Source organism: Saimiri boliviensis, chromosome X (genome assembly GCF_048565385.1).
Source record: "Saimiri boliviensis isolate mSaiBol1 chromosome X, mSaiBol1.pri, whole genome shotgun sequence".
In the NCBI taxonomy this organism is placed as follows: Eukaryota; Metazoa; Chordata; class Mammalia; order Primates; family Cebidae; genus Saimiri; species Saimiri boliviensis.
This window is the reverse complement of record NC_133470.1, coordinates 44,665,480-44,735,473: the sequence shown is the minus strand read 5'-3', so window position 1 is coordinate 44,735,473 and position 69,994 is coordinate 44,665,480. Positions and strand designations below refer to the sequence as shown.

Sequence of the window (69,994 nt, the reverse complement as noted above, 5' to 3'; positions counted from 1 at the left end):
CTGTTAAGCAGTGATTTTCAGGTCTGGCCTGATATCGCTTAGGGAATTTCTCAATCTACCCATGCCCAGGCCCATCCCAAAACTTCTGAAACCACTGTCCTACAGAGGGGCCCGGGCAGGATTTTTTGAGACTCTTCAGGTCATTCCAATGTGTGGCCCAGGCTGAGAACTGCATTTGGGTCACATGACAGATTGAGTGGGGATAGTAACCCCCACACCCCACCCCCAAAAAAAAGAAAAAAGGAAGGAAGAAAGGAAAACAGGCCTTGCTTTGAGTAACCCTAGTCTATTTTTGTTTTATTATGCTTTAAGTTCTGGGGTACATGTGCAGATCCTGCAGGATTGTTGCATAGGTACACACATGCCATGGTGGTTTGCTATCTCCATCCCCCTATCACCTACATCAGGCATTTCTCCCAGTGTTATCCCTCCCCAACCTCCCCACCCCCAGCTGTCCCTCCCTTAGCCCCTCATACCCCAACAGACCCCAGTGTGTGATGTTTCCCTCCCTGTGTCCATGTGTTTTCATTGTTCATCACCCGCCTATGAGTGAGAACATGCAGTGTTTGGTTTTCTGTTCTTGTGTCAGTTTGCTGAGAATGATGGTTTCCAGCTTCATCCATGTCTCTACAAAGGACATGAACTCGTCCTTTTTTATGGCTGCATAGTATTCCATGGTATATATGTGCCACATTTTCCTTGTCCAGTCTATCATTGATGGGCATTTGGGTTGGTTCCAGGTCTTTGCTATTGTAAACAGTGCTGCAATGAACATACGTGTGCATGTGTCCTTATAGTAGAATTATTTATAATCCTTTGGATATATACCCAGTAATGGGACTGCTGGGTCAAATGGGATTTCTATTTTTAGATCCTTGAGGAATCGCCACACTGTCTTCCACAATGGTTGAATTAATTTACATTCCCACCAACAGTGTAAAAGTGTTCCTATTTCTCCACATCCTCTCCAGCATCTGTTATCTCCAGATTTTTTAATGATCGCCATTCTAACTGGTGTGAGATGGTATCTCAATGTAGTTTTGATTTGCATTTCTCTAATGACAAGTGATGATGAGCATTTTTTCATGTTTGTTGGCCTCATAAATGTCCTCTTTTGAAAACTGTCTGTTCTTATCTTTTGCCCTCGTCCATTTTATGCTTCAGTTTGCTCAACTGCAAAATGGAGATAATAACAGCAGCTGCCTCACAGGTCGGTGCAAGGACTGAATGCAGTGATACACAGAAACTGCTTCAAACAGGGCCTGGCCGCAGTGATCGCTGTAAACGTGCATGCTCACTTCTGCTATTAGCGTTACTGCTACTACTGCTCCCTCAATGAAATTAACCTGATGGAGGAGATGGGCTACTGTCCCAGTGTGCTGGAGGAAGCAGGCCCTCCATCTCCAGGAGACCCTGTGGGGGACCCACCTGTAGAGCAGCAACTTGTTGAGGCAAGCATTGATGAGCAGCGAGGGGTCCCGGGCCTCACGGCTGACCCAGGACCGGGCTGAGATGCTGGTCACAGGACTCCCCTCATGCACCACCAGACGCTTGGCTTTGGTCAGCTTCCCTGCAGCAGCGGAGGGAGGGAAGGCAAAGGGGAGGGTGAGGGCTATGCCCCGGGGAGGGCGAGCACCCAGATGCAGGACTGCTGTCTGCCTACCCGTGGCCATGTCGAAGAGGAAGGAGAAGATACTGCCACGGTCATCACCCGCCCAGAGCAGCCGGCCAGGGGCATCGAAGGACAGAGCGAGGACACGGCCTGTCAGCTTGCTGGAGCCCCCCTTCACTTTCTTGCCCGTGGAGATGTTCATGACATGCACGTTGTGCTTGGCGTTTCCCACCTGTGGGGAGAATGCACAGACCATCATTCTGCTCCCAGCCAGTCCCTCCTCGAGTCTGAACACAGTGAGGCTACCGTTGATGGGACTGGCTGGTCCCCATTAAGAGTCTATTCACAGTGGGGCTGTGGTAGGTAGACAAGAAGGTGATCAGGCATGAATCCACCTCCCTAGCTAGCCCCTCTTGTAATCTGCCCAGAGTAGGGCACTTGCCTATGGGACTAAAGGGCCTTCAGAGCCATCATGCTGCCCCTTGGCCAGTCCTCCTGCAGGGTGAGAACCACGGGGCCTGCCCAGGCCTGTGATCCCAGCCTTCCCCTGCTCCCTGGCTGTGCCTTTCTGGAACTTGTGGGGCTGCTGCTGACACGGGGAGGATCCTGGCTCACAAGCTCGCTCTTGGTCAGTTCCTCTGCACTTTACCCCACCCCACCCTGGGCCATGCCAGACTTTTTAATGTTCTTCCCCTGCTCTCTGACCAATCTACCCTGGAGTCTGACCATGGTGGGGCTCCCATTGATAGACCAGATGAGGCTCAGCCTCATCGTCCTGCTCCTCAGAGGTAGCCCCTGCAGTCAGAAAGCTGTAGGACTGCAGCTGATGTGACCAAAGGGGTCCCAGAGCCAGGACCCTGCCCTGGCCAGTGCTCCCTGAAGTTTACCACAGCAAGGCCATCTCAGACCAAGAATGGTCTTATGATCTGCTTCCCTTTTAAGTCTGGCCATGGCTGGGCGTGGTGGCTCACGCCTGTGATCCAAGTACTTTGGAGGCCAAGGTGGGCGATCACCTGAGGTCGGGAGTTCAAGACCAGCCTGACCAACATGGTAAAACCCTGTCTTTAAAAAAAAAAAAAAAAGTCTGACCACACTAGGACTGCTGTGATGAGATTGGCGGGGGTCCTAGGCCCCCCTGGCTGCCCCTCCTTATACTCTCACTCCCTCAGATGGCCTTCCTGACCCAGTCCGCCCGCCCTTGGTGAGTGGGGGCCCTGGAGGCTGACCACGGTGAGGTTGTTGTTGACAGGCTGGAAGGTACAGCAGAGCAGTTCAGCACCATCGGGGTCAGGGATCTCCCGGATGCAGCGGCCATCTTCAGAGGCCCAGATGCGCATGGTAGCATCAAGTGAGGTGGATACGAGGATGTCATTGGAGAGGGACCAGGCGAAGTCGGAGACACCACGGGTGTGGCCCCGTAGGACACGAAGCACCGTGGGCGGGGCGGGCACCAGCTGGCACAGGGAGATGCTGCCGTCGAGTGAGCAGCAGGCCAGGCGGTGCCGGTCATCATTGGCGAAGCGTACTCGTGGAACTGCAATGCCAAGAAGCCATTTGTGGGAGTCTGCACACACACTGGGCACTTTTCTCTCTAAAAGGCTCTGATGTGTGTGCCAGGGCCTGCGGCCCCACTGCATGAGGCACAGTGGCCTCAGCAAAGGGCTTTCCTTGGCTGACAAAGGGAACTGTAACCCCAGAAGGTCCTCTGCCAAGGCTCCCTAAGTCTTAGCAGCTCCTTTGCAGATTGCAAAAGTCTTCTGCAATGTGAAAAGGCTCCTGTCTTAGCAAACAATTTACAATCAAGGTCTTGGCCGTTTGCAAAACTCTTGACACTGTAGCCCACTCTGCTCTCTGCAAGGGGATTTCTCATCAGCAAAGTCTTTTTTTTGAAACGGAGTCTTGCTTCTCGCTCTGTCACCCAGGCTGGAGTGCAGTGGTACAGTCTTGGCTCACTGCAACCTCCACCTCTCGGGCTCAAGTGATTGTCCTGCCTCTGCCTCCTGAGTAGCTGGGACTACAGGCCCTTGCCACCACACCCGGCTAATTTTTCGTATTTTTAGTAGAGATGGGTTTCACTGTGTTAGCCACGATGGTCTCCATCTCTTGACCTCGTGATCTGCCCGCCTCAGCCTCCCAAAGTGCTGGGATTACAGGTGTGAGCCACCTTGCCCAGCCCATCTTTGAACTCTTCCAAGTGACTCACAAACCCAGGCTCCCTGCTGCAAAGGGCTCTCTTAGGCTTCTGAGGCTCTTTTTTTTTTTTTTTTTTTAGGCAGAGTTTCGCTCTTGTTACCCAGACTGGAGTGCAATGGCGCAATCTCGGCTCACCGCAACCTCCGCCTCCTGGGTTCAGGCAATTCTCCTGCCTCAGCCTCCTGAGTAGCTGGGATTACAGGCACGCGCCACCATGCCCAGCTAATTTTTTGTATTTTTAGTAGAGACGGGGTTTCACCATGTTGACCAGGATGGTCTCGATCTCTCGACCTCATGATCCACCCGCCTCAGCCTCCCAAAGTGCTGGGATTACAGGCTGGAGCCACCGCGCCCGGCTCTGAGGCTCTTTACAGTAGAGAAAGCACTGAGACTCTGCAGACCACTGTGCAGGGGGGCTTTTCAGTCTGCAGAAGGCTTTGTGGATGCGAATTCCTCCTTCAGAGGTGTGCCAGGGGCCTGGTATTCAGAAAAGGATGCCTTGGTTGTTTGTCACAGTTTGGGCAAACACTTGGTGATAGAACCCGCCACCCACTGACTCACCTGCTTCATCCACGTGCTGGTCAAAAACATGGTACATGCCTGCAAAGGCATAGTTCTCGCTCAGTGATGTGTCCCCGGCCATGGCCCGGCTTGCCTCTGCCGCTGACGTGGGCACCACGCTGCCAGGGGGCCTGGGCCCCAATAGGAAGTGAGGGGTGACAAGAGGTAGATGTGAGAGTGTTCAGTCTGCCATTGCCCCAGGGCCCCTCTCCTCCTTGCAACCACACCCCCCTCAGCTATCTCTGGCGCATACCTGTCCTCATAGACGGCACGGTTCATCTGTGCTTGCAGCTGGTAGGAGCCTCGGCTGACAGAACGGCGGTGCCCACGAGCCCCTAGGGCCCGAGGATCATCCTCAAAGTCCTGCAAATGGAGAGGGTCAGAGTGGGTGTATCCTGCAAAAAGCCCCTGAGATCCTTTGAGGTGTGGAGCCCTGAAAATCTACCTAGAGCCACATCACTTCTCACCGTGTCCCCTGCCACCACCCCTGCTGCCCACCTGTACTACTGCAGTGGCTTCTTCAGGAGTTCTGCTGTTCCTGCCTTCCCCTGCTCAACAGATACTCCAAACATGGCTTGTTCTATGTTTATTGACCTGTTTACCAAGTTTATTGTCTGTTCATTGATTTACTGGGCATATTATCTTTTTGTCCTCTGCTGATACAGAACAGTGGCCAGCACAGAGCAGGTGCTTGATGAAAGTCTGCAGAGCGAATGTGTGCAGGCAGGATATGCCCAGGGGGCGAATGTGGCCAGGAGCTCACCTCCATGCGGTCAAGGGTAGTGCGGCTACTGCGGACGATGCTGTTGCTATAGGCACGAGCACTGCCTGGCTCGGAGAGGGGCCCGTAGCGCTGGCCCAGCAGCTGCCCCCGAAGCCTCAGGTACTGCCGACGCAGTGCTGGGGGGTGCCCAGCCTTGGCATTCTCCCGCAGCAGCTGGCTGCGCCGGCGGATATACTGCGTCCGAAACTGTGGAAACGTTGGTGTGCGGTACGCGTTGTACCTGCAGGGTCAGGATGCAGGGCAGGCAGCAGGCACAGGAAAGAGGGAATCAATCAGCTTGGGGGACAGGGCAGGAGAGTGAGGTGTGTGGCAGTGACTGGGGCCGAGGTGTAAGAATGACTAGCAGTGGTGATGGGGGACCTCTTGGTCCTGCGGTAGGAGTGAATGTTCGGTAATAATCAGCGTGGTGATGAGGTCACTGTGCAGACAATGGAGTCAGTCTGCTGCCTTGCTGGGGTCCCTACCGGGTGACTGGGTCAGCACAGACAATAATTGGGGTCAGTCTACCATGGCAACAGAAATCACACTGACATTATGGGGGTCGGCGTTGGGTAGTGATGGGGTCACAACAGGGAAGTGATGATGTTAAAAAACAATCTAGGAGACACCCATAGGGGATAGGATGTCACCAGCCTGAGCCCCACCTCCCTCCCACAGGCAGCCTCTTTGCGCATATCCACATCTGACCACATTTTCCCAGCATGCTGTTTAGAACCCTCTCCAGCCCAGAAACTCACGGCAGGCGTGCCCGCCTCCTCTACTGCGCATGCTCACCTCCGGCAAGCCCACGCAGCCGCATAAGGCAAATTCTCCGCCCAGCCTCACTTATCGCCATTGCGCATGCACCACAGTAAGTTCCGCTCCCATGGGCTTCGACCCTACGCCTCACCTCGCGTCCACTGCTAAGACTTGCTGCCACACCGCGGCCATTCCCTGGCCTCCTCCTCTGGCGCCTCCGCCCGCGGGAGCCTGCAGGACAAGGGCCTGGAATGTGAGCGTCCCGAGCAAAGGGATCTAGTTCCGTCCCTTCCGCCAGGCGACCATTGCCATAGACATCGAGTCCCTCTGCGCCGGAGATGTCACGAACTCCCACCCGGCTGTTACCATGGTCATCACCCCAGCCCTGCCCTTCCTGGGCAACGCCCGGGTGACACACAGCGATTCAGAACAGACACCGCCCCTCCCCGGTCGCCATAGCAACGCCCCTCCCCCGCCTAGCATTCCTTGCTTGACGTTTCCCACCCATCTTGTCCCCGCCGCCCTCCGCCTTCCCTTCTCAGGTCCAAGAGCATAGCCCGGGATCGGGGACCACCTCCGGGGCTGCCTCCGGTTCTTGAGGCCCCCCGGGGCGGCCCTGAGACCACTGTCGCCGGTTCCTTCTGTCTCTCCTCCCTTTCTCAGGCTCCAGGCAAGATGGCCGCCTGCTATCAGAGAGAGCTGCCGAGCCCAGAGCGAATCGATAGGCATCCTTCCCAGGGCGTGGGAGTCTCGCAGGCGCATTGAGGGACATTCGCTTCAGGCACAAGGACGGAGGCTCCACCCCTCGACTTCTACCCATTCGTTAATGGCACTTTTTGTTTATACAAGGATAATGTCCAAGGGACATAGTGTCAGGGGTGAGTTTACGAATCATTCCCTAGAAATCAGAAATACAACATTATAAAAAAGAGAAGGTGGCCGGGTGCAGGGGCTCACACCTGTCATCCCAGCACTTTGGGAGGCCGAGGCGGGTGGATCACGAGTTCAGGAGATCAAGACCATCCTGTCCAACATGGTGAAACCCTGTCTCTTTAAAAAAAAAAAAAAAAAAGAAAGAAAGAAAAAGAAAGACAACTTTTAAAAAGTGGTATAGGGCCAGGCACGGTAACTCACGCTTGTAATGCCAGCACTTTGGGAGGTGGAGGCAGGTGGATCACAAGGTCAGGAGATGGAGACCATCCTGGCCAACATGGTGAAACCCTGTTTCTAAAAGAAACATGACTTTTAAAAGTGGTATAGGGCCAGGTGCGGTGGCTCACACCTGTAATGCCAGCACTTTGGGAGGCCAACGTGGAAGGATCACTTGAGCCCAGGAGGCAGAGACCAGCCTGGGGAACAAAATGAGACCCCATCTCTACCGAAAATTAGTCTGACATGGTGGTGCATGCCTGCAGTCCCAGCTACTTGGGCGGCTGAGGCAGAAGAATTGCTTCAGCCCGGGAGGTTAAGGCTGCAATGAGCTGTGATTGTGCCACTACACTCCAGCCTGGGCAACAGAGCAAGACCCTGTCTCTAAAAAAATAAATAAAAGAGACCAGCTGTGGTGGCTCACACCTGTAATCCCAGCACTTTGGGAGGCTGAGGAGGGTAGATCACCTGAGGTTAAGAGTTTGAGACAAGCCTGCCCAACATGGTGAAACCCTGTCTCCACTAAAAATACAAAAAATTAGTGGGACGTGGTGGCAGATGCCTGTAATCACAGCTACTCAGGAGGCTGAGGCAAGGAGAATCACTTGAACCCTGGAGGCAGAGGTTGCAGTGAGCCAAGATTGTGCCATTGTACTCCAGCCTGGGCAACAAGAGTGAAACTCCATCTCAAAAATATATAAATAATTTAAAAAGAGAGAGACATGGGGTGAGCTGGGCATGGTGGCTCACACCTGTAATCCCAACACTTTAGGAGGCCAAGGCAAGAATACCACTTGAATCTAGGAGTTTGAGACCAGCCTGGGTGACACAGTGAGACTACATCTCTACAAAAATTAATTAGCTGTGTGTGGTGGTGTGTGCTTATAGTACCAGCTGCTCGGGAGGCTAAGTTGGGAGGATCACTTGAGCCTGGGAGGTTTAGGCTGCAGTGAGCCATGCCACTGTATTCTGGCTTGGATGTTAAGAGTGAGACCCTGGCCGGGCGCGGTGGCTCAAGCTTGTAATCCCAGCACTTTGGGAGGCCGAGGCGGGTGGATCACGAGGTCAAGAGATCGAGACCATCCTGGTCAACATGGTGAAACCCCATCTCTACTAAAAATACAAAAAAATTAGCTGGGCATGGTGGCACGTGCCTGTAATCCCAGCTACTCGGGAGGCTGAGGCAGGAGAATTGCCTGAGCCCAGGAGGCGGAGGTTGCGGTGAGCCGAGATCGCGCCATTGCACTCCAGCCTGGGTAACAAGAGCGAAACTCCGTCTCAAAAAAAAAAAAAAGAGTGAGACCCTGTTTAAAAGAAAGAGAGAGATTGGCGGTGGGGCAGGGGAGTCTTGATATCTTGCCCAGGCTGGTCTCGAACTCATGGTCTTGAGGCATCCTCCCACCTCAGCCTCCTGAATAGCTGGGATTACAGGCATGAACCACTGCACGCAGCTCTGAAACCCTATTTGTGACAGGCATTGGGTTTATTTCCGTGTTCTTTTTTCACCATAAAGAGTGTTGTGATAATGCCTTTCCCATTCATTTCCACCTTCCCTCAACAGAGCCCTGCCCCTTCATCTTACCACTCTGCTTCCAAAGAAACATGATGGAATGAAATCACAGGAGAGTCCGGAAATCAAGTCAGGGATCCCTGGGAAATTTAGTTTCACCATTGGAATGAATTAATTTGTCATTTTTCAATATTCACATATTAAAATTGTAAAAATTATTTTTAAAACCTCTTCCTGGCCGGGCGCGGTGGCTCAAGCCTGTAATCCCAGCACTTTGAGAGGCCGAGACGGGTGGATCATGAGGTCAAGAGATCGATCATCCTGGTCAACATGGTGAAACCAGATCATCCTGGTCAACATGGTGAAACCCCATCTCTACTAAAAATACAAAAAATTAGCTGGGCATGGTGGCGCGTGCCTGTAATCCCAGCTACTCAGGAGGCTGAGGCAGGAGAATTGCCTGAGCCCAGGAGGCGGAGGTTGCAGTGAGCCGAGATCGTGCCATTGCACTCCAGCCTGGGTAACAAGAGCGAAACTCCGTCTCAAAAAAAAACAAACAAAACAAACAAAAAAAAAACCCTCTTCCTGTAAGGCTATATTAGACAAAACAAACTAATGAAAGGGTTGTTAGCTGAGCACTGCGGCTCACACCTGTAATCCCACCACTTTGGGAGGCCGAGGGGGGCAGATCACTTGAGGCCAGAAGTTAGAGACTAGCCTGGTCAACGTGGGAATCTCTGCCTCCTGGCTCAAGTGATTCTTGTGCCTTAGCCTCCCAAGTAGCTGGGACTACAATCAGGCATTACCACGCCTGGCTAATTGTTGTGTTTTTTAGTAGAGATGGTTTCGCCACGTTGGTCAGGCTGGTCATGAACTCTTGACCTCAACTGATCCACCCACCTCGGCCTCCCAAAGTCCTGGGATTACAGGCATGAGCCACTGTGCCCAACCTGTTTCAACTGTTTTAACATTTGTGTGCTGTCATTAGATTAAAAATGGCTTTTGTTTTTGTTTTTGAGATTAAGTTTTGTTATTGTTGCCCAGGCTGCAGTGCAGTGACATGACCTCGGCTTACTGCAACCTCCACCTCCTGGGTTCCAGCAATTCTCCCGCCTCAGCCGCCTGAGTAACTGGGATTACAGGCACCCCCCACACCTGGCTAATTTTTTGTATTTTTCGTAGAGACAAGGTTTCACCATGTTGGCCAGGCTGGTCTTGGACTCCTCACCTCAGGTGATCTGTCCACCATGGCCTCCCAAAGTGCTGGGATTAAAGGCATGAGCCACTGCACCTGGCCTAAAAATGGGATTTGAACAACAATCTGATGAAAGAAGGCACTTTCAGTTGAGAGCTTGGAGAGGAAGGGGCACATTTATCTGTGTGAATAGCAGGTCAGTGTGTTGGGGAAAGGAGGGTCTCAGGCCTGGGGGTATCGAGTAGAGATTGTGAATGACTTTGGTTATAATCATAACACCTAGAAAAAAAGCTCAAAGCCATGGGGGACCACAAGCCCCCTTTACTCTAACAGGATCCAGGGCTATTTTACTGTCAGAGTGATGTTGAAGGTCCCAGTCAAATGAACAACAAAACCAGATTTGGACAGAAAAGACAGGTAAGCCTGAGTTGTTTGAAGATGATACTTATCACAACAGTGACTGTCATGGTGGAAGAAACAGGCAGGGGCTGTCTTTTTTCCAGACTCATCCTTCCTTTATGCATTCCCTGCCTATCTGGCTCCCAGAGTTTAGAAATGCAAAGGAAAGGCTGGGTGTGGTACGTCACACCTGTAATCCCAACATTTTGGGAGGCTGAGACAGGAGGACTGCTTGAGCCCCAGAGTTTGAGATCTGCCTGACAACATGGTGAGACCCCGTCTCTACAAAATATTAAAAAATTAACCAGGCATGATGGTGCACACCTGTAGTCCCAGCTACTCAGGAGGCTGAGGTGGGAGGATCCCTTGAGCCCGCAAAGTTGAGGCTGCAGTGAACCCGTGATCACACCACTGCACTCCAGTCTTGGCAACAGAGTGAGACCCTGTCTCAAACAAAACAAAACAAAACAAAAAAAACCCAAAAGAACACAGTTGACCACATTGGCTGTGTCTGCTTTTCACTGCTACCACAGGCTGAAATAAAACCCCAAGTTGGGCCCCAACTTCAGGAGACAAAGTAGAGCATGATTTGAGGGAAAGTGTAGGTGGTTCAAGGGCCAGGTATGCTGAGAATCAAGGCCAGAGAGAGAAACGGGAGGAGCCGTGGAGCTGAGGTGTAATTGGAGTGGAGACAAGGAATCCTCATTCACTTATCTCATCCCTGAAGTTTCTTCCTAAATGGGGTGAGTGGGGGTTGGGATGCGAGGTCGTAACTTTCATCATTTCCTGATGGGGGTTGGAGACAACTTTCTATGGCCTAAGTCAGAAACAAGATTTCTGCCACTGGAAGACACCTCAACAGAGCACTGAGTGGCCCCCAGCACATTGAACTAGCAAGCCAGCCTTCTGACAGATACTGCTTCAGCCCTTGGAGCTACCATTCTAACTGCCAAGATCAACGGTAAGAAAACAATGTAAGAGGCCGGGCGCGGTGGCTCACGCCTGTAATCCCAGCACTTTGGGAGGCCGAGGCGGGTGGATCACGAGGTCGAGAGATCGAGACCATCCTGGTCAACATAGTGAAACCCCGTCTCTACTAAAAATACAAAAAACTAGCTGGGCGTGGTGGCGCGTGCCTGTAATCCCAGCTACTTAGGAGGCTGAGGCAGGAGAATTGCCTGAGCCCAGAAGGCGGAGGTTGCGGTGAGCCGAGATCGCGCCATTGCACTCCAGCCTGGGTAACAAGAGCGAAACTCCGTCTCAAAAAAAAAAAAAAAAAAAAAGAATACAATGTAAGAAATTGGTAAACTTACTGTAAATGAAACAGTAGTTCAGGCAGGCTCGACAGCTCACGCTTGTAATTCCAGCACTTTGGGAGGCCAAGGCACGGGTATCACTTGAGGCCAGGAGTTTGAGACCAGTCTGGCCAACATGGTGAAACCCCGTCTCTATAAAAGTAGAAAAATTAGCAAGGCATGGGGGCCAGTGTCTGTAACCCCAGGTACTTGGGAGGCTGAGGCAGGAGAATCGCTTGAACCTGGGAGGTGAAGGTTGCAGTGAGCCGAGATCACGCCACTGCACTCCAGCCTGGGTAACAGAGGGAGACTCTGTCTCCAAAAAAAAAAAAGGTAGTTTGATTATTGTTGCTGGGGGGCAGGTGTGAAAAATAAATTTGAACTGATATCAGAGTGCACAAAGCCTTGGACTGCTGAGCATGAGGATAAGGTGGCCATCGAAGCCCATCAGCCACGGATTCAGAGCCAGCAGAAATCACTTCACAGGGGTAGGACTAGGGTCACTCTGGTCTTAAGATCTCAATTCAGCTTGCCCACGGAGGCATTCAGGGATAGACTGCAGGTCTGGGAGGGTTTAGCCCTTGAGTCTGATATCACAGTCCCAGGTGATTATAGCCTTTGATTCTCTTTCTTTCCTGCTAATATGTTGAATTACATCTCATGCTTTTCAAATGTCAAGCCACCCTTGCTGTCCTGGGATAGGTCTCACCTGGTTGTGGTGACAGCCTGCATTACTGAGTGCTGACCACACTGATCTTATGTGTACTGTCACAAACCTAAGGAGGTAGGTGTGACATTCAAACCCCATTTTGAAGATAAGGAAAGTGAACTCCAGAGGGGATTTACTGCCCATGGCCACAGATGTAGACAATATTAGAACTCGTATTTGGACTCCAGTGGGAAGTTGAACTGGACTGTTTCTGGGTGGTTTTTTTTGTTGTTTGTTTTGTTTTTTCCACTTTAAGTTCTGGGCAGGCCACACCACGGTGGCTCATGCCTGTAATCCTAGCACTTTGGGCGGCCGAGGTGGGCAGATCACAAAGTCAGGAGATTGAGACCAGCCTGGCCAACACTGAAACCCTGTCTCTACTAAAAATACAAAAAATTAGCTGGGTGTGGTGGTGTGTGCCTGTGATCCCAGCTACTCAGGAGGCTGAGGCAAGAGAATTGCTTGAACCTGGGAGGCGGATGTTGTGGTGAGCTGAGACTGCGCCACTGCACTCCAGCCTAGGTGACAGCATGAGACTCCGTTTCAGAAAAAAAAAAAGTTCTGGGATACATGTGTAGAACATGCAGGTTTGTTACATAGGTATACAGGTGCCATGGTGGTTTGTGGCACCTGTCATTTAGCTTTTAAGCCCGCATGCATTAGGTATTTGTCCTAATGCTCAAACTGGACTGTTTCTTATCCTGGACACTGGAAACCACCAACCCCTGGTAACCAGCCAGCATTGTTGACCATAATGCCCCATCTCTCTCCTGGCTCTGTGCACCCCCAGCACCAAGTCCAAGATGTAGTTCTGTTCCTGTGGTCTATTCTGACCTCCAGGACTGCTGCATGCATCGAGGTCTGCAATGGTGTCCAGCTGCTGTGAAGGGTTGACCTCCTCCTAGGCTTCCTCTCCACCCTCACCCCTTGGCACTCTTACTCCATCAGGTTGCGTTCCAGCCCCGCTGGCTTCCTGTCACATCCTTTGAAAACTGTACAAAGTGTTCCTGGTATTTGGAATGCTCTCTGTTATGACTCACTTCCCTGACACCACTTCTCATCCTACGGTCATGTCACTAATAACAAGCACTTTATTTATGCCAGGCACTCTTTGAAGTACTTTATTTATTCATTTTAATTTATTTTATTTTTTTGAGACAGAGTCTCACTGTCATTCAGGCTGGAGTGCAGTGGCGCAATGTCGGCTCACTGCAACCTCCACCTCCCGAGTTCAAGCGGTTATCCTGCTTCGGCCTCCCAAGTAGCTGGGATTACAGGCATGCACCACCACACCTGGCTAATTTTTGTATTTTTAGTAGATGGGGTTTCTCCTTGTTAGCCAGGCTGGTCTCGAACTCCTGACCTCAAGTGATCGATCGCTTTGGCCTCCCAAAGTGCTGGGATTACAGGCCTGAGCCACTGTGCCCAGCCAGAAGCACTTTACATTAATAGAAAACCTGTGTAATCCTTTCAATAGCAGCCTTGTGAAGTAGATAATATTGCCATCTCATCTCAAAGGTGAGGAAATGAAAGCAAAGAGAGGAAGTGACCTGCCCGCGGTCACACAGCCAGTAAGCAATGGAACTGCATTTATACGTAGGCCACTTGGCTCTGAATCCCGGCTCTTAAACACGACACTAACACCAACTGTCAAGTTACTTTTTGTGAGCTCGTCTAGTGTGGATTCCTAACAAGTACTTTGTCATCTCGCCCTACTTTGATCTGGCAGCAAACCCTGTCAGTTCTACCTTCAGAATATGCCCGAATCTGACCTCCCCTCTCCGAGTCAGCTGCCACTACCACCATCGATGGCCTAGACAATGGCAGCAGCCTCCTCACCACTGCCGTCCTTGCCCCCTCCCCTCAATCTGTCCTCATGGCAGCCAGAAGGATCCTATTGCAACCCAAGTCAGCCCAGGGCCCTCCTCTGCTCAGAGTCGCCCTGCCGTGGCTCTCATCTGTCTCAGAGAAAAAGCCAAAGTCTGCCGGGCGCGGTGGCTCACGCCTGTAATCCCAGCACTTTGGGAGGCTGAGGCGGGTGGATCACGAGGTCAAGAGATCGAGACCATCCTGGTCAACATGGAGAAACCCCGTCTCTACTAAAAATACAAAAAATTAGCTGGGCATGGTGGCACGTGCCTGTAATCCCAGCTACTCAGGAGGCTGAGGCAGGAGAATTGCCTGAACCCAGGAGGCGGAGGTTGCAGTGAGCCGAGATCGCGCCATTGCACTCCAGCCTGGGTAACAAGAGCGAAACTCCGTCTCAAAAAAAAAAAAAAAAAAGAAAAAGCCAAAGTCCTCTCTGTGGCCCTCAAGGCCCTCCAGGCCCTCCCTGATCTCACTGCCCGCCACCGGCCCCTGGCTCACTCTGCCCCTGCCCCACTGGCCTTCTTGCTGTTCCCCACACACCAAACAAGCTCCCACCTCAGGGCCTTTGCTCCTGCTTGCTTTTCCCTCTGCCTTTAATTCTCCTCTTCCAGATGTTGAAGCAAGGTAAGGCTGACAGGTTTGGCCGGAAATGTAACGAGCCCTTGTTACATTCGGTTGCTACTTACATGGACAACGAAAGCAAGGGCAGATTCTGGCTTATGTCCCTTGGGCCGGGCAACATCGAAATGAAAGGGGCGAGATGACCACACCCCAGGTGGCAGGATACCTTGTCGCTGAGGAGCTAATTTCATGCTGCAGCTAAGCAGTTCTATAGCCCAGAGGTGAGGGGTAGAAAGAACCTCAGGAGGTGGGGAGAACACTGTCTCACAACAGGCTCCTTCGTAGAGAGAGAGGTGAATGGGAAATGGCCTCATGAGAGCTCCCCACAAACCTTCTGTGCTCTGAGTTCCGAGGATTACAGGGCGTTCTGCCAAGACTTACATCAGCTTACCTACGTGGCCCGTGTGGAGACATGCAAGGGAGCCAGAGCGCCGTGGCAGAACCATTCCCACCAACGAGACTGCTAGATATCCTCCTTGCCTGCTCTTCCTCGAACATCAAGTCTGTGTTAAAAGGCACCTTTTCAGAGTCACCTTCCCTGACTGCCGTGGGTAAACCAGCCCATCTCACTCTCCACTCGCACCCTGCTTTATTTCCCCTGATGCTTCCCACTCCCTAACTTTACTTTACGCAGCAATATTTTAGCTTATTGTAGGTGGACCCCACTAATCCGTGATTCCCGAGGGAAAGACATGTTCTATCTGCTGTGATGTCCCTATTAGGTGGCACACACAACAAATGCTAACATTTAGTGTCTCTGTGCCAACTACTACACACTTACCTAGGTGTTTCCATGTGTTAACTCTTTGAATGGGCTACCTTTATTATCCATTTAACAGGCGAGGAGGCAGGTGGTTAAAAGAGGTCCTGGGTTCTAGAGAGAAGGCAGGACTTCTGATGCTCAGCAAAAGGATGGTCTTTCTGTCTGAGGAAGCCAGACAGGTCCTGAGGGCTGTGACTGGGTAGGGGAAGCAAGTAGGGTTGTGGAGCCCATGTCTGGAAAATGTCAACTTTATTTATTTCCTTTTTCTTTTTTTTTCCCCCACTATCTCCAGTAATGGGTATAAGCAATGTTTTATTTTAATTATTTTATTTTGTTTTTGAGACAGAGTCTCACTCTGTCGCCCAGGCTGGAGTGCAGTGGTGCAATCTCGGCTCACTGCAGCCTTCATCTCCTGGGTTCAAGTGATGCATGCCTCAGCCCCCTGAGTAGCTGGGATTACAGGCACACGCCACCAGGTCCGACTAATTTTTGTATTTTTAGTAGGCGGAGTTTCACCATGTTGGCCAGGCTGGTCTTGAACTCCTCACCTGAGGTGATCCACCCTCCTCGGCCTCCCAAAGTGCTGGGATTAAATTACAGGTGTGAGCCACTGCACCCTGCCAAATATCAACTTTATTAATGAATGTCAGGAAGTAGAAGCTAGCAATTATAGAACAGGAGTCTTGAGGCCCTCGTAGTAGAAACGCCCGTAACTAAGGAGAGGGCTTTGGGCAGGCGTCCCCAAACTTTTTACGCAGGGGGCCAGTTCACTGTCCCTCAGACTGTTGGAGGGTCATCACATACTGTGCTCCTCTCATTGACCACCAATGAAAGAGGTGCCCCTTCCTGAAGTGCGGCGGGGGGCCGGATAAATGGCCTCAGGGGGCCGCATGCGACCAGCGAGCCGTTGTTTGGGGACGCCTGGCTTTGGGGGATACAGTAAGCCTGCAGAAAACGCCTGAGGGTCTGCACTGCCCATACCAATGTAGAAGTGGAACAAACCACACCCCAAAAGTTTTCTTTTTCAGTCTTTTTATGGAAAATTTCAAACTTACACAAAATAATAGTATTGGTACAATGAACCTTCACAAAACAAGTTTTAACAAGTTTAAGAAGAATGAAGTCATATCAAGAGCCTTTCTGACCACAATGGTATGAAAGTAGAAATCAATAAAAGGAGGAAAACCAGAACATTTGCAAATATGTGGAAATTAAACAATATACTTCTGGCCAGGCGAGGTGGCGCACGCCTGTTATTCCAGCACTTTGGGAGGCCAAAACAGGAAGATCTCTTGAGGCCAGGAGTTCAAGACCAGCCCCGGCAACATAGTGAGACCCTTGTCTCTACAAAAAATAAAAGAAGGCATGGTGGTGTGCACCTGTGGTCTCAGCTACTTGGGAGGCTGAGGTGGGAGGCTCCCTAGAGCCCAGGAGGCAGAGGTTGCAGTGAGCTGTGATCTTGTCACTGCACTCCAGTCTGCATAACAGAGCAAGACCCTGTGTCAAAAAAAGAAAGATATCAAATAAACAACCTAACTTTATGCCTCAAGGTACTAGAAAAAGAACTAAGTCCAAAGTTAGCAGAAAGAAGGAAATAACAAAATCAGAGCAGAAATAAATGAAATAGATGAAAGAAATAGAAAAGATTAATGATACTAAGAGCTGGTTTTTTGAAAAGATAAAGTAAATAAAATCAGAAACATTACAGGTGATACCACAGAAATAGAAAGGACCTGCCAGGCACAGTGGATAACACCTGTAATCCCAGTACTTTGGGAGGCCAAGGCGGGAGGATCACTTAAGGTCAAGAGTTTGAGACCAGCCTGGCCAACACGTCAAAACCCCATCTCTACTAAAAATACAAAAATTAGCTGGTGGTGTTTGCCTGTAGTCCTAGCTACCGAGGAAGCTGAGACAGGAAGGATCACTTAAGCCCAGGAAGTTGAAGATACAGTGAGTTGTGATTGTGCCACTGCACTCCAGCCTGGGCAACAGACTGAGACCCTATCTAAAAAACAAAAAAGCAAAAAACAAAAAACAAAAAACCCAGCCTACTAAAGACTACTATGGGTGGTGGCTCACATCCTGGCTAACACGGTGAAACCCTGTCTCTACTAAAAATACAAAAAATTAGCTGGGCATGGTGGCACGTGCCTGTAGTCCCAGCTACTCAGGAGGCTGAGGCAGGAGAATTGGTTGAACCTGGGATACAGAGGTTGCAGTGAACTGAGATCCACTGCACTCCAGCTTGGGTGACAGAGCCAGGCTCTGTCTCAAAAAAAAAAAAAAGGACTACTATGAACAATTAATACACAAATTAGATAACCTAGAAAAAATGGACACATTCCTAGAAATATACACCCTACCAAGACCAAATTAGGAATATAAAGTCTGAACAGACCGCTAACAAGGAAGGAGATTAAATCAGTCATCAAAAATCTCCCAACAAAGAAAAGTCTAGGACCAAGATAGCTTCATAGTGATACCTTTAAATGCCAAGCATTTAAAGAAGGAATACCAATACTTCACAAATTATTTCAAAAAATTGAAAAGGAAGGCCAGGAGCGGTGGCTCACTCCTGTAATCCCAGCACTATGGAAGGCCAAAGTGGTCAGATCACCTGAGCTCAGGAGTTCGAGACCATCCTGGCCAACAAGGTGAAACCCCGTCCCTACTAAAAATACAAGAATTAGCCGGGCATGGTGGCGGGTGCCTGTAATACCAGCTACTCAGGAGGCTTAAGCAGGAGAATCGCTTGAACCTGGGAGATGGAGGTTGCAGTGACAGCTGAGATCAAACCACTCCAGCCGGGGTGGCAGAGTGAGACTCTGTCTCAAAAAAAGAAAAAAAAAAACTGAAGAAGAGGGAACACTTCCAGACTCATTTAATGAGACCAGCATGACCCTGATACCAAAGTCAGATAAATGATAGTGGGGGTAGAGGGAGGTGGGGATGGTTAATGGGTACGAAAAATAGAAAGAATGAATAAGACCAGCTGGGCCCGGTGGCTCACACCTGTAATCTCAGCACTGTGGGAGGCCAAAGTGGGCAGATCACCTGAGGTCTAGAGTTCAAGACCAGCCTGACCAACATGGAGAAACCCCATCTCTACTAAAAATACAAAATTATCCAGGCGTGGTGGCACATGCCTGTAATCCCAGCTACTTGGGAGGCTGAGGCAGGAGAACTGCTTGAACCCAGGAGGGGGAGGTTGTGGTGAGCTGAGACTGCACCATTGCACTCCAGCCTGGGCAACAAAAGCAAAACTCCATCTCAAAAAACAAACAAAAGAATAAGACCTAGTCTTTGATAGGACCATAGGGTGACTCTAGCCAATGAAAATGTAATTGTGGCTGGGCGCAGTGGCTCACGTCTGTAATCCCAGCACTTTGGGAGGCTGAGGCAGGCAGATCACAAGGTCAGGAGTTTGAGACCAGCCTGACCAACATGGTGAAATCCCATCTCTGCTAAAAATACAAAAATTAGCTGGTATGGTGGCTCGCGCCTATAATCCCAGCTACTTAGGAGGCTGAGGCAGAAGAATCACTTGAATCTGGAAGGTCGAGGTTGCAGTGAGCTAAGATCGTGCCATTGCACTCCCACCTGGGTGACAGAGCAAGACTCTGTCTCAAAAAAAAAAAAAAAAAAATTAATTGTACATTTAAAAGTACCTATAATAGGCCAGACACAGTGGCTCATGCCTGTAATCCCAGCACTTTGGGAGGCCGAGGAAGGTGGATCACCTGAAGTCAGGAGTTAGAAACCAGCCTGGCCAGCATGGTGAAACCCCATCTCTACTAAAATACAAAATTAGCTGCACGTGGTGGCACATGCCCGTAATCCACCTACTTGGGAGGCTGAAGCAGGGGACATGGACATTGCAGTGAGCCGAGATCACACCATTGTACTCTAGCCTGGGCAATAAGAGTGAAACTCCATGTCAAAAAAAAATTTTTTTTAAGTCAGATAAAGACATTAAAGAAAACTACTAAAAGCCAAAATCCCTGACAAACATAGATACAAAATTCCTCGACAAAATACTTGTAAACTGAATTCAACAGCACATTAAAAGGATCACATACCATGATTAAGTGGGATTTATCCCTGGGATGCAAGGGTGGTTCAATGCACATAAATAAGTCAATATGACACACACGTTAACAAAGTGAAGGACAAAAACTATGATCATCTCAATAGATGCAGAAAAAGCAGTTGACAAAATTCAACATGTTTTAATGATTAAGTGCTCTCAACAAATCAGGAGGCCGGACGCAGTGGCTCACGCCTGTAATCCCAACACTTTGGGAGGCTGAGGCATGTGGATCACTTGAGGTCAGGAGTTTGAGACCAGCTTGGCCAACGTGGTTAAAACCCTGTCTCTACTAAAAATGCAAAAAATTAGCCCGGCATGGAGTCACACACCTGTAGTCCAAGTTATCTGGGAGGCTGAGGCACAAGACTAGCTTGAACCTGGAAGGCAGAGGTTGCAGTGAGCTGAGATTGTACCACTGCACTCCAGTCTGGGCGACAGAGCAAGACTCCATCTCAAAAACAAAAACAAAACAAAACAAAAAAAAAAACAAGTTAGGTACAGAAGAGATGTATCCTTAACATAAAGTCATATATAATTTTTGTATGTTGATTTTATCTCTTGCAAATTTACTGGGTTCTTTAACAGTTTCTTTTTTGGAGTCTATAGGGTTTTTTATATATAAAATCATGTAGGCTGGGCACCATGCCTGACGCCTGTAATCTTGGCCTTTGGGAGGCTGAGGCGAGCAGATCACTTGAGGTCAGGAGTTTGAGACCAGCCTGACCAACATGGTGAAACCTGGTCTCTACTAAAAACACCAAAAATTAGCTGGGTGTTGTGTTCCTGGTCAGGCATGGTGGCTCACGCCTGTAATCCTGGCACTTTGGGAGGCTGAGACGGGCAGATCACTTGGGGCCAGGAGTTCAAGACCAGTCTGGCCAACATGGTGAAACCCTGTCTCTACTAAAAATGCAAAAATTAGCTGGGATGGTAGCATGCACCTCTAATCTCAGCAACTTGGGAGGTTTAGGCATGAGAATCACTTAAACCCTGGAGGCGGAGGTTGCAGTGAGCTGAGATCACTCGCCTGCACTTCAGCCTGGGGGACAGAGCAAGACTGTGTCTCAAACAAACAAAACACCAGCCTGGCCAACATGGTGAAACCCTGTCTCTACTAAAAATACAAAAATTAGCCAAGTGTGGTGGTAGGCACCTATAATCCCAGCTACTTGGCAGTCTGAGATAGAATTGCGTGAACTAGGGAGGCGGAGGTTGCAGTGAGCTGAGATCATGCCACTGAACTCTAGCCTGAGCGACAGAGCAAGGCTCTATCTCAAAAAATCAGAACAAAAAACTTATATTCCCGTACACTAACAATAAACTATCCGGAAAGGAAATTAAAACAATTCCAGCTGGGTGTGGCGGCTCATGCCTATAATCCCAGCACTTTGGGAAACCAAGGTGGGAGGATTGCTTGAGCCAAGGAATTCATGATCAGCCTGGGAAACATAGCAAGACCTCATCTCGACAAAAAAAAATAAGCAAATCAGCTAGGTATGGTGGCACATACCTGTAATCTAAGCTACTTGGGAGGCTGAGGCTGGAAGATCACGTGAGCCCGAGGGTGCTGTGAACCGTGATGGCATCACTGCACTGTGGTCTGAGTGACGGACACTCCACGTCTTCTTTCAAAAAAAAAAAAAAAGGAAAACGGGCCAGGTGCGGTGGCTCACACCTGTAACCTCAGCACTTTGGGAGGCCAAGGCAGGCAGATCACCTGAGGTCAGGAGTTCAAGACCAGCCTGACTAACATGGAGAAACTCCATCTCTACTAAAAATATGAAATTAGCCAGGTTTCGTGGCACATGCCTGTAATCCCAGCTACTCGGGAGGCTGAGGCAGGAGAATTGCTTGATCCAGGAGGCGGAGGATGCGGTGAGCCAAGACCATGCCACTGTTCACCAGCCTGGGCAGCAAGAGTGGAACTCTGTCTCAAAAGAAAAAAAAAAAAAAGGAGGCCAGACGCAGTGCCTCACACCTATAATCCCAGCACTTTGGGAGGCTGATGTGGGTGAATCATGAGGTCAGGAGGTTGAGACCATTCTGGCCAACATGGTGAAACCCCACCTGTACTAAAAAAAAATACAAAAATCAGCTGGGCTTGGGGGCTCATGCCTGTAATCCCAACTACTCGGGAGGCTGAGGTAAGAGAATCGCTTGAACCCTCAGGAGGTGGAGGTTGCAGTGAGCCGAGATCACGCCACTGCACTCCTGGTGACAGACCTAGAAAAAAAAACAAAAAAACAAAAACAAAACATTATCAACTAATCATCCCCCACCCCGAGATGGAGTCTTGCTCTGTGGCCCAGGCTAGAATGCAGTAGCACGACCTCAGCTCAATGCAACCTCCGCCTCTTGGATTCAAGTGATTCTCCTGCCACAGCCTCCTGAGTAGCTGGGATTACAGGCATGTGCCACCATGCCTGGCTAATTTTTTTTTTTTTTTTTTTGAGATGGAGTCTTGTTCCAAGATCAGTGTACCTGGGCGGGGTGGGGGAAGAGAGGGAGAGATGGAGTCTTGTTCTGTTGCCCAGGCTGAAGTGCAGTGGTGCGATCTTGGCTCAATGCAACCTTTGCCTCCTGGGTTCAAGGGATTCTCCTGCCTCAGCCTCCTGAGTAGCTGGGACTACAGGCCCTTGCCACCAGGCCCGGCTAATTTTTTGTATTTTTAGTAGAGACAGTGTTTCACAATGTTAGCCAGGATGGTCTCGATCTCCTGACCTCATGATCCACCTGCTTCAGCCTCCCAAAGTGTTGAGATTACAGGCATGAGCCACCTCGCCCAGCCTAATTTTTTTTTTCTCTTTTAAGTAGAGACAGATTTCACCATGTTGGCCAGGCTGGTCCTGAACTCCTGACCTCATGATCTGCCTGCCTCAGCCTCCCAAAGTGCTGGGATTACAAGCGTGAGCCCCCGTGCCTGGCCAGTATCAACTAATCTTTAACAGAGGTGCCATGAATACGAAATGGGGGAAAGACAGTCTTCAATAAATGGTGCTGGGAAAAATGGATCCTTATCTTACACCATATACAAAAACGAAAAATGGATTAAATACTTAAACATAAGACCTGAAATCATAAAAGTCGTAGAAGAGCCGGGCGCGGTGGCTGAAGCCTGTAATCCCAGCACTTTGGGAGGCCGAGGCGGGTGGATCACGAGGTCGAGAGATCGAGACCATCCTGGTCAACATGGTGAAACCCCGTCTCTACTAAAAATACAAAAAATTAGCTGGGCACGGTGGCGTGTGCCTGTAATCCCAGCTACTCAGGAGGCTGAGGCAGGAGAATGGCCTGAACCCAGGAGGCGGAGGTTGCGGTGAGCCGAGATCGCGCCATTGCACTCCAGCCTGGGTAACAAGAGCGAAACTCCGTCTCAAAAAAAAAAAAAAAAAAAAAAAAAAAAAAAAAAAAAAGTCGTAGACGAAAACAAAGGGGGAAAGCTCCTCAAGGTTGGTCTTTTCAATGATTCTTTGGACGTGAAACCAAAAGCACAGACAACAAAAGCAAAAATAAACAGCCAGGTGTGGTGGCTCATGCCTGTAATCCCAGCATTTTGGGAGGCCGAGGTGGGCAGATTGGCTGAGCTCACAAGTTTGGGACCAGCGTGGCCAACATGGTGAAACCCCGTCTCTAATAAAAATTAGACAGGCATGGTGGTGCATGCCTGTAGTCCAGCTACTCAGGAGGCTAAGGCAGGAGAATCGCTTGAACCCAGGAGGCAGAGGTTGCAGTCAGCCAAAATTGCGCCACTGCATTCCAGCCTGGGCAAGACTCCCTTTCAAAAACATAAACAAGTGAGACTACATCAAACTAAAAAATTTCTGCATAGCAAAGGAAAAACAATCTACGAAATGAAAAGGCAACCTATGAAATGGAAGAAAATATTTTCAAACCATTTATAAGGGATTAATATCCAAAATATATAAAGAACTCATATAACTCAATAGCAAAACCCCCAAATAAACTAATTTTAAAATAGCCAAAGGGCCTGAATAGATATTTCTCCAAAGAAAACATACAAACGGCTACCAGGTATACAAAAAGGGGCTCAACATCACTAATCATCAGGGAAATGCGAATCAAAACCACAATGAGATATCGACTCATGTTTATTAGGATGGTCAGTATAAAAATGAGGAAAGGGCCGAGCACAGTGACTCATGCCTGTAATCCCAGCACTTTGGGAGGCTGAGGTGGGTGGATCACCTGAGGGTCTGGAGTTCAAGACCAGCCTGGCCAACGTGGCAAAACCTTACCTGTACTAAAAGTACAAAAATTAGCTGGGCGTGGTGATAGGCATCTGTAATCCCAGCTACTTGGGAGGCTGAAGCAGGAAAATTGCTTGAACCGAGGAAGCGGAGGTTGCAGTGAGCTGAGATCATGCCATTGCACTCCAGTCTAGGTGTGACAGAGAGAGACTTCAGGAAAAAAAAAAAAAACAAAGGCTGGGTACCATGGCTCACGCCTGTAATCCTTGTACTGTGGGAGGCCAAGGCAGGTGGATCACTTGAGGGCAGGAGCTCAAGACCAGCCTGACCAACACGGTGAACCCTAATCCAAAAAAAGCTAGCTAGGCATAATGGTGCATGACTAATCCCAGCTACTCAGGAGGCTGAGGCAGGAGAATTGCTTGAACCTGGGAGGTGGAGGTTGCAGTGAGCTGAGATCGCACCACTGCGCTTCAGCCTGGGAGACAGAGTGAGCTGTTTCTCAATAATAAGAACAATATAGACATTTGTCCTGAATGTGATCACCTGAAACAGAAACATGTTCTTTGGGGCCACTGCTATGAGAAAGTGGACAAGGACACTGCAAAAGTCAGAACACAGGGTAACAAGCCCCCCACCCCCTTTTTTGAGACAGAGTCTCACTCTGTCGCCCAGGCTGGAGTGCAGTGGTGTGATCTCAGCTCACTGCAACCTCTGCCTCCCTGGTTCAAGTGATTCTCCTGCCTCAGCCTCCTGAGTAGCTGGGACTACAGGTGCACACCATCATGCCTGGCTAATTTTTTTTTTTTTTTTTTTTTTTTTTTTGAGACGGAGTTTCGCTCTTGTTACCCAGGCTGGAGTGCAATGGCGCGATCTCGGCTCACCGCAACCTCCGCCTCCTGGGCTCAGGCAATTCTCCTGCCTCAGCCTCCTGAGTAGCTGGGATTACAGGCACGCGCCACCATGCCCAGCTAATTTTTTGTATTTTTAGTAGAGACAGGGTTTCACCATGTTGACCAGGATGGTCTCGATCTCTCGACCTCGTGATCCACCCGCCTCGGCCTCCCAAAGTGCTGGGATTACAGGCTTGAGCCACCGCGCCCGGCCCTAATTTTTGTATTTTCAGTAGAGATGGGGTTTCACCATGTTAGTCAGGCTGGTCTCAAACTCCTGACCTCATGATCCACCCACTTTGGTCTCCCAAAGTGCTGGGATTACAGGTGTGAGCCACCGCAGCCAGCCAAGGGGGCCCTTTTAAGGCTCCCACTGTAGAGACTATAGTGCTGTACATGGGAGAAATGCCATCTGAATAAGATCAGGGTGAGGAACATTGAACGAGACAGGAAGCAGCCATCCTGTTCACCCACAATTGACACCAAAGACGTTAAAAGGTTAAATTTACAGTAAATCATTTCTCCCGAAATAGAGAAAGATTCTATCTTTATGTTGTTGTGCTTGTTTTTAAATCATCAATAGGCTGGTCTGATGGTAGGGGGTTATCAGAACTTATTAACATACAACCCCCCACCGCTGAATTTGACTGGCTTTAAATAAAAAATCATCAATATAGTTTAACACATTTTTTTTTTTTTTTTTTTTTTTTTTTTTTTTTTGAGATGGAGTTTCACTCTTGTTACCCAGGCTGGAGTGCAATGGCACGATCTCGGCTCACCGCAATCTCCGCCTCCTGGGTTCAGGCAATTCTCCTGCTTCAGCCTCCCGAGTAGCTGGGATTACAGGCGCACGCCACCATGCCCAGCTGATTTTTTGTATTTTTAGTAGAGACGGGGTTTCACCATGTTGACCAGGATGGTCTCGATCTCTTGACCTCGTGATCCGCCCGCCTCGGCCTCCCAAAGTGCTGGGATTACAGGCGTAAGCCACCGTGCCCAGCCCAACACATTCTAAGCAGTTTTGTGTGGTGGGATAATTTGAAGAATATGGGTAAACTCTAAAAAATGTTTTCATGTTATCTACAATTAGCAAGGAAAATAGCTGGATGATGAGTAGGTGAAGTTGCTTTCTCAAGTAGACACATTCCCTAAGTAAAGGTTTTTGTATGAGTTAAGCCTCATTGTAGACAAACTTAGGATATCAACATATAAACTGACGTTAAGTTGCAAATTCTTTGTTTCATGCACTGTGCACTTTGGATACCAAGCTAGCACACAAGGCAACCAAGTCCCATGAACTTTGGATGATTTCAGTGCAGGCTGACACTGAACTCCCCCACTAGGACTCCGCTTTCTTTATCAAATGGTGTATTTTTTTTTTTTTTTTTTTTTTTTTTTTGAGGCAGAGTCTCGCTCTGTCACCCAGACTGCAGTGCAATGGCCTGATCCCGGCTCACTGCAACCTCTGCCTCCCGGGTTCAAGCAATTATCACACCTCAGCCTACTGAGTAGCTGGGATTACAGGTGCCTGTCATCATGCCTAGCTAATTTATGTATTTTTTGTAGAGATGGGGTTTCACCATGTTGCCCAGGCTGGTCTTGAACTTCTGACCTCAGGTGATCCACCTGCCTCGGCCTCCCAAAGTGCTGGGATTACAGGTGTGGGCCACCGCACCCGGCCCCAAATGCTTGAGTAGGGTATGCTCGATTACCTTTTACAAGACAGACTCACATGATTTTCCAGTCTTCAGCAAGAATGTGGAGACAAATGTTACTCCATCTTGGATGCCAATCCACCATGTTTACTTCTGATTAGCACCAGTCCTGTAAATGCCTCCAATTCCTCCTTTGCCATCCCTAGTTTAAAAGCTTGTCAGCTTTTACATAATTGCACAAATTAGATGATGATGCATATAGCATTCTTGCCTGTTCTGTAGTTGCGTTCATCTTGCTGGAGCACTTTCCCTATGGTAAGCAAGCACTGGGTTGGAGAGCGACAGCATGGAGATTTATCTTGCTGCCACCCAAGGCCATGCTTATTTTTGAGACAATTTTGCTCTGTCACCCAGGGTGGAGTGCAGTGGCTTGATCTGGGCACACTGCAACCTCCACCTACTGGGTTCAAGCCATTTTCATGCCTCAGCCTCCCAAGTAGCTATGAGTACAGGCATACACCACTACATTCAATTAATTTTTATATTTTTAGTAGATGGGGTTTCACCATGCTGGCCTCAAACTCCTGACCTCAGGGGATCCACTCACCTTGGCCCCTCAGAGTGCTGGGATTATAGGCGTGAGCCACCACACCCAGCCTCATGTTTTGCTTCTACATTCCCCCAGTAAAGCACCCTTTACCAACAACTTTTGTCTGCCTTGTTCCTTGAGCATTTGGAGGTTTGCATACAAGGCTTTTTCTGGGAACAATGAGTAAATGGACATATCTATTTAAAAATAGACTCTTTCACAGCATATTAGAAATGTTTATTAATAATGGGATGAACTGCTTTTAACAATTTAGAAAAGACCCAGCCCCCACAGATCCGTGGCAGCTACTCTAAGTAAACACAAATATTCCCGTAGTAAACTGTATGCATATTCCCACTGAGTAAAGGTTGTAAGCAACCTCAGGTCAGGTCTTACCACCAAATTTGAAAACACTTGGAATGCAGTTGGGTAGGAACTTGGGCAGGTTTTGTCTTGACAAGCAGGTAAGAATGGTAGAACACTGGCTGTCGTCCAATATGCTTTTAAAAAAATATATACCTTAAGTATTCACAACTTACTTTAAAAAGCTCTTTACAAGTTCTACACCTCCACCCCCTCCCCCGACCCCCAATCCAGAATATGGAACAAGGGTGTGGAGCTGTGTAATGGACATAGTCCCATTCTAAACATTTTTTAATACTCCTAACCCCTAGGCCAGGCACAGTGGCTGACACCTGTAATCCCAGCACTTTGGGGGGCCAAGGCAGGTGGATCATCTGAGATCAGGAATTTGGGACCAGCCTGGCCAACATGGTGAAACCCCATCTCTAATATAAAAATTAGCTGTACATGGTGGCAGGCGTCTGTAATCCCAACTACTTGAGAGGATGAGGCATGAGAATTGCTTGAACCCAGAAGGCGGAGGTTTAAATGAGCCGAGATCATGCCACCGCATTCCAGCCTGGAAGACACCCTGTCTCTAAAAATAAAAACAAAACACACAAAAAAACGGCCAGGCGTGGTTGTTCACGCCTGTAATCTCAGCACTTTGGGAGGCCAAGGTGGGAAAATCACCTGAGGTCTGGAGTTCAAGACCAGCCTGACCAACATGGAGAAACCCCATCTCTACTAAAAATACATTAGCCAGGCGTGGTGGCACATGCCTGTAATCCCAGCCTCTTGGGAGGCTGAGGCAGGAGAATCACTTGAACCTGGGAGGCAGAGGTTGTGGTGAGCCGAGATCATGCCAAGGCATTCCAGCCTGGGCAAAAACAACAAAATTGCATCTCAAAAAAAAAAAAAAAAAAATCCTCCTAACCGGTGAGATAGGTATTATTTCCATTTTATGGATGTTGAAATTGAGGCAGAGAAGAAATTAAACTAGAATGCAAGGATCTAAATAGTGATCTCTGCCTATGTGGGGTAAGAAGGGTGGGGCTTAGGACTTGAAAGCCTAAATGAAAACCAAAAGCCAATCTAAGAGATTTGGTGAATGGTTTAGAAAGACTTTTGGCAGACAAGATCCAGGGCTTGCAAGAGAAAGTACTCACAGGCCATGCATTTGGTCTTTGCAGGTCTTGGGATACATGTTCTCAAGGTACCTTAAGTGGTTGGGGGCTGGGTTTCTAGTCTCAGTGGGTTCTTGATAAACATGTGCATTAGCTGAATGCTGAAGACAAACCAAAGTGGGAGACCAACAAGCACTTTGTCGGGGGGGGGGAAGGGGTTGACCTCAAATCTGGATCTTTATTAGGGACTATGGCACTACAGAAAACCGTGGGCTCTTTTCCTTAGAGCAGATAGCAAGAGACTGGGACTCCCTGGGCTGGATGATCACAAATGATCACATTGTAAACACAACAGAGCAGAACAGGTTGACAAGCTGTTAAACAACAGGCCTACAAGGCCATTTTTAGTCTTTATTGATTCCACTTAGGGAGTCATTTTGTTGCAGGAATATTACTATGGATCTTACCTCAGCTGACATTGGGGTAAGAGGTACATTGCCATCCTGAGGCAGGGAGCAGAGGACCCCCTCCAATCCCCCAACCTATGAGGCCAACTCCCACCATCTTAGCTCCCCAAAGGCCCAGAACAGGATGCCTCCTCAGACCAAGTACCCACCTGGTGGGGTTAGCCACAATGCCCCATAACCTGGGCCTGGCTCAGTGGGTGAAGTCCAAGTTCCTGAGTCTCCATCCACCTGCCAAAGCAGATTCATGACTGTTTGGGTTAGAGGAAGAAGGAATATTGAGGCCTGTCACAACTAGCTGGGAAACTCAGGAAGCAGGCCTCCAGGACTAGAACTCATAATACAGGGCTCCACAACGCATGAGGGTGAAACAGGCAGCTAAGGACAATATTCTCGAGTTTGCAACTTGGTGGTAACTTGTCTCAATATTAACCAAGTGAAAGACATGAACACGAGGCTTATATCTTCCAAACTAGAACCAATGGAGGGATAATACCCATGGGACTCCAGTACAGCCACTAGAAAGAACCATGACTAAAGGGAGAACTGAGGAACTGAAGACCAGCTAGTTACAAAACCACCACCACCTTACCTCAAGACACACACACCCAAGATCAAATCCCCATGACTGAGAGCTTTGTCAACTCTTCTCAGTGGCTTTATATGCTTTATTCTGTTTAACCTAAACCTCCACAGAAAATGTAAAATGGGACGAGGCTGAATTTAAATGACTCACCCAACGTCAAACAGCTGGGAAGTTATTAGAGCCCCAACATAAATCTTGGCATCTGATCTCAGCATTCAGTTTTCAAACCAGGCCTCTCTTATGGCCCTCATACACAAAGATGAGTTCAGTGCACCTGTCCCCAACTCCCATCATTTCAGGGGAAGGAATGAACTGGTACCACTATCTATGATAGGATTTAGCTCACTCCATGAGATTAGGTGCTTACATTCTCAGAACAATCCTGTGAGGGTGCCCATCTAATGGCATCTCTAATGCTCAAGAGAAGCTAGGAAGATTCAGGCCCAAACAATTAGACAATGGGACCAAGAGACCAGCTTAGGAAACCCAATTCTAGCCAAAAGATTTCACCTATACCCACCACACCTCAGGCCTCAATGTACACCTAACCCTCTGGCAGTCCCTGCCCACGCACCAACCAAGTATTCTCCAAGCCTTTTTTTTGAGGAGTCTTGCTGTCACCCAGGCAGGAGTGTGATCTCAGCTCACTGCAACCTCCACCTCCTGGATTTAACTGCTTCTCCTGACTCAGCCTCCCAAGTAGCTGGGATTACCCATGCCCACCACCACATTTTGCCAACTTTTGTATTTTTAGTAGAGACATGTTGGCCAGGCTGGTCTTGAACTCCTTACCTCAGGTGATCTGCCAACCTCTGCCCCAATTTTTTTTTTTTTGAGACGGAGTTCCGCTCGTTACCCCAGGCTGAAGTGCAATGGTGTGATCTCAGCTCACCGCAACCTCCGCCTCCTGGGCTCAGGCAATTCTCCTGCCTCAGCCTCCTGAGTAGCTGGGATTACGGGCACGCGCCACCATGCCCAGCTAATTTTTTTGTATTTTTAGTAGAGACGGGGTTTCACTATGTTGACCAGGATGGTCTCGATCTCTTGACCTCGTGATCCACCCGCCTCGGCCTCCCAAAGTGCTGGGATTACAGGCTTGAGCTACCACGCCCGGCTCTGCCCCCATTTTTAATTTGCAAAGTGGTCTGAGTAAGAAAAAAAGCAGTCTATTTTCAGGTTCATCTTTTTAATAAGCTCTGTGAAGGACATCCTAAACACTATATGAGACACAACAGAATATTTTTACTTCCAGTATTAAAAAAAAAAAAAAAAAAAAAAAGACATTTGCAAACATTTTAAAATAACTCTTCTATACAATCAGGTCAGTGATCTGAATTACAAAACACCCCTGGATAATCATGTTCTTGATGCACATTTCTTTTCTTTCCTTTTTTTTTTTTTTTTTTTTTTTTTTGAGACGGAGTCTCACTCTTTCAGGTTGGAGGGCAGTAGCACTATCTTGGCTCACTGCAACCTCTGCCACCTGGATCCAAGCGATTCTCCTGCCTCAGCCCCCTGAGTAGCTGGGATTACAGGCGCGCACCACCACACCCAGCTAATTTTTATATTTTTAGTAGAAACAGGGTTTCGCCATGTTGGTCAGGCTGGCTTGATGCACATTTCTTATAGGTACATTTGGAAATTGCTTCCTAACCACAATAAACACTGTGTACAGGTTTTTAAAATGTCCCTGGATACATATTAAGTTTTTGAAATCAATCTGGCCCAACTTGCCAGTTATTGCTAGATCCAATAATCCTGAGAGCTCAAACTAAAAAACTGGTAAAAAGAAAAATACTACAAATGTAATTTTAAACAGGCAGAACATTTTTTTCTTTTTAAAAGATAGAGGTGTCTAATTAGACAGGTGTTTGGCTACCTTGGCAGCTCAATTTAAAAACCGGTTGATATACTGTAAAATAAGATGTTTCAGTGTAGCTCCAAAAACCTTTATAAATACAGCCATTTGGAAGGACGATCCTGGATCAAAAATTATTCCTTGTGCATCTGAGAACAGCAAGAGGGGAAGAATTATGATGTCGTGAAGGAAGAGGCTGACAACATGCGCACCTCCTAGAGCTGATAAAGATGCTCAGGGCTGGACAACAAGGACACCCCTTCATTTCCTCCGTCACACACAAGAGTAGAGAATCACAAGAGTAGAGAATCACACACAAGAGTAGAGAATCGTAAGAGATCCCACCCCCTAGGAGACTAGCTCTGACATGCACCTGAGAGCAAGGCTGGCCCAGGAATGGTGTTTGGTAGGTTGGCTGAGTGAGGTATGAGGGCAGAAGAAATGTAGAGTAGTGTTGCCAGAAAAGGTGAGAGGGTCATGACAGAGTGTGACAAACAGGTTCATTCAATGCCAATATCCAAGTCTCACCTATATTATGTGCATGTCTCACTTCAGTTGTCATAATTGTCTCTGTAATTTCCTCCTGAGTAGCGGTCATAACCACCCTGGTTTCTGAAAGAAAAAAAAAAAAAACCACACAGATTTGCAGGACTGCATTAAACACTATTGACATTAATTGTATGTGTCACATTTTATAGTATGTACCGTAACATAAACCTTAGATATCAAAAACAGTGTATGTTAAGCATATATCACATATGCTTAAAGTTTTACGGCATACAATTTATGTGAAGTATAATGTTACATGTTAAAACAATAGTTATATAACCAACACAGCACAACATATATACTTTATTATCTTGCAACTATATGACAATACAATTAACTCAAAATACTTAATACTCATTTTAAGCACACATTAGTAACAACAAGGTGTGGTATGTATGAACACCCAGGCACTGACTTAAGGAGAGGAAAGCAATAGCAAAAAACCCCAACCCCTTGGCTACCCACCTGCCATTATAGTCTCTGGAACTGGAACGTCCATATCCATATCCATACCCTCCAGGTCGACTGTCATAATACCTGCCACTCCCATAGCCCTGGTCCCCACCACCTACAGAAGAAAAAATATTTAAATGGCAGTTATCCACACATAGGCAATTCTCCCTCTCACCCCATGATCAAACTTATCACTTACTGCACTCACCTCTAGAGTAGCTGCGACCACGTCCATGGGCCCCAAAGGCACCTCCTCTAGTTCCCCGAGCAGACTTGCCTGCGTGATCCACACGGATCTGACGACCATCCAGGGACTACGTGTAGGAGACACAACAAGGATGGGTTGACAGTCCATAAGGGCGGTGGTGAGGGAAGAGCAGGCATGGGCAAAGTGGGCAAAAGAGCCCAAAAATTCCTGCTGGGCAACAGGTTCTAGGTGCCACGTTCCAGAATAAGCTCCTTTACCCCAGAATGGATTCATCAGGAGCTACAGAATCCCACATAAAATAACCTGAAAGCACCGTGTTCCCTTTGCTACTACTTACATCTTGACTGAACTCAGGCTGAGTTCTCCCCACCCCTCTAAGCTGCCCCACTATCAGGGATAGACAGACACCTCTCTTGGTTTGAGGCTTCAGAGTCCATGTCAGAAGACTCACGAGGTCCTCTCCCGGCCAGGCCCACAGGTCTGCAGACTCTACTACCTAAGCCCAAGGCAGGTCAACCATCCACAGGTGGCTTCTCGGCCTCATGCAGGACCAGTCGTCGCCTCCCAGGCGGCCAGGCTCTGTATGCCGCTGCCCTCCACCCCCTAGAACAAAAGGCAGTCATGCTCCTGTGAGTGGGCACTGCGGGGCTTGGTGGCCACGCTGCCCCGAGCAGACAGAGGGGAAAAACAGAATGAAGGGAGCTGCAGATGGGGGCAAGGCCCCTCTGCAGATAGGATGCCCCACCTCTCCGTTCATGGCTCTCATGGCAACTGAAGCATGCTCTGGGTTGGTGAAGGTGATGAAACCAAAACCCCTGGACCGCTGAGTCTCCCGGTCCTTGACAACAACCACTATGAGGAAAAGAAAATGGAACAATGTGGACCAGTCAGCACCACAAAGGTTAAGTAGCAAAGGGTGGTCTGAAAAGGGAATGGCGGTAGGTAGGGAAAAGGGAGCCCTCCCACCAATTCCGAAGACGTATTCCTCAGCCTTACTCGACACCCTAAGTTTAGGGAGAAAAAGAATTTGGAGGCTTGGGGTTCTGCCTTTTTGCTTAATATACTTTGAAATGCAAGGGTCCCAGACTTTCTCACCAACCCCCATTGTCAATCTGGCCCGTCTCACCCTCAGAAATAGGCCCGAAGCTGCTAAAGTGGTCTTCCAGTGCCTGCTCATCGGTGTTAAAGTTGAGCCCCCCTACGAAAAGCTTTCCTTCTTCAGAAGACATGGCAGCGAGTTCAAATCCTGTAGGAAGAACATGAAGAATGGTGGCAGAAAGAAAAAATGGAGAAGTGAAAAAATAGCGAAAAATAAGGCAGAGAGAAGCACAGAAAATAGACAAGAAAGAGGAACAAAATACGGGTAACTAGAGAGAGGCTGAGAAAAGAGGCCAATTGCGGGGCTGACTCAGCGCCGCCACCATTAAGGAACCACTATCGCATCCTCACACATTCACAGCTGCCACACCCGTCATTTTGTGCCACTGCGCAGGCGCAGAGCATCCTTGCCTTCCCTCGACGCCGCCAGAAGATGGCGGCCGCCACGTGAGAAAAGGAAACAAAGTGTAAGCTGTCGCGTGGTTACTGACACCACCGACGCCACCAGGCCCTCCCGGTACGCCTCACACTCAAATACAGCGCGCCAGCCTTCCACCAACCGAAACGTTTCACCTACGGCGGCAGAAGAAGATGGCGGCCGCCACGTGAGAAAAGGAAACCAAGTGTAGGCTGTCGCGTGATTACTGACACCACCGACGCCACCGGGCCCTCCCGGTACGCCTCACACTCGAATACGCCGCGCCGGCCTTCCACCAACCGAAACGTTTCACCTCCGAGCACGGGACCCGCCCGCCCCAGAAAAAGCCAAGCCTACGTGTCACCGGCCTTTATTCTCCCTACTAGCTATCCCTGGTCTTGGGCGGCGCGGCGCATACGTGGCTAGGAGCCGCCGTTCCACAAGACATACGCAGCTTACCTGGAAATTAAAACGTGAGAATGCCGAACACACAGACAGGTCGGAAGAGCAGAGAAAACAGAGATGGAGCTGCGCGGGAAGACGACTGATAAAGCGTACGTAGCGATGACGTCACAGGACGTTCACCCTAAGCGTCCCGGCGTGCGTGCTGATTGGCTAAGGCCAGAAGGGGCGTGGTGGTGGGGAGAGGAAGGGACGGCAAAGCGAAGGGGGCAATACTCTCGGTGCGTTTCCGGAAATGGTGTCGACTTTTGCAAAACTGGTGCACCCCAAATGTCAGCATCCACCCCCAACAACCGGCTGAGCGTTTTCATCCCTTCCACACAGAAACCTTCTCACTCTTATACTACTTGCTGTCCCTGACATCGTCCTTCCGTCCTTACCATCATTTCCCCCGCTGGATCTGATGTCTTCCTCACCATCGCAGCTGTTTCCCTCTAGGTCCCTGCCATTCTCTGATGTCAACCTCCTTCACCTTATAATTTTTTTTTTTTTTTTTTTTTTTTTTTTTTTTGAGACAGAGTCTCGCTCTGTCGCCAGGCTGGAGTGCAGTGGCGCGATCTCGGCTCATTGCAACCTCCACCTCCCCATGCAATTCTCCTGCCTCAGCCTGTAGCTGGGACTACAGGCGCGCGGAACCACGCCTAGCTAATTTTGATGTTTTTAGTAGAGATGGGTTTCACCATGTTGGCCAGGATGGTCTCGATCCTTTGACCTCGTGATCCGCTCGCCTCAGCCTCCAAAGTACTGGGATTACAGGCGTGAGCCACCATGCCCGGCCCATCTTCTAGTTCCTTAACCTCATATCCTTCAAACGCCCAACATTGTATTCCCCCACCGTCACTGATGTCATTACCCTTCACAGTCCATCATGTCAGACCTTACGTTTTCAGGTTTGACCCTCTTACTTTTTCTTCTCTGTACTCAACATCTAGCCACCTGTCATGGGACCCTTTTCCCTGGCATCATTCTGTCTCATCTCTGACTTCAGCCCTCATCCTTGTCTGACTCCCCCGTGAAGCCAGCCCCTTAATTTTCCCACCAGTAGACTGCCTGAGATGCCTTTTACAAAACAGGATGCTAAGATCTTCAGAGATAAATCCTAATCCATAGAGCAATTTTTGCTCTCTTCGAAAGTAACTGAGACCTTGATTCACAGAAGGGACTTTTGCAATACACAATAGACTTATCCCAAGCAAGTTGTGTCTGAGCCCACTGCCCACAATTTGGTCTTCATTGTCTGGGCTACCTTTACAATAACCGGATTTGGCAGATTTTTCATTTCTGAGCGCCTCATCAACAAAGAATAGGTTAGTTTGCCCTCAGAGACTAAATTTCTTACCCATCCATAGAACGAATTTGCCCAACACAGACCAAATTTGCTAACATACAGAATACAATACATCCATATTCCTGTTGGGCCAATTCTCATATGTATCTTCCTGTGGATTGTTGGGGATTCCTCACGTAGTCTAATTATTAATCCCTTATGTGTTGGAAACAGACTCTCCAGCTCTGGCATTTGTGTTATTAACTTTGTAAACAGTAACCTTAGTTGAATAAAGATCCATAATTTTGATATAATCTTTGTTTTCCTTATGGTCTGTGCTTTTATATAAATCATTCTCTTCCCCCAGGTCACAAGATATTCTCCTATAGTTTCTTTTATTATTTACTTATTTATTTTTTTTAGTCTCTCTCTGTCGCCCAGGCTGGAGTGCAGTGGTACAATCTTGGAGCTGGAGCCTGCAGTGAGCTATGATCATGCCACTGCACTCCAGCCTGGGCGACAAAGTGAGACTCTGTTTCAAAACATTTTTTTAAAAAGTAATGGAAGTTTTATTGAGATTGCATTGAATTTATACATTTTGGGAGAAATAACATCTTACTAATATTAACTGTGGAGGTTTTAAGATATGCCCACACTCTGATACTGCACTCATCAAGAGTTTGAGCCTAAGTCCCTTCCATTTGCATGTGTGCTGGATTTAGTGACTCAGTTGTAAAGCACAGAATGAAGCATAAGTGATAGTATGTCATTTCCAAGACCAGGTTGTAAAAGGCACGTCTGCTTCCTGCTCTCTTCATGCAGATTGCTCACTTTGTGGGACATCAGCTGGTATGTCATGAGCAGCCCTATGGAGAGATCCAGGTGGCAAGAAACTAAGGCCTCTTGCCAACAGCCATGTGAGCAAGCCTTTTTTTTTTTTTTTTTTTTTTTTTTGGTCAAAGACGGGTTTCACCATATTGGTCAGGCTGGTCTCGAACTCCTGACCTCAGGTGATCCGACTGCGTCAGCCTCCCAAAGTAATCCAAAGGGATTACAGGTGTGAGCCACTGCGCCCAGCTGAACAAGCTTTCTTTCTTTTTTTTTTTTTTTTTGAGACGGAGTTTCGCTCTTGTTACCCAGGCTGGAGTGCAATGGCGCGATCTCGGCTCACCACAACCTCCGCCTCCTGGGTTCAAGCAATTCTCCTGCCTCAGCCTCCTGAGTAGCTGGGATTACAGGCACGCGCCACCATGCCCAGCTAATTTTTTGTATTTTTAGTAGAGACGGGGTTTCACCATGTTGACCAGGATGGTCTCGATCTCTCGACCTCGTGATCCGCCCGCCTCGGCCTCCCAAAGTGCTGGGATTACAGGCTTGAGCCACCGCGCCCAGCCTGAACAAGCCTTCTTTAAAGGTGAATCGAAGCCTTCAGATAACTGCAATCCTGGCCAACATCCTGATTGCAGCCTCATGAGAGGCTCTGAGTCAGAACCACCCAGTTAAACCACTTTCAGAATCCTGACTCTCCAAAACTGTGTGAGATAATAAATATTCATTGTTTTAAGACACTAAGTTTTGGGATAATTTGCTAAAAATAACATATATTACCAAAATCTTTCCAGCAAAGAGCATAAAATGTCTCTCTTATTATTCAGATCATTGATTTCTATTGTTAGAGTTTAAATTCTTTTTTTTTTTTTTTTTTTTTTTTTTTAAGATGGAGTTTCACTCATCGCCCAGGCTGGAGTGCAATGGTGTGATCTTGGCTCACTACTACCTCCACCTCCTGGGATCAAGCAATTCTCCTGTCTCAGGCTCCTGAGTATCTGGGATTACAGGCACATGCCACCACAACTGGCTAATTTTTTTTTTTTTTTTTTTTTGAGACGGAGTTTCGCTCTTGTTACCCAGGCTGGAGTGCAATGGCACAATCTCGGCTCACCGCAACCTCGCCTCCTGGGTTCAGGCAATTCTCCTGCCTCAGCCTCCTGAGTAGCTGGGATTATAGGCACGCACCACCATGCCCAGCTAATTTTTTTTGTATTTTTTAGTAGAGACGGGGTTTCACCATGTTGACCAGGATGGTCTCGATCTCTTGACCTTGTGATCCACCCGCCTCGGCCTCCCAAAGTGCTGGGATTACAGGCTTCGGCCACCGCGCCCGGCAATTTTTTTATTTTTAGTAGAGACAGGGTTTCATCATATTGGTCAGGCTGGTCTCGAACTCCTGACCTCAGGTGATCCACCCGCCTTGGCCTCCCAGAGTGCTGGCATTACAGGCGTGAGCCACCACACCCGGCCAGAAGTTTTTTTAATTAAATTCATTCTTACTTTATTTTTTTGTTGGTTATTGTTGCCGTACAGACATGCTTTTGATTCTTACAGGTTGAGTTTGTATTGGGAAACCTTGGTGAACTCTCTTATTAGTCCTATTAGTTGTTTTGGTCATTCTATTGCTTCTTTAAGGTAGTCACTCAAATCATTTGCAAATGAGTTCTACCAATTCCTTCTACAATGTACACCTCACTTCTTTTTCCTTATAGCATTAGCTGGTTTTATATTAAAGAATAGTATTGAGTGAATGTCCTTGCCTTGTTCCTGATCTTAAAGGGAAATGCATTTTAAAATTCTCTATTAAGCATTTTTGCTATAAGATTTTGCCATGTGGACTTTATGAAGTTAAAGAAGTTCTCTTCTACTTTTATTTTGTTTGCAAGTAGTTTTTTTTTTTTTTTTTTTTTTTTTTTTTTTTTTTTTTTTTTCGTAGAGATAGGGTTATGCCATGTTGCCCAGCCTGGTCTAAAACTCCTGGGCTCAAGTGATCTACCTGCCTTAGCATCCCAAACTATGGGGATTGCAGGCATGAGCCACCGTGCCCAGCCCCCTTTTAAATATCATAAACAGGCACTGAACCTTATCAGATCCTTTTCTGCTTTAAGATCATACAATTTTCTCCTTTATTAATGTGGTTAATTGCATTCACTAATTTTCTAATTTGGATCAATTGCATTACTGGGATAAAACCTACTTGTGATTTTTTAAAAAATGCACTATTGAATTCAGGTAGCCAATCTTTTATTAGAATTTTTGCATCTATATTCATAAGTTCAGTGGGTCTATAACTTATTGTTTAGTATTTTCCTTATCTGGTTTTAGAAGCAAGACTATTTTACCCTCATAAAAGGAACTGTACAACCTTCTCTCTTTTCCTAATTTCTGGAACAATTTGTGTAAGATGGGAATTACAGTTCCTTGAAAGTTTGATAGAACTACAATCTGCAAAACCATCTGGGGCTGGGCCTGAGGCTGTTTGTTACAATAAGATGGGGTATCTTTGATTATCTTTTTGTTGTTGTTGTTTTTTGAGATGGGGTCTTACTCTTGTTGCCTAGGCTGGAATGCAATGGCGCAATCTCGGCTCACCACAACCTCCACCTCCTGGGTTCAAACGATTCTCCTGCCTCAGCCTCCCAAGTAGCTGGGATTACAGGCATGCGCCACCACAACTGGCTAATTTTGTATTTTTAGTAGAGACAGGTTTCTCCACGTTGGTTAGGCTGGTCTTGAACTCCCGACCTCAGGTGATTCACCCACCTCAGCCTCCCAAAGTGCTGGGATTACAGGTGTGAGCCACTGCACCCGGATTATCATTTTAATTTTTCCTAAAATGTAGTTATATTCTGGTTACATTCTAACTTTCTATTTCTTTCTTTCTTTCTTTTTTTAAGACAGGGTTTCACCGTGTTGGCCAGGCTGGTCTTGAACTCCTGATCTCAGGTGATCCGCCTGCCTCGGCCTCCCAAAGTGCTGAGATTACAGACGTAAGCCACCATACCCAGCCAAGCTTTCTATTTCTTTTTGCATTCATTCGAGCACATTTTAATGTTTCCCAAAATATTTGCTTTTCATCTGTTTTCAAGTGCATTAGTTCACAATTTTTAGCCTTTTTGTGTCTATAATTTTCCTTTATTATGCATTTTGCATTATTTTAAATCAGTCTTGGCAAAGGTCTATTATTATTATTTTCAAAGTACCACCTTTTCTGGTTTTTTTGAGATGAAGTTTCACTTCAGGCTGGAGTGCAGTGGTGCAATCTCAGCTCACTGCAATCTCTGCCTCCCAGGTTCAAGAAATTCTCCTGCCTTAGCCTCCCGAGTAGCTGGAACTACAGGCACCCACCACCATGCCTGGCTAATTTTTGTATTTTTAGTACAGACAGGGTTTCACCATTTTGGCCAGGCTGGTCTCAACTCCTGACTTTCAAGTGATCTGCCCGCCTCAGCCTCCCAAAATGCTGGGATTACAGGCCTGAGCCACCGCCCCTGGCATTTTTTTTTTTTTTTTTGAGATAGAATCTTACTCTGTCACCCAGGCTGGAGTGCAGTGGTGCAATCTTGGCTCACTGCAACCTCTGCCTCCCAAGTTCAAGCAATTCTCCTGCTTCATCCCCCGGAGTACCTGGGACTATAGGCATGCACCACCACGTCTGGCTAATTTTTGTATTTTTAGTAGAGACAGGGTTTCACCATTTTGGCCAGGTTGGTCTCGAACTCCTGGCCTCAAGTGACCTGCCCACCTTCGCCTCCCAAAGTGTTGGGATTACAGGCGTGAGCCACTGCGCCCGGCCTATTTTGTTAATCTTTATTATTACTTTACAATTCTCTATTGTATCTTTTTCCTTCCTTATATTATTTCCTCTTTAGCTGGGCATGGTGGTGCATGCCTGTAATCCCAGCTACTCAGGAGGCTGAGGCAAGAGAATTGCCTGAACCCAGGAGGCGGAGGTTGCGGTGAGCCGAGATCGCGCCATTGCACTCCAGCCTGGGTAACAAGAGCGAAACTCCGTCTCAAAAAAAAAAAAAAAATATTTCCTGTATGACTCAGTCCTTTGGGTTTGTTCCTCCGCTCTTTTACCAACTTTTTTTCTTTTTGAGAGTCTCCCTCCATCTGTCACCCAGACTGGAGTGCAGTGGCACAATCTCAGCTCACTGCAACTTCTGCCTCCCAGGTTCGGACGATTCTCCTACCTCAGCCTTCTGAGTAGCTGGGACTATAGGCACGTGCCACCATGCTAGGCTACTTTCTGTATTTTTAGTAGAGACAGGGTTGCACCATGTTGGCGAGGCTGGTCTTGAACTCCTGGCCTCAAGTGATCCGTCCGCCTCGGCTTCCTAAAGTGCTGGGATTACAGGCAAGAGCCACAGCATTCAGCCTATTTTATTAGCTATTAGGATAGCCATCTCAGCTTTCTTTGGGCTTTTAGTGTGCTATATCCTTTCTTCATCCTTTCATTTTCAACATTTCTAAATCTTTGTGTGTGTATCCTGTTGGACTTTTTAAAAAATCCATTGAGGGTCTCTGTGTTTCAAATATTTTTGCAATTACTATTGGTACATCTCATTCCATATTCTCCATTTACAGTATTTTTTTCTTTTTCTTTTTTTTTTAAGACAGGGTCTTGCTCTTGTCACTCAGGCTGGAGTGCAATAGTAGTCTCAGCTCACTGCAGCTTCAACCTCCTGGACTCAAGTGATCCTCCCTCCTCAGCCTCCCAATTAGCCAGGGCCATAGGGTGCACCACCACCTTCGGCCAATGTTTTGTATTTTATGTAGAGACGGGGTTTTGCCACGTTGCCCAGGCTGGTCTCAAACTCTTGAGCTCAAGTGATGCTCCTGCCTCAGCCTCCCAAAGTGCTGGGATTACAGGCGTGAGCCACCGTGCTGGGCTGTTTTCTACCATCATACTCATACCTAACATTTTTGGGGGGTCCTTTGTATAATCTCTAGTTCCTGTTTTATATTATAATAGTTTTTATTATGCTTATTTAAAATGTGTCATCTGTCTCAATACTTCTGCTTCAGATATTATACGTTACCCAGTATAGGAGCCAGTTTCCAATATAGCCGTGTTTCCTGCCTCCTGGTATTCACGCCCCGTATAGTCCCCTCCCATGTTATACTAGGGTTGGTATATGTGACCAACAAAATACAGAAGAAGTGATGGTATGTCTTCTCTGAGGTTTTAATAGACGTTATGGCTTTCGTCTTGGTCATGGTCCCACCTGCTCGTTAGGATGACATGTTGTGAGAAGCCCCACAGAGATGCTCCGGTAGTGACAAACTGAAGCTTCTTGCCAACAGCCCTGTGAGTGGGCCATGTTGGAAGGGGATCTCTCAGCCAAGTGAAGCCTTCAGCTGACTGCAGTCCTGGCTGCAACTTGAGTGAAACGCCAGGAGAGACCCTGAGTCAAAACCACCCAAGAATCTGGAAGCTGCTTCCAGATTCCTGACCCTCAGAAACTGTAGGGTTTTTTCTTTTCTTTTTCCTTTTTTTTTTTTTTTTTTTTTTTTGAGATAGAGTCTCTGTCGCCCGGACTAGAGTGTAGTATCACAATGTTGGCTCACTGCAACCTCTGATCCCAAGGTTCAAGTGATTCTCCTGCCTCAGCCTCCCAAGTAGCTGGAATCACAGGCGTGTGGTACCACACGTGGCTAATTTTTGTTGTTTTGTTTTGTTTTTTGAGACGGAGTTTCGCTCTTGTTACCCAGGCTGGAGTGCAATGGCGCGATCTCGGCTCACCACAACCTCCGCCTCCTGGGTTCAGGCAATTCTCCTGCCTCAGCCTCCTGAGTAGCTGGGATTACAGGCATGCGCCATGACGCCCAGCTAATTTTTTGTATTTTTAGTAGAGACGGGGTTTCACCATGTTGACCAGGATGGTCTCGATCTCTTGACCTCGTGATCCACCCGCCTCGGCCTCCCGAAGTGCTGGGATTACAGGCTTGAGCCACCGCGCCCGGCATTTTTTTGTATTTTTAGTAAAGATGGGGTTTCACCATGTTGGTCAGGCTGGTCTTGAACTCCTGACTTCAGGTGATCTGCCCACCTTGGCCTCTCAAAGTGCTGGGATTACAGGTGTGAGCCACTGTGCCTGGCCTAGAAACTGTGATTTTTTTTTTTTTTTTTTTTTTTTTTTTTTTTTTTTTTTTTTGGAGACACGGTCTCACTCTGTTGCCCAGGCTGGAGTGCAGTGGCGTGATCTCAGCTCACCACAACCTCCGCGTTCCGGGTTCAAGCAATTCTCCTGCCTCAGCCTCCTGAGTAGCTGGGACTATAGGCACATGCCACCATGCCTGGCTAATTTTTGTATTTTTAGTAGAGACGGGGTTTCACTATGTTGGCCAGGCTGCTCTGGAACTCCTGACCTTATCATCTGCCTGCCTCGGCCTCTCAAAGTGCTGGGATTACAGGTGTGGGCTACTATGCTCAGCCCTGTTATGTTTTAAGTGGCTAAGTTTGGGGTAATTTGTTATCCAGCACTAGAGAATGTCCAGTTTATTTTTCCTTGGTGGAAGTCATACTGCCCTGGTGTTTGGTTATTTTGGCGGTGAACTTACATGCCCCTGAAGTTACCTGCCCTCCTGGCTGATAGAACATACTGAGGAAAGACTGAAGGCCCAACTCGAGTCAGCTCAGTGACCTGGAGCTCCAGGGGTAAAAGGATGCGTGAGAGAGGAACCAAAGGGTGGACAGCTGCAGACACCACAGAAGCACTTATCCGACTCACTTGCTCTTTGGACACCTGACAATTCCCCTAGTAGGGGGTTCTTCTTTCAATCATTGGAGGAAAACTGCTTTAAGAAGTGGCAGTCTTGGCCTGGTGTGGTGGCTCATGCCTGTAATCCCACCACTTTGGGAGGCCGAGGTGGATGGATCACCCGAGGTCAGGAGGTCAGGAGTTCAAGACTAGCCTGACCAACAAGGTGAAACCCGTCTTTACTAATATACAAAAATTAGCCAGGCATGGTGGCATGCACCTGTAATCCCAGCTACTTGGGAGGCTGAGACAGGAGAATCACTTGAACCTGGGAGGCGGAGGTTGCAGTGAGCCGAGATTGTGCCACTGCACTCTAGCCTGGGCTACAGAGTGAGACTCTATCTCAAAAAATAAAACCAAACCAAACCAAAAAAAAAACAGGTGGCAGTCTCCTTAGGTGTAATCCACCAGCCCAGGTGTCTGAAGTGGGAGAGGTGGAGGACTGATTTCCTCTGGCTGCTTATTTCTTTCCTCTGCAGGGCCCTAGCCCCCTAGACATGTGTACCAATGGTATGGATGATTTCTGCAATGAAAGGGGTAAAGACCTCCCTAAGGCACTATAGGGGAGAGGTGAGAGCCAGAACTTAAATTTTTTTCCCTAACCTACCCTATTCTCTATTTGCTGCCTCTGGCTGTCTCCACCACTCAAAACACACACCAGTTAAAGACAGCCTTCCATTTCCCCGTGGGGCTCTCATTGCTATGCTGCAGTTTCTGGAACCTATGTTTCCCTCTCTAGTTTCTCCAGAGTTGGTTTCAGGCAAAAGAATCAGTAGCTTTGCTGTCTGCCATCTCTGCAGAAACCATAAACCCCAAGTATCCTAGAATATTAGAGGTTTCTGCCCTTCAGGGTATCTGAGCCTCTTAATCACAGAAAGGACTCTTCTGTCCCTGAGAAGTCCCAAACTACTATCCACAGAACTGGCTTGTCTGGGATGCATTCTGTGATTCCATTAATCACAGAATGCATCCCAGAGGGTATCAGCTGTTTACTGACAAGAGACATTTCAGGACCTTGGAAAGCCAGACACTCCCATAGGTTGGGTGGTCCTTTGGGGAGTCTGAGCCCATATCCACAAAATGCACTCATTAGACCCCCAATGCTTGAGCTCCCTAAACACAGAATAGTCATGTCTTGCTCTTCAAATGACTGGGCTTTCATCTGAGGAACAGTCAACTTCCCCCCAACACTGGGGGTGACGGGAGCCTTTTAAGGGTCATCTTCAGCTTTCTATGGCATTCTTGGGGCAAACAGCAGAGGGGATGACTGCCCTGATGCCTCCTCATCTCTGGCAGCATTGCCTAGTGCAACAGCTTCTGGCCAGAACCCAGCCCGGTCTACAGCCATACCATCCTGAATATGCTGGATCTTGTCTGATCTCTGAAGCTAAGCAGGGTCAAGCCTGGTTGGCACTTGGGAGAAGCTGGCGTGGCTAGACCATGACCTGAGGACCCCAGTTATTTCACCCATCCTTTGTAGATGACCGCACCTGGCCCGTGAGAGAGTCCCACCCTCTAAGAATGTCAGTGGGAAAAAGGACCTTTTTTTTGATCATTATCCTCCAAATAACTAAGTGACTTCTATTAAGGCCTAAGCTTTATCAGTGCTTCATGTTTGTCCATATTAGTGAGATGGAGAAGGTAAGTAAGTGGTTTCTATTGCTGAAATAGTTAAGATAGGTACCATGAGCTGGAATCCCAGTTTAGGGCCCTAGGCATGGCTAGGCCACAGTCCTTCAAACTGGCTCCAAAGCAAGTGACAAATTCAACAATGTGATGACTGGGCTTCCACACTAACATGTGAGACGTGTCTTCCTCAAACCTTGTTAACACCCGCAGGTACCTGTCTGAAGTGGAAAACAAAAAGGAGGCTGAGGCCCCTGCCCAGGGCTGCCAGCATTGGCGCATAAACCTCACAGAGAGGTCCAGATCCTAGAAATGGTGACGTGTGGAATGCCAGCGGTGGCTGGTCTAACGTTTCTAAGTAGCCCATACTTCCCAATCTCAGTAATGAATCTTGCCCTTGTTTGAGCCAGAACTCTTATCTTTCATCCAGGGGGGCTGTCCTGAAAACATACTCACAGACATAATACAGACCCTTACAGGCAGATGGATGTACCAAAAAAACAGACTCAGGCCTTCCTCAAGCAGTGCCTGACTTGAGCTCACTTTCGGGAACTGATTCTCAGCATCCACTCTCCCCACCACAGCAGGGAAGCTGGAGCCTCCCTCCACCAAGTGAAGTTATTTCCCCTCCATCAGGTAAAGGGCCCCTGAGGACTCCATCTACAGCAAAACCCAGGGAGGGGGCAGAGAAACACACAGACCACACAGTGACCTTTATGTGTGCAAAGTATAGTTGTTAAAAACAAAACAACAGAAACAGAATAAAGAGGCCGTGGCCTCTCTGGGGCAGTGCCAAAGCAGAGCCCCACATACTTAGACCTGGGGAGGAAGGGCTCTATGCTCCAACAGGTCTAGGGCTGGCAGGCAGGGAGGTGGGGGTCTCATGTGTTGGCCCTCCTGGCAAAGAATGGAGATCTGGTGGGGCCAATGGAGGGCCAGAGAAAGCCTGATCAAGATGCGGCTGTGGCCTCAGCCCCCTCCTCTGAGTCCCACACCTCTGACTGCAGGTAATCAGCAAAGAGAGCCCTGGCCCGGCGCAGGACGCGCCCTAGGTGGTGTTTTCGCACGAGGCGGTCAAAGTGCATGGCCAGCTCGTTATAATCCAGCCCATTGCGCATGATGTGGTCGCGGTGTTCCAGCAGGATGGCCAGGCAGAGAAACAGCATGAATGGGTTTCCCCGGCCAAACTCCTGGGGTGGGGGCAGGCCCATTGGTGGTACAGGTGGCAGGAACTTTCCTGGGTCTTTCGGGGAGCCTACCTCTTGCATCACGGGGGATCCTACAGCCATATCACCAGTGGGAGAGGCCTCCTGGGTGGATGGTGGAGATGAGGAAGATGGGGAATCAGGGTGGGAAAAGGAGGAGAGCAGTGGATCTGGGGAGTTCAATAAAGGCTCGGAGAGGGACTTGGAGCTGATAAGGGCAGCTGGATGGGGCAGCTGGACCAGAGGGCCTCTCCTGGAGCCCACGTTATCCCTGAGTTGCTGGAGACCATCCAAGCTGGCTTGTCTCAGGAGACGCCCCCCACCACCAGGCCCCTGGCTGGCTGTGGCCAGGTGGTCAACAGCATCTTCAAAGGTACTACCTCCTCCACCGGCAGGCCTCAGCATGTGCCTCTGTCGCACGGGCCACCCCCTGTGGCCACCAAAACCAGTGTCTGCTTGGCTGGGGGGTCCAACCAGCTCTACCTCATGTTCAGGAGGATCAGGGGGCAGCGAACTCCAGGTGACCTCAAGCATGCGGAGGGCGTCGTCAAAGGCGAACTCACGCTTGAGCTCCAGTAGCAGCCAGCGGTAACAGAAGAAGAGGTCATCAGCGCCTGCCTCTTGCAGGTATTGGTAAAAGTCAGGGTCGGCGTGTCGCAGCAACAGCTTCAGGTGTGCAAACTTGGTAGCCATGGCACGGCCATCAGGGTGGAAGTTGGCAGCCAGACGCTTCATGATGCCACAAAAGCAGACGAAGGCATGGCCCTCATGGTCCATGACAGCGAGGATGGGTGAGGCAAGGTCACTCATGCCCTGGCAGTAGGACACCTGTGGGTGGGTAACGGCATAGGTGGTGAGTAGGTCGTGCAGCGCCCGTAGATGTGGGCCATCCTCAGGCCCTGCATAGTAGGGGTGGGCCCGGTCAGTGCGCAGCACATCCTTGAGGACTGTGCTGCGGATGAACTCCAGGTCCTCAGGGCTTGCTCGCTGGGCCCACTCGCTCTTGAGCTGCTCATACTCGCGGCTCTTGCGTTTCATGTAGTCCATCCGCTCTCGGCCTGTCAGTCCATCTGGATACACGTTTAACAGGTACCGCCACACCACCTGGCCAGCGGTGAAAGGAATAAGGCTGGAGTTCTCCAGATGAGCCACGCCCCAGTGTCTATCAGTCACCACCCACCCACCCTCCTTGGGCCTCTGTCTTCCTTCTGATAAGTCTGCTAGGCCTCTGACTGCTCACCCCTCCTGAAAGAAAGCTTCCTACCTTGGAATATCTCCACCCCCGCCAACAGCAGTGTGGCTGACTGCATGTGTCTCAGGAGCTGTTAATGAGTACAGCAGTGATGGACTCAACAGACGACTGAGGATGCTCACCTTTCGCAGCGAGGGCTCCACACCACCGTGATAGATCCGCAGGCGCAACTCCTCAGGTCGGGAGAGCTGGCCCTCGTGGTTCAGGTATGTGTGAAACTCAGCATCGCTTAAGGGTGGCTTGAAGGGCTTGACATCTTCCCCATACGACCAGCTCAGCACTTGTTGGACCTTAGACAAGGTACGGCCCACCTATGAGAAGGAGGGAGGGAGGCCACCATCAGCTGCGTGGACTAGGGGCAGATGCCAACCAGCATGCTCAGAACCAGGGTGCCAGGTAGGCCCTGCCCTCCAACCACAGCTGGGTCCCCAGAGTCCCTGAAAACACCTGAGTGAGGATGGACTGTGTAAAGGGCAGGGCAGCAGTCGTCAGTGATGACCGTTTCTCAGCCAGCAACACGTCAGAGCCAATGACATCCTTGGGGCTGATTATGTCCCAGTCTTCCAGCAATGGGCCTGGGCAGACAGAACAAAGTGCTATGAGAAAGGGGATGAGAACCCAGACCTCTGGGCCGGCTTCCTCTCCTTCTACTGAAGCCGGGCCACCAACGACCCCCAGTCCCTCTTCCTGTATCATCCAAATCATGTAAAAAACAAAATCAAGGCCGGGTGTGGTGGCTCACACCTGTAATCCTAGCACTCTGGGAGGCTGAGGTGGGCAGATCACCTGAGGTCAGGAGTTCAAGACCAGACTGACCAACACAGTGAAACCCTGTCTCTACTAAAAATACAAAAATTAGCTGGGTGTGATGGCACACGCCTGTAATCCCAGCTACTAGGAAGGTAGAGGCAGGAGAATCGCTTGAACCTGGGAGGCAGAGGTTGCAGTGAGCTGAGATTGCACCACTGCACTCTAACCTGGGTGACAAAGCTAGACTCCATCTAAAAAACAAACAAACAAACAAACCATGAAGAATTCGTTTGTAGTAGGTGTCTCAGGAAATGACTGGGCAGCCTTTAATATTTTAATGATATAAAGTAATAATTTATTGAGCAGTTACGACGTGCCAAGCACTAGGACAAGCACTCAACAATAATATAAGAAATAATACTAGCTAACACTCCATAGTGCTGTGTGTCAGGAACTGTTCTGAGATCTTTGGAAATAGTGACTCATGCAATAGTCACTTCAATCCTATTAGTGGAGCACTACTATTACTGTGACTCTCTATGAGGAAACAGACACAGTCGGGATAAGGCATTTGGCCAAGGCCCCTTAGCTAGTGAGTGAAAGAGGGGAAATTTGAAGTCCAGGCCCAAAGCTCAAGAGCTCCAACTCCTACTCTCATATTCCTGCCAGTCCTCCTCCCACAAACAGTGTACACTAATGTTACCATTCTCATTTTACAGACGATGACAAAAAGGTTTGGAGCAAATAGTAAGTGACAAAGATTCTATGGCCAGGAAATGGTAGGGCTGGGATCTGAACTTCATTCACCCTAGTCCACAGCCCAGACGTACTTCAGAAATAAAATATTTGTGCAACAGTGGAACAGGTATGCTGTGTATGTGGTTTTTTGTTTGTTTTTGTTTTTGTTTTTGTTTTTTTGAGACAGAGTCTCTCTCTGTAGCCCAGGCTGGAGTGCAGTGGCGCAATCTTGGCTCACTGTAACTTCTGCCTCCTTGGTTCAGGCAATTCTTTTGCCTCAGCCACCTGAGTAGCTGGGATTACAGGTGCCTGCCACCATGCCTGGCTAATTTTTTGTATTTTTAGTAGAGATGGGGTTTCACCATGTCAACCAGGCTGACCTCGAACTCCTGACCTCAGGTTATCCACCCGCCTCGGCCTCCCAAAGTGTTAGGATTACAGGCGTGAGCCACTGCGCCCGGACCAAGTGGCTAACTTTCAAACTCCATTCTGTGAAACCAATCAACTTCTATTTGTTTAAGCCACTGTCATTTGCAAGCAAATACCATCCTTAAGCAGCATTTCCATGGAGCCCAATTCTCCCACAGAGCTGAGCGGGGAAACAAGCCATAGGCCACATCTGGATGTCACTGCTTTTCCCTGGATACCTCATGGGGGCCACTGCAAACCTAAGGGGTCCAAAGAGAGGAGCCGAAGATCCACTCTAGACATAGCCTTCTCCTCTGCTCCTCATCTGAACAAACAGCATCTCTACCTGTTCAGTTGTTTAATAGACCAGAAACCTGAGAGACATCTTTGCCCCCTTCCCACTCTCTCTTTTTTTTTTTTTTTTTTTCAAGATGGGGTTTCACCATGTTGGTCAGGCTGGCCTTGAACTCCCGACCTCAGGTGATCTGCCCACCTCAGCCTCCAAAGTGCTTGGATTACAGGCATGAGCCACCGTACCCGGCCATCCCCTCCCACTCTCTTAACTCCCAGGTCCAAACCACTGCCAAGTCCTATGGCCTCTGCATGTAAAGCACTTTTCCATCCCACCTGTTCTCTCATTTCCATCTTCTCACCCTGTCTGAGCCACCATATCTCTCACCTGAAACTGCCTCCTAACCAGTCCCCACTTCCTCTGTATTCCTCTCCAATCTCTCCCAACAGCTGCCAGAATGGTCTTTCTAAAACATCAATCAGAGCATTAAAATACTCAACAGGTAAAATGAAGGTCACATTACAAAAAATCAGTAATGTCTAAAAGTCCAAACAGAAGAACCACTGCAAGGCACGGAGCTAAGCCTTGATGATTTGAGTGAGAAAGAAGAGAGACCTGGATGCCAAGTCCGGGAGACCTAGTATAGAAATAATAGGAAATGCAGGGGGAGAAAAGGGATCAGGTGGAGACGTTACAACTGAACAAGTATGAAGGAAAATTTCTCTGAGATGAAGGAATGGCTCGCCAAGTCTTAGATAGGATTAACTAACAAGCAACACACAATTAGCCCCGCCCCCATTCATACATTGGTGAAATGCTCAAATTCTTTTTTTTTTTTTTTTTTTTGAGATGGTCTTGCTCTGTGATCCGGCTGGAGCGCAATAGCATGATCTCGGCTCACTGCAACCTCCACCTCCTGGGTTCAAGCCATTCTCCTGCCTCAGCCTCCCGAGTAGCTGAGATTATAGGGGCGCGCCTCCATTCCTGGCTAATTTTTGTATTTTTAGTAGAGACAGGGTTTTACCACATTGGCCAGGCTTGTCTTAAACTCCTGAGCTCAAGTGATCTGCCTACCTCGGCCTCCCAAAGTGCTGGGATTGCAGGTGTGAACAATCGCCTCCAGCCCCAAATGTCCAAATTCTAAGAATAAAGAAAAATCTTAGCCTGGGCACAATTCCTGTAATCCCAGGAATTCTTTTTCTTTTTTGAGGTGGAGTCTTGCTCTGTCACCCAGGCTGCAGTGCAGTGGTGCAATCTCAGCTCACTGGAACCTCTGCTTCCCAGGTTCAACTGATTCTCCTGCCTCAGCCTCCTGAGTAGCTGGGACTACAGGTGTGTGCCACCACACCCAACTAATTTTTGTATTTTTAGTAGAGACGGGGTTTCACCATGTTGGCCAGGCTGGTCTTGAACTCCTGAGCTCAAGTGATCTGCCCACCTCAGCCTCCCAAAGTGCTGGGATTACAGGTGTAAGCCACCATGCCCAGCCTAATCCCAGTGCTTTAGGAGGCCGAAGCAGGTGGATTACTTGAGCCCAGGAGTTCAAAAGCAGCCTGGGCAACATGGTAAAACCCTGTCTCTACCCAAAAATATAAAAATTAGCCGGGCATGGTAATGCACTCCTGTAGTCCCAGCTACTCAGGAGGCTGAGGTGGGTGGTTGGACTGTTTGAACCTGGGAGGAAGGGGTTGCAGTGAACCGAGATCACGCTACTATACTCCAACCTGGGCAACAAAAGCCTGCCTCAAAAAAAGAAAGAAAAGTAAAGAAAAAGAAAAACTCGGGCCGGGCGCGGTGGCTCAAGCCTGTAATCCCAGCACTCTGGGAGGCCGAGGCGGGTGGATCACGAGGTCAAGAGATCGAGACCATCCTGGTCAACATGGTGAAACCCCGTCTCTACTAAAAATACAAAAAATTAGCTGGGCATGGTGGCGCGTGCCTGTGATCCCAGCTACTCGGGAGGCTGAGGCAGGAGAACTGCCTGAACCCAGGAGGCGGAGGTTGCGGTGAGCCGAGATCGCGCCATTGCACTCCAGCCTGGGTAACAAGAGCGAAACACTCCGTCTCAAAAAAAAAAAAAAAAGAAAAAGAAAAACTCTTGCAGCTTTCAGAGACAAAGAACAGCTGGAAAGGTCAGACAAGCAACAGACTTCTGCTCCATAACCCTGGAAGCAGTAAGACAGTGGCTCACAGCACCTGTGGAGCACTAAGAAGAAAGACCTGAGATCCAAGGGCCCTGCACCCAGCCAAGACAGTACAGATCTATTCAGCCAAAGAAAAACATTTTTGACCCTTAGAGTACATCCAACCCATGCACCCTTTTGGAGGAGAACAAAGAAGTTGTCTGAGCAAATGACTCCTGCATGACTAGAAGGGCTCAAGATAGGGAGAGACAAAGAGGAAGGTAAATGGTAGAGGGCCCTGGTTTTTAAATATTTATCGTTAAAATGACAAAGATAACATGATTGGGGGTTTGTAATATATGTTACATTAGGATTCCTGAAACATAAGTTACTTAGTGGGTTAGTAAGAAAATAGAATGATAACCTAGAATAAAAAAAAAAAAAATGGCTCAGCACGGTGGCTCACACCTATACTCTCAGCCCTTTGGAAGGCTGAGGGAGGTGGATCACTTGAAGTCAGGAGTTTGAGACCAGCCTGGCCAACATGGTGAAACCCTGTCTCTGAAAATATAGAAAATTAGCTGGGTGTGGTGGCATGCTTCTGTTATCCCAGCAACTCTGGAGGCTGAGGCAGAAGAATTGTTTGAACCTGGGGTGAGGAGGTTGCGGTGAGCCAAGATCATGCCACTGCACTCCAGCCTGGGCAACAGGGTAAGACTCCATCTCAAAAAAAAAAAAAAAAAAAAAAAAAAAGAAAGAAAGAAAGAAAGAAAGAAAGAAAAAAAAATTAAAGCTGTCTAAGCAAAACCTAGAAGTTAAGGGTTAGGGACCAGAAAATGATTAAGAATTAGAAGTGTTCCAAAGCTCCATTTTAAAGGCCAGAAAGGGTGGAAAAGATTAAAGGAGAAAAAGTGGCCTAAAGATTTCACTGTTGGGGTGAGGTGCAGTGGCTCACGCCTATAATCCCAGCACTTTGGGAGACTAAGGCTGGTGGATCACCTGAGGTCGGGAGTTCAAGACCAGCCTGGCCAACATGGTAAAACCTTGTCTCTCCTAAAAATGCAAAAATTAGATGTGCATGGTGGTGTGTGCCTGTAATCCCAGCTACTTGGGAGGCTGAGGCAGGAGAACTGCTTGAACCTGGGAGGCAGAGGCTGCAGTGAGCAGAGATCATGCCACCGCACTCCAGCCTGGGTGACAGAGCAAGACTATGTGTCAAAAAAATATATACATTTCACTGTCAATTGTCTTTAAAAGCATAAATTCTGCTATGAGGTTTTTATGAGAGGTATGAGAGATATACCTGAAACAAGGTGACACAAAAAGATTAAAAATTAAAGAATCCTAAAGGTATACCTGGCAAACACAAACAGAAAACAATAGTAGCCATGGGAATGTCAGAAAAAGCGCCACTCAAGGCCAAAAGCATTTCACATGAAAAGAGACATTTTACACTGATAACCCCCCCCCATCCCATTAATAAAACAGGCAAAGAAGCCAGGCATGGTGGTTCATGCCTATAATCCCAGCACTTTGGGAGGCTGAGGCAGGCGGATTGAGAGGCCAGGAGTTCGAGATCAGCCTGGCCAACATAGTAAAACCCCATCTCTACTAAAAATACAAAAAAAAAAATTAGCCAGGCATGGTGACAGGCTTCTGTAATCCTAGCTACTTGGGAGGCTGAGGTTGCAGTGAGCCGAGATGGCACCACCGCCCTCCAGCCCAACAGTGCAAGACTCCGTCTCAAAAACAAAAAAAACAAAACAAAACCAACCAAAAAACAACAACAACAACAACAACAACAACAAAAACAGGCAAAGAATGTCTACAAGCACAAACTCACCTAGTAGCAAAACCTGATCTGAACTGACAGGAAACTATATATAGTCTTTATATAACCCACATAGTGTGAAAATGCACACATTTCCCTGAAGAAACATCCAAGTGTTTCGTTATGGGCTGCTGGCCCAGCCCCTGCTTCTGGTATTACATAATATTTGTGATACACACAACATTTCCTTATCATAAAATTGTCAAACTTCCCAAATCCTAAACTAATATATAAACTCAGTGCAATGCCAGTCAGAAATTGAATGGGGGTCTTTCCTGGAATTGGATAAAATTACCTTAAGATTTCTATAGAAGAATTCACATTTAAGAATAGCTAAGAAAAAGAACAGTAGGAGGATGGCAAAAGCTTATTAAAATTGACCACAAAACCACTGTCATAAAAATAACATGGTGTTAGCATAGCAGTAGACAAATAGAGCCTGTTGGTAGAATGCAGCAGAAAACCCAGAAATAAATCCAAGCATGTATATGTGGGAACTGTATATATGAGAAACGTGGCATTTCGAATCGCTGCAGAAAAGGTGTTATTTAATAAATGATGCTGGCAGGCCAGGCACAGTGGCTCACGCCTGTAAATCCCAGAACTTTGGGTGGCTGAGGCGGGTGTATCATCTGAGGTCAGGAGTTCGAGATCAGCCTGACCAACATGGTGAAACACCATCTCTACTAAAAATACAAAAATTAGCCAGGCATGGTGGTGGGCACCTGTAATCCCAACTACTTGGGAGACTGAGGCAGGAGAATTGCTTGAACCTGGGAGGTAGAGGTTGCAGTGAGCCAAGATCACACAATGGCACTCCAGTCTGGGAAATGAGTGAAACTTTGTCTCATAAATAAATAAATAAATAAAGCTGGCATAATTGACTATCTGGATTTTTTTTAAAGCTAGGTCTATTTATCACAATGCTGACAGAGTAAGATTTTTTTTTTTTTTTTTTTTTTTTTTTTTGAGACGGAGTCTCACTCTGCTGCCCAGGCTGGAGTGCAGTGGCATGATCTCAGCTCACTGCAGGCTCTGTCTCCTGAGTTAACGCGATTCTCTGCCTCAGCCTCAAGAACAGCTGAGATTACAGGCGCGCACCACCATGCCTGGCTAATTTTTGTATTTTTAGTAGAGACGGGGTTTTACCATGTTGGCCAGGCTGGTCTCGAACTCCTGACCTCAAGGCATCCACCTGCCTTGACCTCCCAAAGTGCTGGGATTACAGGCGTGAGACACGATGCCTGGCCAGAGTAAAGATTTATACATAAAAAAGAAAACAATAAGCATAGTAGAAGAAAAGATAGGCTATTTGTATAAGCTTATAGATGGGGAAGATGTTCCAAAGTACAAGATGAAACTTGGCCAACATGGTGAAACCCTGTCTCTACAAAAAATACAAATATTAGCTGGGCGTGGTGGCATGCCCCTGTAGTCCTAGCTACTCAGGAGGCTGAGGTGGGATGATTGCTTGAGCCTGGGAAGCGGAGGCTGCAGTTAGCTGAGATCGGGCCACTGCATTCCAGCCAGGATGACAGAATGAGACCCTGTCTCAAAATAAATAAATAAATAAATAAATAAATAAATAAATAAATAACTATAATGATTTAAAAAGCATAGAATTAAAAAAAAAAAAAAAAAAGGCTGGGTATGGTGGCTCACACCTGTAATCCTAGTACTTTGGGAGGCCGAGGTAGGTGGATCACCTGAGGTCAGGAGTTCAAAACCAGCCTGGCCATCACGGTGAAACTCCATCTTTATATATATATAAAAAGAGCATAGAATTGGCTCATAATTTTAAAAAAAAGATCAACATAAGAGAATCAGGAATTCAGAAACAGACCTATGTATGTGCACGAATTTGGTAAATAAGACAGAGGGCTTCTGAAAACAGTAGGAAAAGAACAAATTCATTAAAAACTGGAAAGCTGATCCTCTTTATTTATTTGTTTATTTATTTTGAGACAGAGTCTTGCTCTGTTACCCAGATTGGAATGCAGTGGCATGATCTCAGCTCACTGCAACCTCTGCCTACCAGGTTCAAGTGATTCTCCTGCCTCAGTCTCCCGAGTAGCTGGGACTATAGGTGCCCACCACCACGCCTGGCTAAGTTTTGTATTTTTAGCAGAGACAGGGTTTCACTGTGTTGGCCAGGTTGGTCTTGAACTCCTGACCTCAGGTGATCTGCCCACCTCAGCCTCCCAAAGTGCTGGGATTACAGGCATAAGCCACCGTGCCCAGCTGCTCATCCTCTTTAAAAAGATAACTTTTTGGCTGGGCACGGTGTCTTACGCCTGTAATCCCAGCACTTTGGGAGGCCGAGGCAGGCCTATCACAAGGTCAGGAGATTGAGACCATCCTGCCCAACATGGTGAAACCCCATCTCTCGTGAAATACAAAAAACGATTAGCTGGGCGCGGTGGCTCCTGCCTGTAATCCCAGCACTTTGGGAATCCAAGGTGAGCTGATCACGAGGTCAGGAGATTGAGACCATCCTGGCCAACATGGTGAAACCCTATCACTACTAAAATACAAAAAACAATTAACTGGGCATGGTGGTCCACACCTTGTAGTCCCAGCTACTCGGGAGGCTGAGGCAGGGGAATCGCTTGAACCCAGGAGGCGGAGGTTGCAGTGAGCTGAGATTGCGCCACTGAACTCCAGCCTGGGCGACAAAGTGAGACTTTGTCTCAAAAAAATCCAAAAAAACCAAAAAAATGTTTTGTTTGTTTTTGTTTTGAGACAGAGTCTCGCTCTGTCGCCCAGGCTGGAGTACAGTCTTGAGATCTGCAACCTCCGCTTCCTGGGTTCAAGCAATTCTCCTGCCTCAGCCTTCCAAGTAGCGAAGTTCACAGGCGCCCGCCACCACGCCCAGCTAATTTTTTGTATTTTTAGTAGAGGCAGGGTTTTGCCATGTTGGCCAGACTGGTCTCAAACTCCTGACCTCAGGTGACCTGCCTGCCTCGGCCTCCCAAACTGCTGGGATTACAGGCATGAACCACTGTGTCTGGCCTAAAAAGATAACCTTTTGAAGATGTATTCCTGCCAGACTCCTGGGTGTCTGTCTGTCTCTCCGCTTTATTGGCATTAGTCCCAGTTCTCATGAACTTGGGATTTTCTCCACGTTTATCAGCCACGCAGATTTGATTTTTTTTATTGAAATAGTGTTACTGTGTCTCTTTTACAGGTGAGGAAAACAAGGCCCAGGTAATTAGTTAAGTGACTGATATAAGCAGTTGGCTACTCAGTGGCAGAGGTTCCCATGTGTCTGACTACCTATCTTTTCCTGTTTGGCTTCCTGCCCATCTCTGTCACTATCTTTCCCTCTGACTCTTGTTTCTCTCTCTCATCTGTCTCTTTTTTTGCAAAGCTGCCAATTTTAACCAGTCCAAAATGTTGTAGAGTTAAATGGTTAAGAATGAGCCAGTTCAGCCACTGCCTGGGTTCAAATCCTGCTCTTCCACTTACTGTCTGTGTGACTGGGACAAGTCCTGTCACCTCTCTGAGCCTCAGTTTCCTCATCTATAATATGGGGAAAATTATCGTCCCTACACTATAGGATTAGTTTCACAATTCGATGAAAAAATATTATGTGCACAGAATGGCCCTAAGTGTTCAATACACATTAGCTATTTGTATGTCATTGTGACATCAATAAAGTGCCCCAATCATCCCAAATGGGCAGGTGAGCTCCTTGAGGCTGAGAATCACATCTTCCACTCCACAACTATTTAAAACAATTTCAAGACCGGGTACGGTGGCTCATGCCTGTAATCCCAGCACTTTGGGAGGCCAAGGTGGGTGGATCACGAGGTCAGGAGTTCGAGACCAGCCAGGCCAACATAGTGAAACCCCATCTCTACTAAAAATACAAAAATTAGCCGGGTACAGTAGCAGGCACCTGTCACCCCAGCTACTTGGGAGGCTGAGGCAGGAGAAGTGCTTGAACCTGGAAGGCAGAGGTTGCAGTGAGCTGAGATTGTGCCACTGCACTCTAGCCTGGGCGATAGAGCAAGACTCCATCTCAAAAAAAAGTCATACCCTATAATAAAGTTAAAAGAAAACACTGAACATCCATACATACTTCATCTAGATCCCCTATTAACATTTTTTGGGGCCACGTTTGCTTTATTTCTCTCTGTATATAAGCATATTATTTTTGCCAAGTTATTTGCAGACACCGTGACATTTTACCCCTTCATACTTAACTGTGCTTTTCCCAAGAACAAGGACATTTTCCTTCAGTAGCTATGATACCAGTACCACACTGCTATGGTTTGAATGTGTCCCCCCAAATTCATGTGTTACAATTTAATTACCAATGTGATCATATTAAGAGGTGAGGCTTTTAAGAGGTGATTAAGTCATGAGGGTAGAGCTCTCATGGATGGGATTAGGGCTCTTTTTTGTTTTTGAGATGAAGTCTCGCTCTGTCACCCAAGCTGGAGTACAGTGGCACGATCTTGGCTCACTGCAAGCTCCACCTTCCAGGTTCAAGTGTTCCAGGTTCAAGTGATTCTCGTGCCTCAGCCTCCTGAGTAGCTGGGATTACAGGTGTGCACCACTACACCTGGCTGATATATATATATATATATATATATATATATATATATATATTTTTTTTTTTTTTTTTTTTATCAGAGACAGGGTTTCACCATGTTGGTCAGGATGGTCTCAAACTCCTGACTTCAGGTGATCTACCCACGTCAGCCTCCCAAAGTGCTGGGATTACAGGTGTGAGCTACCACATCTGGTGGATTAGGGCTCTTAAAAGGGGTTGAGGGTGTGTGTTCACTCTCTTCTGCTCTTCTTTCATGTGAGGACACAGCAAGAAAGCTCTCAGCAGACACACAACCTGCCAGCACCTTGATCTTGGACTTCCCAGTCTTCTGAACTGTAAGAAATTAACTTCTCTTCTTCACAAATTCCTCAGTCTGTGGTAGTCTGTTATAGTAGCACAAAATGACTACGACACACACCCAGGAAATTTAATACTGACACAATACAATTATCTAATGTATGGTCTGTAATCAAATGTTGAGACCATGTCTTAATTTATCTGTGTGCTCGAAGGGACCAGAATAGGCAAGAGTGGAGGAACAAAGATGAGAAGAGAAAAAGTGGCTGAGAGTCAAGGGACAAATGAATGAGTGAGCAAGAACACAAACAAATGAATATGGGTGCAGAATGAGTGAATGAATAAACACACCTAGCATTATTATAACATGCATTGTTACATTTAGGTATTATAACTGAAATACATGATGCTAAAGCTATACTGTTATATATTATAAATTTGTATTATATATAATTAAAACATACATTACTAGGTTATATGTTATAATAGTATAATACAATATAATTATCATTATTAGAGCTAACACTTTCTGAGCCTTCATTATGCAGTCATGCACTGTTCCAGGCATTTTATATGAATTTCCCCACATAATCCTCACAATGGTTTTAAGATACAACTTTCTCTTTACAAGTGAAGAAACTGAGGCATAGTGGCTGAGCCAGGATCTATACCTAGGATAACTTGCTGCCCATCCCACTGTGAGAGAGTGTATTGTGAGGGATGGCATCACCCTATGGGGAACCCAGAGCAGTGCTCCTGGGGGCACTGGGTACTTACTGTCCTCCGATGGCCGAATATCTACGCGCAATTGCAGGTAAGGTTTGGAGGCAGTAGCAAAGGCTGTGCTGAGGTCCCAGTCAGATAGGAGTGAGAGGTAAGCTTCCTGTCCTAGCCGGTCCCGGCCCAGGTAGCTGATGCCAAAGTTCTTCTTCCTGGACAGAGGATACGAGGGCACTCTCAGGGCCACTGGTGCCCTGGAGGCCTTAGGGACAGTTTCCAAAACAAGGAAGGTAATATAGATGCTGTTGAAAAGAACTTCCTACTATGTGCAAGGGACTGTGCCAAGGATTATGGCAGCCTGAGGTGAAGTCATTTATACCCACTTTGTTACACACAAACACACATTGGAGGTCACACTGGAAACTGGTAAATGTTGGCCAGGTGCAGTGGCTCATGCCTATAATCTCTGCACTTTGGGAGGCCAAGGTGGGCGGATCACCTGAAGTTAGGAGTTTGAGACCAGCCTGGCCAACATGGTGAAACCTATCTGCACTAAAAATACAAAAAAATTAGCCGGGTGTGGTAGTGCAAGTGTATTCCCAGCTACTCAGGAGGCTGAGGCAGGAGAATCACTTGAACCCGGGAGGTGGAGGTTGCAGTGAGCCAATGGCACTGCAACCTGGGTGACAGAGCAAGACTGTCCCATGGCACTCCAGCCTGGGTGACAGAGCAAGACTTCATCTCAAAAAAAAAAAAAAAAAAAAAAAGTTGGTCCCCTATGGGGACAGTAACAGGGTAGATAGGGGAGAGAAGTAGGAAGAAAGCAACCTTCTTACTACATACAAAAATAAAGCAATCTTTGTTATTTTTCACAACAAAAATGTTTATGTAAGAAAGTAAAAAAAAAAAGTCAAATAACAAGAATTTATTCTTCAGCTATACTTGTGCAACTATGCAAAGAAGTTTGTTGCGTGATACTCACCATAACCATAGAAGCATCCTAAATACCCAACAATTTTGTACAGTTTGAATTTCTCACCATGGGTAGGTATTCCTCCAGAACCACGACCACAACAAAATGACCATCACATCGAACCCCAAGAGACACCACTTTCCAGCTATCAGGTTGGCAAATTTTGCAGTTTTACAGTAGCTAGTATTTGTAAGGGTGTGAGAGAGACAGGCATTTTATGTGCCACTGGTGAGATCATAAATTGGTAAAACCTGTCTGGAGAGCATTTTGGAAACACCCATTAAAACTTATATATATACATACATAGGTATGTATATATATACATACCTATGATAAAGTTTAATTGATAAATTAGGCACAGTAAGAGATAACAATAATAGAACAATTATGACAATACAAATGCTTTTTGACTTATGACAGTTATATACCAATAAACGCATCATAAGTTGGAAATACTGTAACTTGACAATGCATTTGGCTGGGCGAAGTGGCTCATCTGTAATCCCAGCACTTTGGGAGGCTGAGGTGGGCAGATCACTTGAGCTCAGGACTTTGAGACTGCCATGGGCAATGTGGTGAAACCCCATCTCTACTAAAGATACAAAAAATTGGCCGGGCACAGAGGCTCACGCCTGTAATTCCAACATTTTGGGAGGCCAAGGTGGGTAGATCACTTGAGGTTAGGAGTTTTGAGACCAGCCTGACCAACATGGTGAAAATTAGCTGCGTGTGGTGGTACACACCTGTAATCCCAGCTACTCAGGAGGCTGAGGCATGAGAATCACTTGAACCCAGGAGGCAGAGGCTTCAGTGAGCCAAGATCAGGCCACTGTACTCCAGCCTGGGTAACAGAGTGAGATTCTATCTCAAAAAAAAAAAAAAAAAAAAGAGAAGTTCAAAAAATTATCTGGGGCTGGCTGTGGTGCCTCACACCTATAATCCTAGCACTTTGGGAGGCTAAGGTGGACAGATAACTTGAGGTCAGGGGTTCGAGACTAGCCTGGCCAATATGGTGAAACCCTGTCTCTACTAAAAATACAAAAAATTAACTGGGTGTGGTGGTAGGTGCCTGTAATCCCAGCTACTCAGGAGGCTGAGGCAGGACAATCACTTGAACTCAGGAAGCAGAGGTTGCAGTGAGCCGAGATCACGCCATCGCACTGCAGCCTGGGGGACAAGAGCAAAACTCCGTCTCAAAAAAAAAAATTAGCTGGGCGTAGTGGTGCATGCCTGTAGTCCCAGCTACTTGGGAGGCTGCGGCAGGAGAATCACTGGAACCCAGGAGGTGGAGGCTGCAGTAAGCCGAGATCATGTCACTGCACTCCAGCCTGGGTGACAGCGAGACTCCATCTCAAAAAAAAGAAAATGCATTTAACATATCTAACCTACCAAACATCAGAAGTTAGCCTCGCCTACGTTAAACGTGCTCAGAACACTTACATCGGCCTACAGTTGGGCAAAATCATCTAACACACAAAGCCTGCTTTATAATAGTGTTGAATATGTCTTGTACTTTATTGAACACTACTGAAAGTGAAAAGCAGAATGGCTGGGCGCTCACAGTACAGTTTCTACCAGATGCATATCACTTTTGCACCATTGTAAAGTTGAAAAATCCTAAGTCCAGTTATTGTAAATTGTGGACGGTCAGTAAACTGTAATAAAAGTAATGTGAATGTGGTCTCTCTCTCTCTCAAAATATCTTATTGTATGTAATATTTGCAGACTGAGGTTGACCATGGGTAACTGAAACTGCAGAAAGCAAAACCACAGATAAAAGGAGACTACTGTACTCCAAGACATGCATACGTGGCTGTTCACTGTGGGATTATTTGTAATAGCAAAATAAACAAAAACGCTACCAAACAAAGGCCACACAACCACTGTAGAGGTGGGTGGCCTACTGGCCAGTCCCCAGCATCTTCCCACTCACCCACTCAAATCAAAGGCTCGGATGAGGATGTGCTGCAACACGTCCAGTGAGGTGATCTGGGGATCTACAGCAAAAGAGCGGAACTCCGGCGCCAAGAAGCTCTCACATTTCTAGGGAGAGAAGACACAGGGTAGGCCACTAGGAGCCTCATCACCAAGCTGAAGAGTGAGGTGCAGAGTGGTAGAAGGTAAAGTCAGAGAGGTGCCAGGGGCCAGATCAAGGCAGGTGTTCTGGACCACAGTGTCCACTGAGGAGGAGTCTACTGCAAGGGTTCAGGCCCCCAATCCCTCTTCTATATCCCTTCAACTATGGTTGCCAGAATCACCATGTCCAGTCTGGCTGCTGTTAAACCAGTCCTCTATGATGCTGCAACCAATCTAGCACATCTACCTACAATGCTCCCCTGCTTAAATCTCTTCAATGGCAACCCTAGGGTCCCAGCAGGTGGGCCTACAGGGCCCCAGCCAGCCTCTCATCAGTTTTTTTTGAACTTTACACTCTGGTAGTTCCAAGCTGTTAGAAGTTACCCTGAACCCATCCTGACTCCAGGCCAATGACTATGCTGATCCCCCTATCTGGAACATCCCTCCCACTTTCTTCACGTGGTTCACTCCCAGCTCAGGCGTCATCTTTTTTCTGAATGTCAAACTTCTACCTTAGAGCTCTATTACACTGAAGTGATGTGTGGGCCCTCTTCTCATCACTGCCAGTGCCACTGGTTGGTTGGAGCCACCATCGTTTGCTGGAACTATTGCAACAGGGTTCTTCTTCAACATCGCACCAAAGGCCTTTGGTGATCTGCCTCTGTCTTAGCTCTCTTATTCACCTCCTACCACTCTTCCCCTCCTTCTTTCCACTCCAGCTATCAGGAACCTACGGAAACATGCCAAGCTCATTCCCATCCCCTAGCCTTTGCCCTTGCTATTCTCTCTGCCTAGAATACTCTTCCCCTCTAATATGCACATGGCTGACTACTTTTATTCAGGTCTCTGCTCCTTCAATACTCTGGGGATTTTCCTGTACAACCTTGGCTAAAGTGACTCCCTAGTTCATAACCTTTTTAATTATTTCAGTGTTCGAAGCATCTCATTTCTTTGTCTCCTCCCACTAGCCCATCAGCTCATCAAAGTGGGGACTTGCTCATAAGTGCACTCTCAACACTTAACGGGTTGACTGACTCCACAGCAAGCATCTTCTCATACCTCAGAACCCCACCCTCAACTACTGCAGCCCCTCCTCCCGCCCCATAGCCCCTCCCCTCTGCCCATAAGCTCCACCCATTCTTCCCATAGACCCCAGTCTCTCCATTTTCAGTCCCACGCCCCAAGGTACATCACTAAGGTTCCCAGGCTCTCAGGCCCTCCCTCCCCCTCGCCACCATCACTTAGCCCTCAAGCTTCGCCACTCAGGTTTTGTCCCAAATCTCAGGTCCCGCCCTCCATCCTACGACAGCCATCGCCTCCCCATCCCCTGGGATGCCCCAGCTGCTGGGCCGACTCTCCGCCAGCCTCACCTTGACTCGGACCCGCACCACCTCTCGCTCCTCCTCCTCAGCGGCCGCCGCCGCCTGAGCTCCCACGCCGGGCGGGGGCGCTCCGGAGCCAGACAAGTCCGAGGCCCCGGAGGCTGCCGCCATCCCGTTGCCGCCCGTCTCAGGGTGACGGCAGACAGTTGGCCCCCAACCCGGCGCGCACTCTACTGTACTGACGCCCTCCGCCCCACCTCGCGCCAGGGCGCAGGCGCAGAGGGCACGGCGCGACCCTCCCTCCCACCGCCCCGCCCATCCAGCCCTGCCTTGAGGTCGCCTCTGCGCCTGCGCCTAGTGTGCTGTTGCCAGGAGTCCCGCCCCACAAAAGCAGGGCGTTTTGCTTTATTTCAGCTAGCGAGCAAACGCCTACTGAGGCCCCGCCTCCCCCAGGCTCATGGTTTGGTTGTCTTGACAGTCTACTTCCGTATTCACAGAGGTGTTAAACTGACACCTCGTTCGCTGAGAGAAATGGGCGGGGAAAGGAAGCTGCTGCGTGATGACGTCAGACCCCACACCCCGCCTCACGTTGCCTCGTGTCTCTGCTGACAGATGATGTCATATATTTCAAATGCCGTTGGCCCTTGCTTTAAATGAATCTACTGAACGGAAAAAAAATCCTTTTTTTTTGAGGCAAGGTCTCGCTTTGTCACCCAAGCTGGAGTGCAAAGGCGCGATCACAGCTCACTGTAGCTTCGAAGTGAGCTATGACCAAGCGATCCTCCGACTTCAGCCTCCCCAGTAGCTGGGACTACAGGTGCGCGCCACCACACCCAGCCAATTTGTGTATTTCTTGCAGAGACCGGATTTAGCCGTGTTGCCCAGGCTGGTCTCGAACTCCTGACCTCAAGTGATCTGCCTGTCTTGGCCTCCCAAAGTGTTGGGATTACAGGTGTTGAGCACCGCCCCTGATCAAAGTGTATTAAAAAATACACTAGGCAGGGCGCAGAGGCTCATGCCTTATAATCTCAGCACTTTGGGAGGCCGAGACGAGCGGATCGCTTGAGCTCAGGAGTTCTAGACCAGCCTGGGCAACACAGCAAGACCCTGTCTCTAACAAAAAAATTAAACAATTGCTAATTGGATGTGATGGCGCACACCTGCAATCCCAGCTACTCCGGAGGCTGAAGTGGCAGGATAGCTGAGCTTAGGAAGTCAAGGCTGCAGTGAGCCGTGATCACACCACTGCAGTAACCTGTACCACAGGGCAAGGCCCTGTCTCAAAAAAAGTTAATAATTTACACCTTGACTTAGTAAAGTCAGATAAAGAAGAAAAAGGAAAATGCTTTACGCGTTGTGAAAATTCATGGAGATTTTGTACATTGCTGATTTTTGTACTTTCTGTATGAATGTTATACTTCATTAAATAATTTATCCCCCCAAAACACTTTTATGCTCTCTGGAGTTCTAGCTTTTTAGTTTGCCATTGTCTGAAACTTGACGAGATCATACTTTCCCAAGTTTATACAGCTAGGAGGAAAACTTACAGGTAATTTCACTCCAGGAAGGACACTAATGTTTCTAACTGAAATCCAGGGAGAAGTTAACAATCAAGCTTTCAGAAGACAGAAGGCAAGACAGCCCCAGGGAGCTCAGCAGCATGTCTCTAAAGCTCTGTATTATGGAACCAACTCAAAGGACCCCTGATCTTTGTGTCCCTTTTCCAAGTTTCACATTCTCAGCTCTTGGGGAATCACTAAATCATTGGAAGAGCCCTCTGTCCAGCTTGGTCTAGAGATTTCTTTGAAACCTGACTAAAATGTTGGTACTGACTGCCAGGGACCCATTAAAAGAGAAGTGGCCAGCCTCAACTATGAACCAATCAATGGAGCCTAAATGATGCCATCTGTAAAAGATCAGCTTCCTGGGGTCCCAGAGCAGGGTGGATAATGGATCTGGAACAGCAAATGGGAAATGCCCAGCAGAGCATGCAAAAGGCTTAGTAATGTGCTGAGCACATAGTGCTCAAAACAATGAATGGAAGAAGCCAAAAATAAATGAAGAAAAATTTTAAAAAATAAACAGTCACGCACAGTGGCTCACACTTATAATCCCAGCACTTTGGGAGGCTGAGGTGTGAGGATCACTTGAGCCAGGGAGTTTGAGACCAGCCTGGACAACATAGGAAGTCCCTGTTTCTACAATTTTTTTTTAATTAGCTGGGTGTGGTGGTGTGCACCTGTGCTGCTAGCTATTTGGGAGGCTGAGGTGGGAGGACTGCTTGAGCCTGGGAGGTCCAGACTGCAATGGAGCTGTGATGATGCCACTACACTCCAGCCTGGGTAACAGAGACCCTGATTCAAAAAAAAAAAAAAAAAACCCACAAAAGTTTGCTTTTGTCTTACTTAATCTTCATAACATGTTAAAGTTGGTCCTGTTCTTAAACAGTATATGTCTACTAGGTATTGGCTGATTTACTGAATATGTCTTAAGACTCTTCTGAGAAACTTTATGTATGGCAAAATGCAAAAAGGCACTCTTCCCACTTCATTGCACAATGTGGGTATGATTTGGACAGAATACAAGCTGCACTTACAAATGTTATTTCCAACAATGGAGTCTTGTAAGATATTAGCACTTCAACTATTGTGTCTGTGTCATATGGATGCTACCCTTAAGGTTAAATTTTTAGGCAAGTCTACAATTCTATTTTGATGTGTTTTAAAATAACATGTTGCCTTGATATTAATATTAAATAGATATCTCTATTTTTAGAAGGTATAAATAATGGAGATTTTCTCTGAAAGCCAGAAGAAGGTTATGGGCATGTCTCTCTTGCTCCACGTGCTTAGAGTCAAAATCACCTATAGCATGGCTGGATTTTCTGATGGAAACAAGGAGCAAGAGTCTGCTTTTCATTTATTATAGGGTGGGATGTGCAGAGCATTAGCCTTGAGTTTGGAATCGATCCTGAGGGCACTGGTGCAAAGGTTTAGACAAGGGTATGATGTGGTCAGATGCCTCTGTCTCGGTCCTGGGGAGAGCCTTGGATGGAAAGATACTGGAAGCAAGGAGATCAAAAAGGAGGTCCTTGCTATAGTCCTGGGGAGAACTTTCTCTTTTGTTTATTCATTCTTCCATTCAACAAATACAAAGTGTACGCTAGGCAGTCTACAAAAATTAATTCTTATAATCTGCATAAAAAGCCTATGAGGTAGTATCTTAGTCCATTTTTCTGTTGCTATAATCAAATGCCCAAGACTGGGTAATTTATAAAGAAATTTGGGAGGCTAAGGTGGGAGGATTGTTTGAGGCCAGTTCAAGACCAGCCTCGGGACATAGCAAGATCCTGTCTGTACAAAAAAATTAAAAAATTAGCTGGGCATGGCATCATGCCTGTTCTCCTAGCTACTTAGGAGGCTGAGGCAGGAGGATTGCTTATGCCCAGAAGTTTGAGGCTGCAGTGAGCTGTGATCATGCCATTGCACTCCAGTCTGGGTGACAGAGTGAAACCCTGTCTGAAAGAGAGAGAGAGAGAGAGAGAGAGAGAGAGAGAGAGAGAGAGAGAGAAAGGAAGGAAGGAAGGAAGAAAAAGAAAGAAAGAGAAAGAAGGAAAGGAAGGAAGGAAGGAAATGAAATTTATGTCTTACAGTTTGGAGGCTGGGAAGTCCAAGGTCAAGGGGTCACATCTGGTGACGGCCTTCTGCTGGTGGGGCCTCTCTGTAGAGTGGGAAGGCAGAGCAGGGCATCACACGGTGAGGGGCTGACCTTGCTAGCTCAGATCTGTTTCTCCTTTTACAAAGCTACTAATGCCCCACCCTCATGACCTCATCTAATCTAATCCTAATTACCTCCCAAGGTCCCATCTCTCAAATATCATAGTCGGATTTCCCACCTTCTTAATACTGTTAAAATAACGATTTCGTTTCAAATGAGTTTTGGAGGGGACAAACATTTGAACCACAGCAGGTAGGTGTTATTATTCTTAGCATTTTACAGATTACAGTACTGAAAGCCAGGGAGAAAGAAGCTCAAGGTCAAAGGGGGTAGTGTCACAGAGAGTAGGCAGTGCAATGGACGGAACTTGGAGCTACGCCTGTTGTGTCTGAGGAAGAGCAAGGAGGTCAGCATGCCTTTAAGTAGAGTGAATGATAGGCCAGTGACAGCAGACAAGGTGAGAAGAGAGTGAGATCATGCAGGGCTTTGACCGTAAGAGTGAGGCATTTGTCCAAAGCTATATGCTGTAGGCCTAAGCAGAGCCAGGATTTGAACTGAAGTCCGCAGGTTCCTTGATATTTCTTCTTTATTTTTGAGACGGAGTTTCATTCTTGTTGCCCAGGCTGGAGTGCAATGTCGTGGTCTCCGCTCACTGCAACCTCTGCGCCCCAGGTTCAAGTGATTCTCCTGCCTCAGCGTCCCAAGTAGCTGGGACTACAGGTGCCCACCACCACACCCGGCTAATTCTTTTGTATTTTTAGTGCAGATGGGCTGCACCATGTGGGCCAGGCTGGTCTTTAACTCCTTAACCTCAGGTGATCCACCCTCCTGGGCCTCCCAAAGTGTTGGGATTACAGGTGTGAGCCATGGCACCTGGCCTTACACAAGTCACTTGAAGCCAGTCTCCAGGTATCTGTGGTTTTATTATTTATTCTTTTCCATTTCTTCAAAACGTCTTAAGTACCCGATTGTTTTATGACTGAGGGTTTATAAGGTAATGAGAGCCTGCAGGATGAGTGATGGGGGTCTGCAGAGTAAGTGAGGGGTATCTGTTAGGTGAATGACAGGTCTGTGGGGAGAGTGATGGGGGATCCCTGGGGTAGATGGCGGTCTGTGGGTGCATGATAGGTAGACTATGAGGTAAGTCATGGGGGTCTGTGGGGTGAATGACGACATCTGTGGGTTAGTGATGGGATTACATGGTGAATGGTGGAGGACTGTGAGTTGAGGGATGGAACGGTGGTATGATGATAAGGGGCCTGTGGGATGAGAGATGGACTCTGGGTTGAGTGATGGGTTCTGCAAGGTGAGTTATGGGGTGCTTATAGGGTTAGTAAAGGAGGATCTGTAGGATGAGTGCTGGGTCTGAGGGGTCAGTGATAGGGGCTGGTAGGGTGACCGATGACGGGCTTCTGGGGTGAGTTATGGGATCTTCAGGGTGAAGATATTGAGGTGATGGGGCCTTTGGGGGTGAGTTATGGGGTTTCTGTGGGGTCAATCATGGGCAATCTACGGAACAAATGAACAGGTTTGTAGGGAGTGATGGGCATCTTACGGGTTGATGGGGCATGTTAGGGGAGTGATGGGGGACCTGTAGAATTAGTGATGGGATGTCTGCAGGGTAGTTTATCAGAAGCCAAGAGGCTGAGTGATGGAATGTGTGCGGCAGGAGTGCTGGGGGCTCTGTGAGGTGAGAGCTGTGCCATCTGTGGGAATGTTATGAACTGAATGATGTCCTCCTCCCCAAATTCATATGTTGAAGCCCTAACCTCCAATGTGACTGTATCTGAGATAGAACCTTTAAGGAGCTAATTAAGGTTAAATGAGGTAATAAGGGTGGGGCCCTAATTTAACAGGATTGGTGTCCTTACAAGACTGGTGTCCTTACCAGGGACACTGGGGGTCAGTGCACAAAGGGCCACGTGAGGACACAGTGAGAAGGTAGCCATCTGCAAGCCAAGGAGAGAAGCCCCACCAGACACCAACCCTGACGGCACCTTACCCCTGGACCTTCCAGCCTCCCAAATTGTAAGAAAATAAGTTTATTGTTTAAGCCACCTGGTCTGTGGCATTTTGTTATGGAAGCCAGAGCCAATGAACACAGGGGAGGATGAGGGTTTGTGGGGTTAGTGCTGGGGCCTATGGAAGATATGACCAGGGCACAATAAACTCAGTGATAGGAATCTGTGGGGTAGTGATGGAGGAGTCTGTAGGGTGACGGGGAGCCTAGGGAGTGAATGATGAGGTATTGAGTGGCAAGTGACAAGATTCTGTATGGTTAATGATGGGGGCTGTGGGGCGAGTCTCTAGGGGAAGTGAAAGTCTTTGAGGAATGGGAATGGGTAGATGACTAATGAGGTTCTGTGGGGTGATAGAGGCATCTGTGTGGTGGGTGAATGACTGGGGAGGCTGTAGGAGTGCTGATGTGCTAGCTTGCAAGGTGAGGGGGCTTTGTGGCATGAGAGATGGAGAGTGTGTGAGGTGAGTGGAAGGCACCTGTGGGGTTAGTAATGGGGTGTCAGTTGGGTGAGTGATTAGAGCTTTGTAGAGTCAGTGATGAGTGAGTCTGTAGAGTGAGGGAAGTGACTAGGGGCCAATAAGCTGAATGATCCAGGGGTGGGGTCTGTTGGATAAGTAATGTGGCTCTGAGAGGTGAATGACGTGAATATGTAGGGTTCATGATGGGGCCTGTGGGGTGAGTGATGGGGGATCCTTAGGGTTTGTGATGGAAAGTCTATAGGGTAGGTGTTGGGGGGTCCATGTGGCAGCAATGCAGGGGGATCTGTGAGCTGAGTAATCAGGGCATATGATGGGGGTCTGTGAGGTTAAGTATTGGG

General features: G+C 47.8%; 3 protein-coding genes and 1 pseudogene across 10 annotated transcripts in view; 1 reads left to right on the top strand and 3 right to left on the bottom strand.

Annotated features, from left to right (window-relative positions):
* WDR13 (WD repeat domain 13) overlaps positions 1-6,573 on the bottom strand; it is a 19,552-nt gene extending 12,979 nt beyond the window's left edge. Inside the window, exons 1-8 of one of the 2 annotated variants that reach the window (XM_074391871.1) lie at positions 6,463-6,573; positions 6,040-6,119; positions 5,130-5,370; positions 4,620-4,729; positions 4,367-4,497; positions 2,839-3,146; positions 1,664-1,844; positions 1,429-1,570 (exon numbers count right to left, since the gene is read on the bottom strand). In XM_074391871.1, the coding sequence (XP_074247972.1) occupies positions 1,429-1,570; positions 1,664-1,844; positions 2,839-3,146; positions 4,367-4,497; positions 4,620-4,729; positions 5,130-5,370; positions 6,040-6,080 (1,154 nt within the window). In that variant the 5' untranslated portion in view covers positions 6,081-6,119; positions 6,463-6,573. The remainder of the gene's footprint in view (positions 1-1,428; positions 1,571-1,663; positions 1,845-2,838; positions 3,147-4,366; positions 4,498-4,619; positions 4,730-5,129; positions 5,371-6,039; positions 6,120-6,462) is intronic. The other variant, XM_010350195.3, reaches the window with a different exon arrangement.
* Positions 6,574-14,454: 7,881 nt separating this feature from the next.
* RBM3 (RNA binding motif protein 3) lies at positions 14,455-34,505 on the bottom strand. Of its 7 annotated transcripts, XR_012515771.1 has the most exons (8): positions 34,399-34,505; positions 33,550-33,669; positions 33,169-33,275; positions 32,424-32,529; positions 32,228-32,330; positions 31,742-31,825; positions 28,922-29,000; positions 25,523-27,336 (listed from the first exon to the last, which is right to left on the bottom strand). XR_012515771.1 is itself a non-coding variant. In XM_039475534.2 (7 exons), the coding sequence occupies exons 2-6, from the start codon at positions 33,650-33,652 to the stop codon at positions 31,765-31,767; spliced, it is 480 nt and encodes a 159-aa protein (XP_039331468.1). In that variant the 5' UTR covers positions 33,653-33,669; positions 34,399-34,505; the 3' UTR covers positions 25,523-27,336; positions 31,742-31,764. The 7 variants fall into 7 exon arrangements, 6 of the variants coding, with proteins under 6 accessions (XP_074248280.1, XP_039331468.1, XP_074248279.1 ...); XM_039475534.2 differs by lacking the exon at positions 28,922-29,000; XM_039475533.2 differs by lacking the exons at positions 25,523-27,336; positions 28,922-29,000 and adding an exon at positions 31,275-31,362.
* A 10,523-nt stretch (positions 34,506-45,028) lies between these two features.
* On the top strand, positions 45,029-45,119 carry LOC120366712 (small nucleolar RNA U13; annotated as a pseudogene).
* A 486-nt stretch (positions 45,120-45,605) lies between these two features.
* TBC1D25 (TBC1 domain family member 25) lies at positions 45,606-63,732 on the bottom strand. Its single transcript, XM_003939536.4, has 6 exons — positions 63,489-63,732; positions 61,976-62,085; positions 59,127-59,281; positions 47,797-47,924; positions 47,472-47,660; positions 45,606-47,201 (listed from the first exon to the last, which is right to left on the bottom strand). The coding sequence occupies exons 1-6, from the start codon at positions 63,609-63,611 to the stop codon at positions 45,843-45,845; spliced, it is 2,064 nt and encodes a 687-aa protein (XP_003939585.1). The 5' UTR covers positions 63,612-63,732; the 3' UTR covers positions 45,606-45,842.
* Positions 63,733-69,994: the final 6,262 nt, after the last annotated feature.

Excerpts from the sequence above, each read along its gene's own strand:
- TBC1D25 (XM_003939536.4), bottom strand. The coding sequence starts at position 63,611 with ATGGCGGCAGCCTCCGGGGCCTCGGACTTGTCTGGCTCCGGAGCGCCC. Across the intron at positions 62,086-63,488 it reads TGGTGCGGGTCCGAGTCAAG|AAATGTGAGAGCTTCTTGGC; the intron begins GTGAGGCTGGCG and ends TTCTCTCCCTAG. Across the intron at positions 47,202-47,471 it reads TGGAGCCCTCGCTGCGAAAG|GTGGTGTGGCGGTACCTGTT; the intron begins GTGAGCATCCTC and ends ACCGCTGGCCAG.
- RBM3 (XM_010350194.3), bottom strand. The coding sequence starts at position 32,696 with ATGAATCCATTCTGGGGTAAAGGAGCTTATTCTGGAACGTGGCACCTA. Across the intron at positions 32,331-32,423 it reads TGGTCGCAGCTACTCTAGAG|GTGGTGGGGACCAGGGCTAT; the intron begins GTGAGTGCAGTA and ends TTTCTTCTGTAG. Across the intron at positions 31,363-31,741 it reads GAGACATGCACATAATATAG|ATGCACAAGGAATAATTTTT; the intron begins GTGAGACTTGGA and ends TGCTGTTCTCAG.